The 70042-nt window shown below is 34.6% G+C and overlaps 8 protein-coding genes across 14 annotated transcripts in view; 5 read left to right on the top strand and 3 right to left on the bottom strand.

Annotated features, from left to right (window-relative positions):
- LOC107839782 (leucine-rich repeat receptor protein kinase HPCA1) overlaps positions 1–8939 on the top strand; it is a 19534-nt gene extending 10595 nt beyond the window's left edge. For 4 of the 5 annotated variants that reach the window (XM_016683413.2, XM_047394805.1, XM_016683414.2 and 1 more), the window contains 2 exons: positions 1–209; positions 513–1139. The exon at positions 1–209 is cut by the window's left edge and continues 27 nt beyond it. In XM_016683413.2, coding sequence (XP_016538899.2) covers positions 1–209; positions 513–989 — 686 coding nt within the window. In that variant the 3' untranslated portion in view covers positions 990–1139. Of the gene's footprint in view, positions 210–512; positions 1140–8438 lie in introns of those variants that run through there. The other variant, XM_047394806.1, reaches the window with a different exon arrangement.
- LOC107839786 (pentatricopeptide repeat-containing protein At3g49710) lies at positions 5518–8939 on the top strand. 2 transcript variants are annotated; one of them, XM_016683420.2, is made up of 2 exons: positions 5518–7638; positions 7720–8939. In XM_016683420.2, the coding sequence occupies exons 1-2, from the start codon at positions 5637–5639 to the stop codon at positions 7797–7799; spliced, it is 2082 nt and encodes a 693-aa protein (XP_016538906.2). In that variant the 5' UTR covers positions 5518–5636; the 3' UTR covers positions 7800–8939. The 2 variants fall into 2 exon arrangements, with proteins under 2 accessions (XP_016538906.2, XP_016538905.2); XM_016683419.2 differs by having other exon boundaries at positions 5518–8356.
- A 10463-nt stretch (positions 8940–19402) lies between these two features.
- Positions 19403–26842, top strand: LOC107839787 (leucine-rich repeat receptor protein kinase HPCA1). Of its 2 annotated transcripts, none has more exons than XM_047394808.1 (19): positions 19403–19421; positions 20616–20736; positions 20819–20890; positions 21002–21076; positions 21166–21237; positions 21739–21900; positions 21974–22048; positions 22156–22227; positions 22331–22402; positions 22488–22556; positions 22730–22804; positions 23034–23105; positions 23212–23346; positions 23493–23974; positions 24556–24714; positions 24797–24933; positions 25342–25561; positions 25658–25893; positions 26042–26842. In XM_047394808.1, the coding sequence occupies exons 3-19, from the start codon at positions 20832–20834 to the stop codon at positions 26513–26515; spliced, it is 2646 nt and encodes an 881-aa protein (XP_047250764.1). In that variant the 5' UTR covers positions 19403–19421; positions 20616–20736; positions 20819–20831; the 3' UTR covers positions 26516–26842. The 2 variants fall into 2 exon arrangements, with proteins under 2 accessions (XP_047250764.1, XP_016538907.2); XM_016683421.2 differs by having other exon boundaries at positions 19416–19900.
- Positions 26843–27652: 810 nt separating this feature from the next.
- LOC107839790 (leucine-rich repeat receptor protein kinase HPCA1) lies at positions 27653–35050 on the top strand. The gene is given in 21 exon segments (XM_047394809.1): positions 27653–27842; positions 28009–28214; positions 28463–28583; positions 28664–28735; positions 28845–28919; positions 29008–29079; positions 29416–29478; positions 29480–29575; positions 29665–29739; positions 29944–30015; positions 30121–30192; positions 30278–30346; positions 30523–30597; positions 30809–30880; positions 30989–31123; positions 31289–31770; positions 32573–32731; positions 32812–32948; positions 33394–33613; positions 33717–33946; positions 34478–35050. Coding segments are annotated over 20 exon segments (2844 nt in total). The 5' UTR covers positions 27653–27842; positions 28009–28114; the 3' UTR covers positions 34925–35050.
- A 32-nt stretch (positions 35051–35082) lies between these two features.
- LOC107879383 (probable methyltransferase At1g29790) lies at positions 35083–36426 on the bottom strand. The gene has a single exon (XM_016726427.2). It carries the CDS (start codon positions 36424–36426, stop codon positions 35083–35085), a length of 1344 nt encoding a protein of 447 aa, XP_016581913.2.
- Positions 36427–38294: 1868 nt separating this feature from the next.
- On the top strand, positions 38295–46730 carry LOC107839788 (leucine-rich repeat receptor protein kinase HPCA1). Its single transcript, XM_016683422.2, has 19 exons — positions 38295–38630; positions 39104–39227; positions 39875–39946; positions 40646–40720; positions 40816–40887; positions 41473–41634; positions 41716–41790; positions 42693–42764; positions 42878–42949; positions 43036–43104; positions 43260–43334; positions 43485–43556; positions 43729–43863; positions 44004–44476; positions 44597–44752; positions 44832–44968; positions 45284–45503; positions 45590–45825; positions 46008–46730. Exons 1-19 carry the CDS (start codon positions 38528–38530, stop codon positions 46503–46505), a joined length of 2898 nt encoding a protein of 965 aa, XP_016538908.2. The 5' UTR covers positions 38295–38527; the 3' UTR covers positions 46506–46730.
- Positions 46731–47980: 1250 nt separating this feature from the next.
- Positions 47981–50269, bottom strand: LOC107839791 (START domain-containing protein 10). The gene is made up of 5 exons (XM_016683424.2): positions 49534–50269; positions 49184–49433; positions 48829–48987; positions 48565–48711; positions 47981–48347 (listed from the first exon to the last, which is right to left on the bottom strand). Exons 1-5 carry the CDS (start codon positions 49575–49577, stop codon positions 48222–48224), a joined length of 726 nt encoding a protein of 241 aa, XP_016538910.1. The 5' UTR covers positions 49578–50269; the 3' UTR covers positions 47981–48221.
- A 1047-nt stretch (positions 50270–51316) lies between these two features.
- LOC107839792 (cinnamoyl-CoA reductase 1) lies at positions 51317–55791 on the bottom strand. The gene is made up of 3 exons (XM_016683425.2): positions 54997–55791; positions 53859–54208; positions 51317–51580 (listed from the first exon to the last, which is right to left on the bottom strand). The coding sequence occupies exons 1-3, from the start codon at positions 55480–55482 to the stop codon at positions 51436–51438; spliced, it is 981 nt and encodes a 326-aa protein (XP_016538911.2). The 5' UTR covers positions 55483–55791; the 3' UTR covers positions 51317–51435.
- Positions 55792–70042: the final 14251 nt, after the last annotated feature.

A 70042-nucleotide genomic window follows, 5' to 3' on the forward strand; every position in this document is an offset into this window, starting at 1 on the left:
CAAGGAGACTTAGGATAGCCCTTGATGCTGCTAGAGGTTTAGCATACTTGCATGAGCTTGCAGATCCTCCCATAATACACAGGGATGTTAAGTCAAATAACATCTTGCTGGATGACCATTTAACTGCAAAAGTTGCTGATTTTGGCCTATCAAAACTTTTGAGAGACGATGACAAGGGCCATGTCACCACTCAAGTCAAAGGCACATTGGTATGCATTACAACCTCAAACCTTGATGAATCAATTTGAGCTGTGATATAGTTCCTATGGATTAGCGTATATTAAACCCTATAACTTGAAGGCAGTTGGTACTGCGTCGAGGCTAATTTTCTTGACCATGAATGACTGAACAGCATGAAGAAAGATCATTCTGAATCCAATTAAAGATTAATCACCACTTGTTATTCATTGTTTAATATGGTGATGTATGCAAATTTTGATTTCAAAGAGCATTTGTAATTCCATAATGCACCATCCACACTCGAAATCTCATTTTCTAAGAACTGTATGTAGGGGTACTTGGATCCTGAATATTACATGAGCCAACAGTTGACTGAGAAAAGTGATGTATATAGCTTTGGGGTGGTGTTGCTGGAGCTGATAACTGCAAGAGCTCCAATAGAACGAGGAAAACACATAGTGAGACTGGTTGCAGAGACCATGTATGATTCAAAAGATAACAGCAAACTCTACCAATTAATAGATCCAAGAATAGGTCCAGGTTCAAAACTCGAAGGCGTTGATAGACTATTTGCATTGGGAATGAGATGTGTTAATGAATCCGGGGCCGATAGGCCTTCCATGGGAGAGGCTGTGAAAGAAATTGAGAGCATCCTTGAAATTGCCAGCTTGAGCAAGCATCGTGAAGACGGCCTCACTTCAACTACCTATGAGGACACAACTCAAGTCAGTCTTGACGATTTTTATAATGACAAGGCGTTTGATTATAGTGGTAAATATCCTTCTGGTGGCTTGAACACCACTTATTGAAGCTACTAAACTACTTTTAACTGTGATTGACATTTACTTTGTTGTATTGAGCATAACTATGAATTACATTCGTTTTGATTGTTTGGTACCGGTGATTCTTCTGTTCTAATATATCTGAAGTCAGAATTACATATGACTTCTTGAGATTAAGTAATCTTTGTATTGATATTTGATCGAAATAAAGTTACATCCTACTGTACAGTGTACAGGACAACATATGAATTGAATTTTATAGCAAAAAACCTGGAACTTAACAAATCAAGAGTTCTCTTGTTACACTGACCTTTGCAGTTATGTCAACAAGAGCAAAATATTAGGACCTCTTTGGTCTTGGACTATGAAGATTGTTTTTAATAATTGCATAATTAGTTAACGAGTACTTTACACTATTCAATTTCTTCAAGGTTGAAAATTGAAATGCCCATGAGGTTTTTGGCTTGTAAATATCTTTAATGAACTGTTTTTGAAATTAGCCAAATATATCCTCCCTATGAAGCTTTAACATCATAAGTTGTTTTTTTAATAACGCGTTCTACTTGTCCATTAAATTATAAACACAATTGAAGAAATTTCCAAGATTAGTTGCAAAAATAATGTATCTATCGAAAAACTTGCGAAAGACATTATACATAAATATGACCCTAAACTTGACACCAAATTATAACTTTGACCTTAAACTTTGATAGTGCACAAATATGACCTTTAACTATTCAAAACTGCACAAATATAACCTCCGATCCTATGTGGCAAAACGCGTGTCGTTATCGTACACGCAAAACTGGGCGCGTCGGGCTAAAAGTTTGAGCGTTCCCATAGTTAAAAAAGGGTAAAATGACTATTATGCCCTTACTAATTTCTTTTTATATATTTAAATGACTTTTCACTATTTTTTTCAGCTCAAAAATGAAACTATACTAATAATAAATAAAAAAATTATAGTTTTAATAAAACGTTATTAAATTAAAGTTATTAAATTAACGTTATTAAAACATTATTAAATTAACGTTATTAGAACGTTATTAATAAAATATTATTAAATTAACGTTACTAAAACGTTATTAATAAAACGTTATTAAGGACAGTAATAGTAGTTTATTAAATTAACATTATTAAAACGTTATTAATAAAACATTATTAAGATGAAAAAATTATTAAAATATTATTATTATCTATCTATATATAAAAACAGAAGCAAAAACAACAGGTGTCATCACAAAAAAAATACAAGAATTTTCATTAAAAATTAAATTAAAAATTTAAAAATTTAAAACGGTAAAACTGCCACACACACACGCACACACAAACCATTTATCATTTAAAAACAGTAAATACAAATTTAACTAAAACAACATGTGTCATCACCACAAACTACAAGAATTTTCAATAAAAATTAAACTAAAAATTAAAACTTTAAAAACAGTAAAACTGCCACACACACAAAAATCATTTATCATTTAAAAACAATATACACAATTTTTTTTAAACAATATTTATCTTTTAAAAAAAACATTATTTATCATTTTAAAAAATAGTATTTATTATTAAAAAAATCTTCTATATATAATAGAAGAGGCAAAAGTGACAATTGTCATTACAATAATATTTATATATTAAATTTGTATTTATCCAACTAATATCAAGTAGTTTAAGTTTTAATTTGAAATATAATTGTGTTGCCAACAGATAAAAGTTTATCATTATCCTGATAAATTTTTTTTTAAAAAAAGAAACTAAGTAAAACTATAATTAGTTTGTGCAAAGTTATTTCCCCTCTCCAACTCATAATACAATACAACTACACAGTTTTAAACTCTAAAAATAGGTGTTTTAGTTCCTTATTTATAGCAAAATTGTTTTTTTAGAAAACTATTTGAGAAAAACACCTCTTTGAGGATCCTTTTTTTGTAGCAACTAAAACATTCTTTTTCATCTAATTTATTTTATTTTATTAAATTTGTATTTATCCAGCTAATATTAAGTAGTTTAAGTTTTAAATTTGAAATATAATTGTATTGTCAACACATAAAAGATTATTATTATCCTGATATAACATTTTTTAAATTTATTTACTCTACTCTTTACTATTAAAGTTTTTCAAATATTTTTCATGAGCATGACACTGTAGAGATCAAGAATGGATGATGAATAAAGAGGATCCAGAATGAAAGTTGAATAAAGAGATGCGGAACGAAATATGAATAAGTTTTCAGCGAAACGTAAGTTATTGTGATTTTGTTGTAATATATCTAATACGAATTTACTTCCTCTCTCAAATATACTTTGATATGCATTATTTCTTCATCGGCTATCAACTTTGTTTCTCTTTTTGCTTTAAATTTCAGTAATTATTATTAATTTATCAAATTATATATAAATTTTGAAGGTGTATTATCAATATATGATTAAATTATTGAGTCAGTAAGCTACAATTTAAAGAAAAAAATCACCTTCCAGCATCGAGTAAGTATTTTGCAACATCTCTAATCACTCGATTTTCTTTTCAATCGAATCAACATAAGCTGATGGAGAAAATGAAAAACAATCATGAATTATATAAGTTCCTGAGTTGGAATGGAGATACAACCCAATGCATTCAACTTCTGCAAATGCTTATGGGATGGGATTTTTCACTTGAGGTGTCAATAAAACTTTACTTACTTTATGATGCAATCATTTTGCATTTTATTTGTACAGAAAAGTTAAATCATACTATTGTAATCTTATTTTCCTTAGAAGTAATATTTAGTGACACCTCTTTTAAAGAATCTTGAAGAAAATCTTTTGTTTGAAGTTCCCAAATAACAAATTTAATATGTACAAATTATTAAAAATAAGACATTTTTACAGTTTTTTGTATATATAAGTGATTTACATTCCATACTTGAAGATTTAAGTAGATAAATTATCTATCTTATCTTGATTGTCTCTTTGTTTGAAAATACAGTGTATGCCGATCATGAACATAAATATAATGAAGAGCAATAATGTCCAAATTGGATGGGTTGCATTCTCTTCTGTGACTATCTTATTATCCACGTAAAAGAACTTATTTTATTTTTTTATGTAATTTTTCGCGCAACGTGCGGGTAAGTAAACTAGTTATTATTATAATTATTATTATTATTATTATAATAATAATAATAATAATAATAATAATAATAATAATAATAATAATAATAACTAGTCATAGTAGTAGTAGTGGTACATTGATAGAAGCAATAATAGTACGTAATATGTAGAAATAGTATAATAATAATAATAATAATAATAATAATAATAATAATAATAATAATAATCAAAACAACGTCGTTTTAACATATAGAAGTAAAACGACGTCGTTTTAAGGGTGTGTTTGGTATGAAGAAAAATGTTTTCCATGAACAATATTTTCCTAGAAAATGTTTTCTTGGAAAACAAATTGATTTCTTACTTATTTTCTTATGTTTGGTTGGTGGATGAACAATGTTTTTCGAAAAATATTTTCTAACATTTGGTTGGTGAATGAAAAAATATTTTTCAAAAAATACATATTAGTATTTAGCTAAAGCGTAAAAATACATTTTAAAATATTTTTTTAAAAAAATAAATTAAAAAAATTAAATTCGTTTTTGGAAAAGGGGTTGGTAGGCGGGTGGGTGGGAGTGTTAGAATAGGCAGTACGGGTTGGGTAAGAAAAAGTTTTGAATTCTTTTTGTTCAAAAAATAATTTAAAAATTGGTATAGGGGAGGGGTAGGGGGGAAGGGGAGTTAGTAGGACTGGGGGTCAGGGTAAGGTAGTGAGAGGGAAGAAAAAAATTGATTTGATTTTTTTTTTTTTAAATAAATTTAAATTTTTTCTTTTTTAGGTTGGGGGAATGGGGTGGGGGAAAGGGATGGGAGAGGGGGCTGGTAAAGGGGGGAGGAGGAGAGGGGTGTGGGGTAAGAGAAAAGTTTGAATAATAAAATATAAATATTGTTTTTGGAAGGGGGACTGGTAGGAGTAGGGGTGGGGTGGGGATAGGAGATGGACTAAGAAAAATTTTTTAAATACTTTTTAAAATAATTGAATTTTAGGGGGTGGGAGTAGGGGTAGGGGTAGGGGTGGTGTCAAGGTGATAGGGTATTGGCGGTGGGATAGATGATTTTGAGAATTGTATGAACATTTCAACTTTAAAGTGAGGTTGAAAGACAGTTTTGAAAAATATTTTTCGTATTTCTTGAAGGGAAGTCATTTTCCTTAGATTTAAGGAAAATAAATTGATTTGAAAAATATTTTTCAAAACATATAACCCAACCAAACATAAGAAAATTGGAAAATATTTTCTGAAAAATATTTTTCTTAATACCAAACACACCCTAAGTTTCAGATCAAAAGTCCTCCCAGTCTTCCCTTTTAATGACGTGACACTGTATGATTGGATTACATATCCACGTAGGCACAAATAAAATTTATGCATGGAGGTTGAAAATTAAAGATCATATTTATTCAGATTTTAAATAGTTAAAAGTCCTACACTATCAAAGTTATAATTTAATATTGAGATCATAAAATTATGCTTTAAAGAAATAAGTCGAGGCTTTTTCAGTTTGTTAGTTAAACCCCTCGTACATATCTCGACATCAACTACTCGTGCTGATTGTGTCAGTCGAACAGTGGCTGTCTCTTAGATGAACCAACAAACATTGGGGGAGAGCCTTCAACACTTTCGCCACATCTTGAAAACATGCATAGCCCAGAAAAACCTCTTTACAGGCAAATCTCTGCATACCCTTTACATCAAATCACTCATTCCACAATCTACTTACTTCTCCAACCATTTCATCCTTCTCTACTCCAAATGTGGCCTTCTCACCACTGCTCGCAAGGCTTTCGAGGCCATCCTTGAACCCAATGTCTTCTCTTTCAACGCCATTCTTAATGCCTATGCTAAAGGAGGTCAGCCGCACCTTGCCCTCCAGCTGTTTGATAATATTCCTGAACCGGATATTGTTTCTTATAACACACTTATATCTGCCTATGCTGATCTTGGTTACACCTTGCCTGCGATTCGACTGTTTCTCGAGTTGAAGGATACGGGTCTTGCGATGGATGGGTTTACACTTTCTGCTGCTATTACTGCTGCTAACGACAATCTTGATTTCATTACTCAGCTTCATTCGTTGTCGATATCAGCTGGGTTTAATTCGTATGCGTCTGTTAATAATACTCTTATCACGTATTATAGCAAAAACGGGCTTCTTGATTATGCCCAAGCGATTTTCGCGTCAATGGGTGAGATAAAAGATGAAGTTTCTTGGAACTCGATGATTGTTGCTTATGGGCAGCATAGGGAAGGGACAAAGGCGTTAGCTTTGTATAAAGAAATGGAATTTAGGGACTTAAATTTAGATATGTTTACTCTGGCAAGTGTATTGACAGCGCTAACGTCCATGGAAGACTTGCGTGGTGGGCTTCAATTTCATGCCCAGTTAATCAAAATGGGGTTTCAAGAAAATCCACATGTTGGAAGTGGGCTGATTGATTTGTACTCAAAATGTAGTGGTGGTATTTCAGATTGCGAACAAGTGTTTCAGGAAATTCCTTATCCTGACTTGGTTCTTTGGAACACAATGATTTCTGGATATTCGCAAGCTGAATTTTATGAGGAAGCTGTTGCTTGTTTCAGACAAATGCAGTTTGCTGGCCATCAGCCTGATGATTGCAGCTTTGTTTGTGTGATTAGTGCATCTTCTAACTTGTCATCGCCCTCGCAAGGGAAACAGATTCACTCTTTGGCAATCAAATCTAGCATTCCGTCCAATCGAATCTCAGTGAATAATGCTCTCATTGCAATGTATTCTAAATGTGGAAATCTGCAAGATGCAAGACTACTTTTCGATAGAATGCTTGAGCATAATGCTGTCACTTTAAATTCTATGATAGCAGGCTATGCTCAGCATGGGCATGGAGCAGAGGCGCTGTTACTATTTGCATGGATGCTTGAAGGAAATATGACACCTACAAATATAACATTCATCTCTGTCCTATCTTCATGTGCACACACTGGAAAAGTCGAGGAAGGAAAGAAGTATTTTGGTTTAATGACTGATAAATTTGGGATAAAACCAGAGGCTGAGCACTATATATGCATGATTGACCTTATGGGCCGAGCAGGAAAGCTCGAAGAAGCAGAGAGACTAATCGAAACAATGCCATATAATCCTGGTACAATTGGTTGGGGCTCGTTACTAAGGTCATGTCGAACACATGGTAATATAGAGCTAGCGACAAAGGCAGCTAACCAGTGTGTTCAGCTGGATCCGTCAAATGCGGCACCATATGTCATGCTTGCGCACATGAATGCTTGTCTTGGCAGATGGGAAGAGGTAGCATCAATTAGAAAAAAGATGCGAGATAATGGAGTCAGAAAGCAAGTGGGTTGTAGTTGGATTGAGGTGGACAAGAGGATCCACGTTTTTGTGGCAGAAGATAGTTCTCATCCTATGATGAAATTGGTGTATAAATTCTGGGAAGAAATGTCAAAGAAAATGAAGCAAGAAGGGTATACTCCTGATTTGAGGTGGGCTCTGATTAGAGATGACGGAACTAGGCAGGAGGAGAAAGAGAGAAGCTTGTGGCATCACAGCGAAAAACTGGCAGTTGCTTTTGGGCTTTTATCGACCAAAGATGGTAAACCTATTCTTATCATAAAGAACTTGAGAATATGTGGTGACTGTCATAACGCAATTAAGCTTCTCTCCCGTATGACAGGAAGAGTGATTACAGTAAGGGATTGCCACAGGTTTCATTGCTTCAAGGGTGGGGCATGTTCTTGTGGGGATTACTGGTGATAGCTGATAAGTTTATCAATCAGAATGCTAATCCTATTCCAGTCAATTCATGTGATTGCCATTGGCTATGGAGAGTGAAGTTGTGAATTTATGCAGTGTACTTTGAGTTAGCAAGATCGACCAAATTTTTAGTTGTCGACAACAGAAAGATGGACCTAATATTTTTCTTTAACCAATTGAAGTTATAAGGAAAAAATTGTGAAGTACTTGAAAGAGTTCACAGAATGCAGCTTTCCGGTCTTTTGGATTGGATTATTGAGTCATAATTCATTCTGATCTTATACGTTTAATGCTCTACATGATCTTAGATCATGCTAATCATTTGCAACATATGTGCATTATGTGAGTAGGGGTATGAAGATGACAACCACTTGTTCATTCACTGCAAGGTTAATTACAAGGCAACGATGGAATGTGATGTTACATCTTAAAGAGGTGAACTGATGCATGCCTGAAACAGCAAAAGAAATCCTATAAAAGCTGGGGAAGTAAATGAAGCAGCAAGAAGTTTAGTGTGTGCAACTCAGCCCCAGCAAGCATATGGTGGATTGTACGGAGAGAAAGAAATCATAAAGCTTGAAGACGGTTGAAAAGCAACAAGGGTAGTTTTCTTGACCACGAATGACTGAACAACATGAAGAAAGTGATGTATATAGCTTTGGAGTGGCACTGCTAGAGCTATATATTTTACGTGATGATATGCACTGCGTTGAAATCTCATTTTCTAAGAATCTTTCTACGTAGGGGTACTTGGATCCTGAATATTACATGAGCCAACAGTTGACCGAGGAAAGTGATGTATATAGCTTTGGAGTGGCACTGCTAGAGCTGATAGCCGCAAGAACTCCAATAGAACGAGGAGAACACATAGTGAGACTGGTTGCGGAGGCCATTTATGATTCAAATGATAAAAGCAAACTCTATCAATTAATAGAACCAAGAATATGTTCAGGTTCAAAACTCAAAAGGGATAGATAGACTATTTACATTGGTTATGATATGTGTACGTTAATGAATCCGGAGCTAAGAGGCTTTTGGGTTAAGCTGTGAAAGAAATTGAAAATAACATTTAACTGGCCAGCTTGAGCAAGTATACTAAAGAAGACCTGACTTCAACTAGTGTAAATTATTTTTATTTCTTGAACTCATCTTACGTAACAAAAACTATATTTCCTTATTTTCTTGTTGCGCTTGGACATGAAAGTAAGGCTTGTACAATATTTAACATAATAGTTGGGCAATGTGTCTACAAGATTGGGCTGTAGTGGTTATTGTTATGGAATTTAAAAGGAAGGGGACAACTTGGGCTTACCAGTTCTATTTTATATGGATAAATTACACAAATCCCATAATTGTATTACCTAATATTCCTTATTTTTTAAAAAATTACATAAAATCCCTTTTTTCCAACTTTACTCTTGATATCTATCAAGAAAATCCCACATCTTATTTTTACTTCGCCATTAACTCATTCAAGATTTGCCTATCATCTTCCTTCCTGATTTTTTCTCTTCCTTTTTGATTTTTTCTCCTCCATTAATGCATGCAATTTTTTTTTTTCCCTCCTAAAAATTCTCTCATTTTTTTTAAAGAAAATCTATTGGTACATATATAAATTTATTTAGTTATTCACACTTGTTTATTTTTGTAAGAGTGATTCGTATGAATGATAAATATGATAACATTATATGGGTATTATGGTGATTCATTCGATAGATACATTTTGTATGATTTTAACAGGTGATATATATGATATTAATGGGTGATACATATTGTTTTATGGTGATTCATATGGTAGATATAATTATTGGGTGATTCATATGATATTCATGGGTGATATATATGGTATTATGACGATTCATATGGTAGATACAAATATTTATTTCAATTATTGGGTGATTCATATATATGGTATTATGGTGATTCATATGGTAGATACAATTATTTATTTCAATTATTGGGTGATTCATATGTTATTAATGAAAGGTAATGGTGTAGTTAGTGTAGGAAACAAAAATAATAATTTTAAACAAAAAAGACTAAAAGCAGAATTGAAACATAATTAAAATTAAATCTAAAAAAAACAAACTAAAATTAAAAAAGAAAAAGGAGAAAAAAGACAAAAAAAATATATCTTTCATAATTAAAGACGAAAAAGAGAAACATAATTAAAACACCTAAATTAAATATAAAAAAAGGAGAAAAATTCGATATCTTTCCTTAAATAAAAGAATACAGTGAATAAAAGAGAATCTATTATTTCCTTAAATAAATATCTTGTGAGTTTTAAATATGTCACTTTTTTATATGTATCAGCATATAACATATGTATCACAATTTCAAAAAATAAGAATAAAATGTAATTAACAAAATAATCAAGATTTTATGTAATATCACTTAAAGATTCAAAGATTCAACCCATTTCATATTGGTACATATGGATAACACATATTCTAGGTTCCTATTTATTCTTCATTTTGTATTACATTCCTCTTCGGTGCTTGCATTTTGATCAAGAATGCCAAAGTTGTTGGCAGCGTTTCTTGTTTTTGATATGTAATAAAAAAAAGTATTTATATAGTTTGGGATTAGTGCTACGGGGATGGGAACTGGGGAGGACAACCAGCAATGTGGAAGTGGAACGCCACTTTCCTCATTTAAAAATGAAAATTTATTTTTCTAAAAGAATACTATTTTTAAAAGAATTTTGACCAACCAACCAAACATTTAACATCCCTAATTCCAGTAGGTTGAAAAGAAAATGGAACCAAGGAAAACTTACTTATATGCAAGAAACCAAGAAGTTGCCGCCTAAGGTTATAAATTACTAACCAAGCTTGGTTGGCCTACTGGTAAGCTCACTAGGTCATTTAAATAAGTGTTAGGAATCAATTTTCATCTTGTGTATGCAGCAATCAATTAGTCAACGATAAATTCTTAAATGAAGCTCAAATTCGTGAATAATTAGTTCTTGACCTGTCAGGGGAATATTTGAAAAATTAAAAAAAAAAAAGAAAGCTAATAAATTACTAATTGACGGTAGGTGAAGTGGTTGGGTTCATTTTTTAAAAAATTGGTCCCACTTTACTGCCGTCTCCATAAAAGTGGAGTATTTATTGCTCTTACATTTGCTTTTCATGGATAAATCCTACTATAAACCATGCACGTTGTCGTGTTACGGATCATTCATTTCATGTCCCACAACACAAAATTATACATATAATACGTATACACCTTCTTACATTTTCCGTGGTCTAGTCCAGCTAATCATATGAGTATACTTCATCAATTAATATTTTCAATTTTTTATAGTCAAATCATATATTTTAAGCCAAAAATCACATAAGAAGGAGCTCGTTGAACGAAGGTACATATATTATATGGTGATTAAAATTAAAGCACTTTTAAGTGTTAGAGCTGATTTCATGAATGAACAATATAATTACATTCTCGAATAGAATCATTGAAGCACAAAATAAGCATTAGATGTGTTTAAAAATGATGATAAGTGAAATGATGGACTTGGGAATAAAGAAGGGTAAGAAGAGTAGGGGTGGGGAGGGCCGACCGAGAATTAGGTGAGGCGGCTTGACACCGGTGAATGCGCGGGAGATAGGGGAGAAGTTGACTGGTATGGGGGTGTGGGAGCGTAGGGGAGACATAGATGGTAGGTGGGATAGGGCGACTAGGTGCATCAAGGAGACTGCTAGTGAGGTTTTAGGTGTGTCTAGGGGTAGGGCCGGGCACCATAGGGGGGATTGGTGGTGGAATGATGAAGTAAAGAAGAAAGGGGAAACTAAGAAGGGGGCGTATGCAAAGTTGGTTGAGAGTAAGGATGATAAAGAGAAGCGGGTTTTTAGGGAGGAGTACAAGCTAGCAAGGAAGGAGGCTAAGCTTGCCGTTACGGCAGCTAAGACGGCAACGTTTGAGAGCTTGTATGCGGGGTTAGAAGAGAAAGGAGAGGAAAAAAGGTTGTTTAGACTGGCTAAAGCTAGTGAGAGAAAGGGCTGTGACCTAGACCAGGTGAAGTGCATTAAGGGGGAGGATGATAGAATTTTGGTGGAGGATGGTCATATTAAGAAAAGGTGGCAGTCGTATTTTCATAGGCTTTTGAATGATGAAGGGGAGAGAGTTATTGAGTTGGGTGAGCTGTAGCATTCGGAGGAGTGTCGTGATTTTAGTTATTGTAGACGTTTTAAGGTGGAGGAGGTTAGAGAGGCCGTTCGCAGGATGCGAAGGGGTAGGACGATAGGGCCTGATGAGATCCCCATGGATTTTTGAAAGTTTTCTGGCGAGGCTGGTTTGAGGTGGTTGACGGATTTGTTCAACGACATTTTCTAGTCGGCGAAAATGCCTAAGGCCTGGAGATGGAGTACTATGATTCCTCTGTATAAGAATAAGGGTGATATTCAGAGTTGCAACAACTATAGAGGTATTAAGTTATTGAGCCACACGATGAAAATTTGGGAGAGAATGGTAGAGTGGAGGTTGAGGAAGATTGTATCTATTTCGGAGAACCAGTTTGGATTTATGCCTGGGCGCTCGACGTTGGAGGCAATTCATCTAGTGCAGAGACTAGTGAAACAGTACAGGGAAAGGAAAAAGGACCTGCACATGGTCTTTATCGACTTGGAGAAGACATATGACAAAGTCCCTAGGGAAGTCCTTTGGAGATGCTTGGAGATGAGTGGGGTCCCGGTGGCGTATACTAGAGCGATCAAGGATATGTATGATGGAGCTAAGACCCAGGTGAGGACTGCGGGAGGCGATTCAGAACATTTCCCGGTCTGGACAGGGTTGCATCATGGATCTACTCTTAGCCCGTTTTTGTTTGCTTTGGTTATGGATGTGTTGACGTGGCGTATCCAAGGCGAGGTGCCCTGGTGTATGCTTTTATAAGCAAACTTTTATATGCGTATTAAGATAGAAGGCTAGTTACTTTTTCGGTAGGTAGGATAGGACTTTACTTGGCCGGTGCAGTATTCTTGTTATGCTGCATTACAATTGCTTACTATTCTGTGTTTACTACTCCTTATAGGTGGCGTATTTATGTCATGTCATATTGTTCCATGTTTTGTGTACGTTTTTAATGACTTATCTTATCTTGAGCCGGGGGTCTATCGGAACTTCTCCGGAGGTAGTGGTATGGACTGCGTACATCTTACCCTCCCCATACCTCACTATGTGGGAATACACTGGGTTTGTTGTTGTTGTTGTTTGTGATTAAAGTGATTGAATTACCCGTACGTAAAGCTATTAAACCCACACACACCAAAATAGAAAACAAAAAAAATCCACATTAAAGTAAGGCTTTTAGTGTACTGAAAACTCTGGGAATTATAAGAAAATATTAGAGATAATAAAGTAAAATACTACTTAATTAAGGGTGTCCAATGACAATACTATAGTACTGGAGAAACTAAAAATAAGGACAACATAATTAGAAGAGCTTACAAAATATAGGATGATGGTTTGGACATGGACATAAAGAAATCACTAAGATTGGTCGTAAGATATTTGACAAATTGTAGGAAAATAGAAGACCACTACATCAACAAGCTAAGTAGCTAACAACCCATACTAATAATATTCAAACGTACCTATTTCACGTTGTTGACTTGTACAAGCTAATAATACAACTAGGAAATACTAATAATTTTATTGGCGTGTGCCTTATTGCTATATCTGGTATCTCTTATCTGATTTCTTTTATTTTTTGCCTTTGATTTTATTAATAGATATAGTCGTCCATTAGTTCTCCCACAACCAAAAGAAAAAAAGAAAATGAATTGTTTTTTTTTTTTTAATATTTTCTTTAAATTAAGACAGAGAAGTCTGTTTCCATGTACAAAAAAATGAAGTAAACATATGTTAGTAATAATTAAATTTAGTCCAACAACAACAACAACAATGAACCCAGCGTATTCCAACAAAGCGGGGTCTGGGGAGGGTAAAATGTACACAGTCCATACCACTAACTCCAAAGAAGTAGAGAGACTGTTTTCGATAGACCCCCGACTCAAGATAGAGAATAGTAAATAAGAGCGTAATGAGACATGGAGCATGATGGATGACATAACATTAAATAGGAATAAGACTTAATAAAATAGAAATCAGAGTAATACGAAATAAGATAAATGAATGCAATATGAAATAAGAGATAAAAAATAGGACATCTGGAACACGACCCCCACCTAGTAGTAGCATACACTCACAGACCAGAGACACCCGCTACACCCAAACTCTCCTGACTAGGGGCTCCTACCTATGGACACAGTCCTAGGATTACTAACCTGGCTATACATGAGCTCTTCTAACTACTAACTACTAGCTACAACCCACGCACACATCCTAGCCTTCTACCCTTATCCGCGACCTCCACATCTTCTTATCTAGGGTCATGTCCTCAGTAAGCTGAAGCTGCTCCATGTCATGTCTAATCACTTCCCTCCAGTACTTCTTCGGCCTACCTCTCCTACTCCTGAAGCCATCTAACGCAAGCCTCTCACACCTACGAACTGGGGCATCCGTGCCCCTCTTCGATCATCATATGCCCAAACCATCTCAACCTTCCTTTCCGCATCTTGTCCTCCACCGAAGCCAGTACTCCCACCTTCTCCCGGACCAGAGGTAAACCCAGGATTTGAACTTGATGGGTGCAGCTTTATATTTAACATAGTAATTAATAGTGTCAAAGTTCTACATGCAGTTCTTTGAAAACTTATTAATTATAGTATTTTATAAGCAAACTTTTAATATTATTGAATATCATTAATTAGATTTAATATGAAAAAGTGTGTTATCCATCATACTTGAATTCAATGCACTTTTATATTTTAAATAATAATAAAAAGTTTTTAAAAAATATGAAATTCGAGAGATTTGCTTGCTAGATGGTTGTACGAAAAACGTTTGATTTAAGTCTATCTCAAATTTTAAATTACTAATTTTTTAAATAAAAAATAAGTCAATGATCAAAAGATAAAAGAAATAAACATTTACAGTACAAGATGGGAAGAATATCTACATTTTGAAGTTGGAGGGGAGCTTGTATTTTGAAATAAAATGAAAAATACGATAACAATGTCTACAATACACAAAAGCAAAAAGAAAAAGTGTAAAATAAATGATTACTAAGTAGAAATTTTTTTTAAATCAATTGATATATGTGTGTGTACGTGTGTTTGCACTTAAAATTTCAAACAGAAAACAACAAACAGATAGTGTATTTGGAAAAAGGAGCAATAAAAAAATGTTGTTGTTGCGCTACGAACCCGAGTCATCACACAATAAAAAAATACTTTAATTGGCATGCTCAACCATCTTGCCAATCAAGTCAATTATTTTCAGGGGTGCACAACATATATTTAACATAACACCCTGATATATATACAGATATACAAACTATATATATATACAGAGTTTTCTCGAGGCTAGCGAGTGCACGTGCACCCTCTATTGTCAACGTAGGTCCGCCTCTGTCCCGGACAGTCTCATTCCTAACTCTATCCCCTCTAGTAAGTTCACACATCCAACGCAACATTCTCATTAAATTTAGTCCGTGATAGTAAAACCTGAAGTACATGCATGTTTTCAATAACCTACATACTACAACAAAAAAAACCGAATAACATACTACAAAATATTAATTTTCCTTGAACCTTTTTTTTGATAATTCACATTACAACTATAGTATTACGATTTACTAGTATATACATAACTATATCATGAGCTGATCAAAAGCTTGTCGAAAGCAACAAACTTGAGGATAGATAAAAGCACAAGCTACCCAAAGCTGAAGTATATATGTGATTATTTCATTTTGAAAAACTTAAGTCGCTTAAGAGAAATATTTATTTGTGTAATTATATCTTTAACACATCTGTGATCACTTGTTGGCCTGACCTTTTTTTTTAACGCATGAAAATAGGTCAATTAGCATAATATAAAACAAGATTAGACGTATTAATTAAATTGATTAGATACAGAAGTAACATACAATCCATAGAAGACAAAAAGAACACTTTTTTGTTTTTGGTCAAATCATGATCTTCCTTTTGGCTTTTTCCCCCCGTTATGGCCGGCGAGGCGACCATGATGTGTTTATGTTTTATAGAGTGATTGTTCATTTCTTTTTTAAATTTTTAAATAATTCTTAATTATACAGTAACCAAAAACAGAGTAATAATCTCAAAAATGTGTAGAAATCCTTTAATGATGTCGATATTTATAAGTGAATATTTTAACATAAATGTAAATTTTGAGTCAAAATGATTCAACTTTGTCGAACTCATAACTATAATGGTAACTCTACCCTAAGTATAAATAGGTCAAACTTAAAGTTACAACCAATCCTTTTAACTTGGAAGCTGTTGCGTTTGAATTATAGATCTGTCATAGTCTAAAATATCTACATTATCGAGTTAGACAGACGGCACGTAAGTTCACTGCCTGCGAAGGACGATGCGATGCATGACACTCAAACAGCCTCAATCGGTCTAATAGCTTCGGGCACAACTTGAATTCAAAAACTCGATGGTTCACGGGATTCTCCAAAAATAAGTGAAGATATTAACAACGCGAGAGGGACTCATATATACTCTCTGAGGTGGGGGAAACAGTAGTATGAAACAATGCATTCATTAATTTCCATAGAGACATCATCAATATATGTATTTATGATGATGGGGTTTCGGACTTCAGACGAAATTCAATGTCAAGCAAGACCAAGTCAAGTCATGTGGCTACCCAGTCATTAATGGTGGGTTTCATACGTAGCCCTTCGTGTGTTTTAGACAACAACAACAATAACAACAAACCTAGTGTATTCCTACAAAGTGAGCTCTGGGGAGGGTAAAATGTACGCAGTCCATACCACTACCTCCGAAGAGGTAGAGAGGTTGTTTCTGATAGACCTCCGGCTCAAGAATGAGAATAGTATATCAAGGCCGTAATGAAATATGAGACATGGTGGATAACATAAACAGAAATAAGAGATAAGAAATAATAACAATAAATATTAGAGGATTCCGAAATAAGAGAAAATACAAGCAATACACAATAAATATAAGAAAACGGATACTCACCTAGTAGTGGCATACTCTCACAATACCTAAGACAACCCACCACACCCAAACTCTCCTAACCCCTAGCCACAACCCACACACCCACACTAGCCTTCTACCCTAATCCGCGACCTCCACACTTTCCTATGTAGGGTCATGTCCTCAGTAAGCTGAAGCTGCTCCATGCGTACCTAATCACCTCCCTCCAGTATTTCTTTGGCCTACCTCTACTCTTCCTGAAACCATCCAAAGCTAGTCTCTCACATCTCCGAACAGGGGCATCCGTGCTCCTCCTCATCACATGCCCAAACCATCTCAATCTGCCTTCTCGCATCTTTTCCTCCACCGAAGTCACTCCCACCTTCTCCTGGATAATCCCATTCCTAGCTTTATCCCCTCTAGTAAGGCCACACATCCAACGCAACATTCTCATTTCCGCTACCTTCAATCTTTGGATATGAGATTTCTTGACTGGCCAACACTTCGCTCCATACAGCATAGCCGAACGGACTGCCACTTTGTAGAATTTGCCTTTAAGCTTAAGGGGCACCTTCTTCTCACACAACACTCCCGAGGCAAGCCTTCACTTCATCCAACCAACTCTAATACGTTTAGAGATATCCTCATTAATCTCGCCATTCCACTGAATCATAGACCCAAGATACTTAAACTATCCTTCTTACAAACATCCTGAGATTCCAACCTCACCACCACACCGTCCTCTTGACTCGAGTCACTAAACTTGCATTCCCAATACTTCGTCTTGGACCTATTTAACCTGAACCCCTTAGATTCAAGGGTTTGCCTCCAAACCTCCAATTTCTCATTCACCCCCCTCCCCCCGCGACTCATTAATCAACACTACATTATCCTCAAATAACATACACCACATCACCTCACCTTGAATACTCTGTGTCAACACGTTCATCACCAACGCAAATAAGAACGAGCTTAGGGTCGAACCCTGGTGCAAACCTGTCTCGATCGGAAAATGCCTTGAGTCTCCTCCCACCGTCCTCACCCGAGTCTTCCCTCCATCGTACATGTCCTTAATAACTCTGATGTACGCCACCGGAACTCCTCTCACCTCCAGGCATCTCTAAAGAACCTCATACGCCTTCTCCAGATAGATGAACACTATGTGGAAATTCCTCTTCCTTTCCCTATACTGCTCCACCAATCTTCTCACCAGGTGGATTGCCTCTGTCGTCGAGCGACCAGGCATAAAACCAAACCGATTCTCCGAAATGGGCACGACCCTCCTTAATCTCTGCTCAATCACCCTCTCCCAAATCTTCATTGTGTGACTCAACAACTTAATACCCCTATAACTGTTGCAACTCTGAATGTCACCCTTGGTGTGTTTTTAGACGGTTATTATAATTCTAATAGGATTGAGTACCAACTATAAGTATTTACTTCCTTGTTCACTGTTACTTCTTCTTCATAGTGAATTTTGTGCATCATTTAAAGACTAATAATTAAAATGCCTATTTGATCATGAGTTTTTTTTGGTAAACCAGAAGATGTGATTCATGATAAAATAATTTTTTTTTTTTTTTTATATGCTAAATGAATCAGTAAAAATAAAAATTTATTTTTAATATAGTAAATGTAAAAGCGAACGATGATGAGGGAGTACTATCTTGTTTTGATATATAATAATACGTTGACATTGACATAATAAACTAATGCACATTAGGCATTAGCTAGTAGCCATTGGCGTCTTTATTAAAATTTTCTTTTAATTTCTATAACAGCTTTCACACGTAATTGGACCTATTGTATTTGCCTATTTGGGAGGAGCAAAGCTAGTTAGAGGGGAGGTATTCAAATGACTTTTATTTACTTATTATATTTTGACTTTTTAACACTTGTATTGCTAATTACTAATATACATAAGTGCCGTAAAGCAGACACCTTGTAATCATACGGTAATATTTTTGTGCCTCATGTAAATTCTAATATCAACTACAATATTCTTGTATATATTTTTTTGAATTTCTCGTGTAAGTTTCTGGTATCACCCGATTGAGTATTATTATTTTTCACCGGCATTGCTATATACAAAGAAACTCTCGTCTCAAGGCTTAGCCAAATGAGAAAAATACATCTGGTATGAAGTAATTCTCTCTTCGAGAATGTCAGATTAAAAGAAATTATTTAGTGTTTTTTGTGGGGCCACATTTTGGGTTCATCGTCTCATTTTATAACTAAAATAAAATGAGGTTTTATCCACTTTCATGACGTTCAATTTCCCTGAAGCGTGTGGACGATTATTCAAAACTGCCCCCCTTGCAACTTCGTTTGAATGATTTCATTAGTTGACAATGACCCTTAAATTTAATTTTCCTAAAAAAAAAGAAAAATTACCCTTTTTCCAGAACTAGTAGACTTTATCTAATAATCTAAAACCTAATCAAGCTTTTAGTATTTTATTTAGAATTAACACCCTGTATGGTCAAATTATTATCAAGAGAAATATTCAATAATTGATGCCTGTTAAGAAGGGTTAACCTTTGCATAATACAAGTAATTTGTTGACATTTTTGGGCTGGTGAAGACCTAGTAAACTCAACGTGGTCATGATTTTTATAGTTTAGATATTTTTTATTGGTGAAAAACTTGAAGTTGGAGGTCAGTCATTGTGTCTAAATTATGTGAACAAAATAAAAATACTAACATTTCATGTTCAAGAAAGTTTTGTTGGAGAGGTGGTAAAAGTTTATGTTTTGAAAATATAGACAGTGAGTTGGCTTAAATGGAAGAACAACCCCTTATTCAACTCCTTTTATTGCATTGATAATGAATACTTACTAGTAAATGCATCATATAGCTGTCATTGCTAGATATTTTGGTCGTGGGGAGCAGAACTTTTGTAAAGGGAATTTGAAGTTAAACTTCTTTTCTTGATTCTAATTTGTGAAGTTGAATACATGGTAGTTTCTCTGGCAATGATGCCGCGAATTCTCCTATGTTTTCTGGTTGCTTGGATCCATCTTGTAGCAATAGCTGCACGGACTAATCCTGATGATTGTAAGTTGATTTTGTTGTCATGTACAAACTATTTGATTTATCTGTGGGTGCTGGTGTTCAAATCATAGCTTTCCTTCTTGTAATCGAGTTAGATTTCTCACATGGTCACTCGACTAATAAGTAGTTATTATCACACAAAGTGTCTTTCATTGTTAAAAAATTGAAGACGAGAACAAGGTGATTTTCTGAGATAATAACTGTACGTTGAGTGACCATCTGAGAAATCCGTCCATTATATGAACCATGAAGAATTTGTCTCTTAATTACACAAATAACAAGCCAGAGGTGATGTCAAATTCTGATTTTAGAGGAATCTATGCTTAAATTGGAAATTTTTTGGTTTTGTTTAGTTCCTTGGGGAACATTAAAACCAAAATATGTTGTTTCTTTCTTCCATTATTCTTAAACAGGAACTTGAATGGATTTTGTGTGAATCTTTCTTCCATCCCTTAGAAAGCCGTTATCCTGTTAACTTTAACCTGGAATATACTGGGGATAGAATATTTTCTGTATAGGGCACAACAGTTGTGAACTTTGGATTCTTTCTTTTTTTTTCTCTTCCGGGATAGGTCATTGTGAATTTGAGCATTTTAGTGTTGTATAGTTAGTTTGGAAAATATTCAATGATCTTGAGGGAACATATGTTTCTTGTTCTCTTCTATATATGGTCAATAAGTTTCTGGTATAGAAGAACTTATTTAATATTCTTTTTCAGCTGCTGCTTTACAGGCTCTCAAGGATTCTTGGCAAAATGTTCCGCCCAATTGGGATGGAGCAGATCCCTGCGGGAGTAGTTGGGACGGAATTGGATGCAGAAATTCACGAGTGGTTTCAATGTAAGAATTCGATGTTTATCCCTGTTGTCAACTGCTTAAAATTACAGAATCATATTGTTGATGCCATCTTTCTCAATTTCAGAACATTGTCAAGTATGAGTTTGAAAGGTCAGCTATCTGGAGATATTGAAGGATTATCTGAATTGGAGACTTTGTAGGTCTTCCTTTCACATTTCATTTTTCTTTGGCACACTCTTTTTTCTTATGACTTTGGGATGATTTTTCAAACTTAAACTCGATTCTAATTATTGACTGCACCTTATAGGGATCTATCATACAACAAGGATTTGACAGGACCTCTTCCTCAGTCTATTGGAAAGTTGACAAAGCTGTCAAATTTGTAAGTAAATGTGAATAAGCATCGATCATGCATTCATTTACCAGCTAATCTCGTGATATTATACTAATCTTTTCTTAATTTCATGACAGAATCCTTGTTGGTTGTGGATTTTCTGGATCACTACCCGACTCCATAGGAAGTCTTACCCGGCTGGTTTTTTTGTAAGCATTCTGTGGTACTCTTTGTACTTTAAATGAGTGACCAGTACGTGACATATTTTACCAGAACGCAAACAAGTTTAGACATTTATTTGGTTTAAGCTGTTTGCACTGAACAGATGCATAAGATGATGGCTCAGGGATTTTATATTTATATCAGCTTAAAATATGATTTCTTAGCTCTATTAAGATACATAAGACTGATCATTTTTCATATTTTTATCTGAATGAATGCTTTCATGACAGAAAATGGTCATGTGTGAGCTGCTTAAAATGGCTAACGTAATGCATGCTTTTTGTGCTACCTGTACCCAAACTTTGGTCCATCTCTAGGACAGGCAATGCACTTCTAAACAGAGAAACAGTTCACGAGGAGTTCAATCCATACTTCTTTTCTCGTGTTTATACATTATCAAATCTGAATAGTTGTGTTTACTAAATCTATGTGTCTTCCAATCCGTCTTCTGTACACACTCTAAAACAACCTCATTCTGTATTATGCAGATCTTTGAACTCTAACAAATTTATTGGAGGAATACCTGCTTCCATTGGCTATCTGACAGAGCTTTCTTGGCTGGATTTAGCTGACAATCAGTTTACAGGAACATTTCCAGTCTCTAGCGGGAGCGAACCTGGTCTTGATATGCTTGTTCACACTAAACACTTGTATGCTTCTCCTTTTTCTGGATATTGTTTTGTCTCAACTGCATTTTCTAAGATTATCTGCATCTCTTCACAGTCACTTTGGGAAGAATAAGCTATCTGGTGAAATTCCAGCTTCTCTTTTCCATTCTAATCTGAGTTTGATACATCTGTAAGTTCCATCGAATTGGCAAATAGAGTGAATGAATTATTACATTTGTAAATATTTGAGACCTTACTAGTAGTGTTGAACTCACCTTTTGATATTCTAACTTATAGGCTAGTTGAGAACAACAATTTTAGTGGAAAAATCCCGGATACATTAGGACTTGTCCAGACGATGGAAGTACTGTAAGTATTGCTATCTTCTGCTTTCCCGTTATAATCTAGTAAAGTGTCTCGCGCTCTATAGCTTATTAATCGCTTGTGAACTAAGCTACTGGTATTGCAACAGTCGTCTTGATAGGAATTCATTCAGTGGATCGGTGCCAGAAACCCTCAACAATCTCACACATGTCCAGGAACTGTAAGTAGAAAATGAAGCAATTTTCTGAACTTACTGTAGGTCGTCATGATTTCCTGATGCAGTATATTTTGACCATGTATTACAGACACATATCAAACAATAATTTGAATGGTCTTTTGCCGAATCTCACTGGCCTGAATGTCCTCAGCTACATGTAAGTTTCTTATCCTATGTTTGTGCCTTGATTCCTTTGAGTTGATAATCCATTGTTGCTCAACATCGTACTGCAAATATTTCTGCCCAATCAATTTGTACTTTTTCTGAACCCCCAAAAAAATGATGAAGAAAATTTGTTAATCTCACCGTCAGGGGCACTTACTTTTGCAGGGACATGAGCAATAATTCATTTAATGCATCAGATTTTCCATCATGGATCACAAGTCTGCAATCTTTAACATCATTGTATGCTCTCTCTCTCTCAGTTTTTTCTTTTCTCTCTTTTTTTTGTTGTGTGTGTGTCTGTGTATGCACGGCCATGAGCAGGTGCACAAGTGCATGTGTATACTGTGCTAGTGTATGCCTGCATCCATTTGAATATGGACACGTTTCCTTTTTTTCCCCTCATTCTCGTTCTTATGGATTCAATTCCTAGAATTTCTTTTTAACCTAATGAATGATCTTGTATGGGCAGGGTAATGGAAGACACAGGACTTCAGGGATCAATTCCAGCTAGCCTTTTCAGCCTATACCAGTTGCAGACAGTGTAAGTGTCCTTTTTACTTTGTGTCGTTTAGATTGAGTATCTTAAATGAAATGTCCTAACTCTGTATTATGCTGAGACTTGATGACAATGTGCTCATTGCTTACAGCATCTTGAGGAATAACAAAATCAGCGGTACACTTGAAATTGATACCCCATATAGCAACCAGTTACAGCTCATTGATGTGCAAAGGAATCTTATCGAATCATTTACACAGAGACCAGGGTACCCCTTTCAGATAATGTAAGCTCTATTCGTTGATTCTTCAAGCCATAAATCTCCAAGTTGATAAGCAACAAATAAGTTGGACAGTTTTCGGCCTAGCTTATTGTAAACATATGATTCATATCATTTTTATTAGCTTATTTCTTTACTTTTTCGCTCTGCAGGCTTGCAGGTAATCCTTTCTGCAATGAAGGAGGAGACGGAACGCAAGATTACTGTGTCAGAAGTCAGCAAACTGAGACATATTCAACCCCACCAGAGAATTGCTTGCCAACTGAATGCAGTTCTGATCGAGTTTCTAGTCCTACCTGTAAATGTGCTTTTCCATATACCGGCAACTTAGTCTTCAGAGCTCCTTCCTTTTCAAACTTGGGAAATAAAACTACTTATGAGACTCTCCAGAAGTCTTTGATGCTTTCATTCCGAAATCGTCAACTACCCGTGGATTCAGTTTCCCTCAGTAACCCAACAAAAAATTTGGATGACTACCTTGTAATACACTTGCAAGTTTTTCCTTCTAGCCAAGATTTCTTCAACCGAACTGGAGTTTCCGGAATAGGTTTTGTGCTTAGTAATCAGACTTTCAAGCCCCCATCATCCTTTGGACCTTTCTTCTTCATTGGTGAAGGCTATAAATACTTCGACGGTAACAGAAATATTTCCTTTTTCTTTGTGTTACTCATTTCTCGTCTCCTACTTCTATGTGCAGTGTAGTAATCTCTAATAATAAGTTTGTGGGTGAAAACCAATATATAATGTATTGGTTGTAAAGTTTTCATATATTTTTGTTTAACAGAAGAATTTACTCTATTTTTATGACTTTGAACAAGAAGACCAATTATTACAGGTCCTAATGTTTTGATTACTTTACCAATCCTTTCTTAAGTGTTTAACTTAGAGGTACAAGATCCAAAATAATCTGTCTAGTCTTTTGAGACAGACATGGTAAAAAACTAAAATTTAGGTTATTACATGTGGTGGATCAACTTTTGTTCATTGTTCCTAGTGATTTTTCTGTTAAGAGTTTGCATAAACTTCAATGAATTTATTAATAACTTCTGAGTAATGACTCAGGTTATTCTGATCGGTTTTCTTAGAAAATCTTATTCATTAATTGACTGCTGAAAATTCAAATTATTGTTTGGAACATTAGGGAACTACATCATAGAGTTTTATCTTACTGAAGTTGATTGCTCGAAGTCTGAGTCTGAGTATGTTGTTCTCCAGGGCCATCGAGCGGATCAAAAAAATCAAGTAGTACAGGCATTATTATTGGAGCAGCAGTTGGTGGTTCAGTCCTGGTAATTGTAGCACTAGTCATTGGTATTTATGCTTTCCGGCAAAAGAAAAGAGCTGAAGATGCTGCAAAGAGGAGTGATCCTTTTGGTAAGATTTGGAAGTAACTATTAAGCCATTTACCTATTACTTCATCTTATGGTGGTTGTTGCTATCTTTCTTCTTAATGCAGCAACCTGGGACTCGAATAAACATAGTGGTGCTGTTCCACAGTTGACAGGAGCTAGATTTTTCTCATTTGAGGAGCTTAAAAAGTATACAAATAATTTTTCAGAAACCAATGATATTGGTTGTGGTGGTTATGGAAAGGTTAGATTTTATTGAACATGAGCTCCCCTCCACCCTCTCCACCGTCATCATAACTGAAACTATCAATATATCAAGAAGTTTGTTTGAGTTTCATCCCACAATCATGGAGACTGCTCTTTTACACTAAGCATGTGTTTGTTAGCAGTATTGTAGCCTTCATTTGTTCTGATCTTAATCATCTTTTGCTTAGTCTCCCCTTCTCCTTGTCGAAGTGTCAGGCTGTTTACAGACGATAATGAACTAATTGTATATTTAGATGGAGAAATTAAATCTTGACGTTTCCACTCACGATAATTGATATATTTTGGTTTTTTATGTTATACAATAGGTAATCTGTTTGATTAACAAGATCAGTAGATATGGATATTTTTGTTCTTCTTCACTGAATAGAAAATTTCTTGACTACAGGTTTACAGAGGAACCCTTCCAAATGGAGAATTGGTTGCAATTAAAAGAGCTCTACAAGGGTCTATGCAGGGTGCACATGAGTTCAAAACTGAGATAGAGCTTCTCTCAAGGGTTCATCACAAGAATGTCGTTGGGCTTACTGGCTTTTGTTTCGATCAAGCTGAACAGATGCTGGTATATGAGTATATTCCTAATGGCACCTTAAAAGACGGTCTTTCAGGTATATGTTGGTCCCTTCTTATTGATTCTTCGAAACTAGCTCCTTTTAACTTGACCAAAACAGAAATGGAGAATGTAACAAAATTTGTACTTGTAGGCAAGACTGGGATCAGGTTAGATTGGATGAGGAGATTAAGAATAGCCGTTGGAGCAGCCAGAGGTTTGCAGTATTTGCATGACCTTGTCAATCCTCCCATCATACACAGGGACATCAAGTCCAACAATATTTTGCTGGATGATCGCCTAAATGCAAGAGTTGCTGATTTTGGCCTGTCCAAGCTACTAGGTGACTCTGAAAGGGGTCACATTACCACTCAAGTCAAAGGAACAATGGTGAGTAAAGATTCTATAGAAGCTTTTGAACGTTCATATAACCTGATCTTGCCATGTATGAAAGGAAACAAGTTGAGATCTTGCAGAAAAATGTTTTGGTATTTACTCATAATCTATGTCCTTTTGATGGATGCATTTTATTTACCAGGGATACATGGATCCCGAATATTACATGACAAACCAGCTGACCGAGAAGAGTGATGTTTATAGCTTTGGGGTGGTGCTGCTTGAGATAGTTACAGGAAAAATTCCTATTGATAAAGGAAGATATATTGTCAGGGAAGTGAGGACTGCAATGGACAAGACAAAAGACATGTATAACCTTCAAGAAATTTTGGATCCTGCAGTTCACGCTGGTGCAACTCCTAGAAGCTTAGAGAGGTTTGTGGATCTAGCACTCAAATGTGTTGAAGAAGAAGGAGTCAATCGACCTTCAATGAGCGAAGTGGTGAAAGAGATTGAAAATATTATGGAGATGGCAGGACTGAACCCGAATGCCGACTCTGCATCTTCTTCAGCAACCTATGAAGGACCAAACAAAGGCAAGAACCATCCTTATACTGATGAAAGTCTCTTTGTTTATAGTGGAGCATATCCTTCTTCAAAGATAGAGCCCAAGTAGCATCAATGTTTTTGTGGTTTTGCCCAAGATTGTGAAATTAGATAGCACATAATATGCTTTGGCATGTTATGTGTGTACAAATTTGAGAGAATGCAGAATGATTCAATTAATTTTGTGTTGGACTGAATTATTGTACAACAGTGAAGAAAGATCCAGAGGTCCAACAACAAAACTTGAGAAAATACTGAAATTTTTTGGGAACATTTATTTTTACCTTCTGTAAAAAGTGTGTAAACTTTTCCGGATATCAATTAGGATGGTCATTTGTATATGAGAATATACTATAGTTTCATCCTAATAAAAATTGTGCATTCAATGTTGTAGCCATACCTAAGTTTCTGCAAACTATTTTTGAAAGGTTGACATGAGATCAATTTTACATCGTTATCGTGCTGATATAGTTTATAATGATACAAGCAAGCCTAAAAGATCACATAAATCCTTTCCGATTGTGTCGATAATCTTTCATCTAGTATTCTTTAAATTGCATAACAGCAAAGCATAAAAAACGAAAAAAATAAAATAATCATTTCAAAGGTTGGTCAGTTGTACTTGAATTAGAAGTAAAATTGCCATCATTTTAAGAACGGTTCATGTTAAGTCGAAACCAAACCAAACAATTGAAATGGAAAGAGTACTATTTGTTTACTTTTTATTTTTGATACATAATAATCGGTTGACATTACCCTTCCGAGACCCCTCTTTGTGGGAATATACTGGTAGGTATGTTATTGTAATAATCGGTTGACACTGACATGACAAATTAAAGAACATTAATTAGCAAGTATCAGTCCAGTGGCGTCTCTAGTATAATTTCTTTTTCTCCTTTCGTTTCAATACATTTTTGAATTGATACGAAATTTAAGAGAGAGGAAATAATTTAATAGTACAAGATATTAACACTCACTTGTAACTTAAATGGGGTTTATCAACGTAACCCTCATGGCGTTCAACTTCTCTAAGCGTGTGGAGGAATTTCAACCTTTTAGTTTCCTAAAAGAAGACCAAATAACCTGTTAGTTTCCAGAACAAGTAACTTTATCTAATAATCTAAAACCCAATCAAGTTATTAATATTAGGACTGGCACCCAATATGGTCAATTTTTATCGAGAGAAATATTCAATATTTGACTGATGTCTCATGTCTGTGATGAAAGGTTAACCCGTTATGAGACTTGAGTCCGACATCGGTTAAATGGGGACTGATGTAGGACTTATATAGCGTTGAGCTCTCCCATTTCAAGAGCTAGCTTTTGTAGTGTGGTTCTCCCGAGGTTGTATCGTAACCTTTCATAATACGAGTAATTTGTTGACTTTGTGGGGGCAGGTAAAGACCGAGTCCTGATTTTTACAGGAGAAGATGTAGTTGGAGTCAGTCATTTATGTCTAAATTATGTGAACTAAATAAATATAGCATTTTCACGTAGAAGAAAATTATAAAAAGTGTATATATTGTACAATCCCTTACTCAACTCTTTTATGTGTAAATGCAGCTAGCTGTGCCTGTCATTGATAGATATAATTGTAGTGGGACCAAATCTCGAAGAGGGATTTGAAGTTAAAGTTCTCTTTTTGATTTTAATTCGTGAAGTTGATCACATGGTAGTTTCTCTGGCAATGATGCAGCGAATTCTCCTATGTTTTCTGGTTGTTTTGATCCAGGTTCTGGCAATAACAGCTTGGACTAATCCTGTTGATAGTAAGTTGCTTTAGTTCTTCTATCAAATGTTTCTTAATCAGTGTACAGAGAGATATTTGATTGTCTCTGACTAGTGGCGTTCAAAATCTTAGTTTTCCTTCTTGTATCTTGATTACACCAGCAACAAGCCAGAGCTTACGGAAAATATTCAATAATATCTCGAGGGAATATTAAATATTTCATGTTCTCTTCTAGATATGGTCGATTAAGTTTCTAGTAAAGAAGAACTGATTCAATATTTTATTCAGCTGCTGCTTTAAAGTCTCTCTGGGTTTACTGGCAATATGTTCCTTCCAATTGGACTGGAGCGGATCCCTGCGGGAGTAGTTGGGAAGGAATCGGATGCAAAAATTCACGAGTGATTTCTATGTAAGAATTCAACGTGTATCCCCTTCTCAACTGCTTGAATTACAGAATCATATGGTTAATGCCATCTTTCTCAATTTCAGACAATTGTCAAGTATGGGTTTGAACGGTCAGCTATCCGAAGACATCCAAGGATTATCTGAATTGGAGACTTTGTACGTCTTCCTTTCACATTTCATGTTTCTCCTGCATTCCCTTTGTTCGTGTGACTGAGCAATACTTTGGGATAGTTTGACAATTATAATTATTGGCTGCATCTTATAGGGATCTATCATACAACAAAGATTTGACAGGAGATCTTCCTCAGTCGATTGAAAAATTGACAAAGCTATCAAAGTTGTAAGTGAACGTGAATAAACATCATGCATTCATTTACCAGCGAATCTCGTGATAATATATTGATGATCTTTTCTTAAATTCTCGACAGGATCCTTGTTGGTTGTGCATTTTCTGGACCAATACCAGACTCCATAGGATCTCTGACCCAGCTGTTTTTTCTGTAAGCATTCTGTTGCACTCTTTGTACTTTGAACGCACAACCAGTATGTAACTTATTTCATCAGAACGCAAAGGTCATGTATGAGCTGCCTAAAATGCACTTTTGGTGCTAGCTGTACTCAAATTATGGTCCACCTCTAGGGGGGCAATGCACTTCTAAACAGAGAAGATCATGAGGAGTTTAATCCAAACTGCTATTCTTGTGTTTATACATAATCAAATTTGAATTATTGCGTTTTAGCCATATCTATCTGTATATGATTTCCTTCTAGCATACGCTCTAAAACATCCTTCTTCTGGTGCACACTCTAAAACAACCCTATTCTGTATTATGCAGATCTTTGAACTCCAACAAATTTACTGGAGGAATACCTGCTACCATTGGCTATCTGACAGCTTTATTGGCTGGATTTATCTGACAATCAGATTGAAGGAAAAATTCCAGTGTCTAGTGGGAGCAACCCTGGTCTTGATATGCTTGTTAACACTAAACGCTTGTATGCTTCTCCGTTTCTTGATATTGCTTTGTCTCTCAACTGCATTTAATAAGATCATTCATATTTCGTCCATTCATATTTCGTCACAGTCACTTTGGGAAGAATCAGCTATCCGGTGAAATTCCAGCTCGTCTTTTCCATTCTAATATGACTCTGACACATCTGTAAGTTCCATCTAATTGGCGAATAGAGTGAATGAATTATTACATGCGTAAATATTTGAGACCTCACTTGTAGTTGAGCTCGCGTTTTGAATTTTTGCTTCTGAGATCAGTCATGTGAAAGAAGGTTGATAATTATATCAAAAACAACTTTCCTTTTGATCATGCTTTATGGTTTCCTCATGCTTGTATATTCTAAACTTGTAGGCTAGTTGATTACAACAGGTTTACTGGGGAAATCCCGGATACATTAGGACTAGTCCAGACTATGGAAGTGCTGTAAGTATTGCTATTTTGTGCTTTCCCTTTATAATCTAGTAAAGTTTCTTGCTTTCTAAATACCTTATGAATCGTTTGTGAACTACACTACTGGTATTGCAATAGTCGTCTTGACAGAAATTCATTCAGTGGATCTGTGCCACAAAATCTCAACAATCTCACACGTGTCAATACACTGTAAGTAGAAAATGACTCAGTTTTCTGAACCTACTTCATGCCCTTGTGATTTTCTGATGTTGTATGTTTTGACCATGTATTACAGCCAAATATCAAACAACAATTTGAATGGCCTTTTGCCGAATCTCACTGGCATGAATGCCCTCAACTACTTGTAAGTTGCTTATGCTTTGTTTTGTTGCCTTTATCCCTTTGAGTTCATAATCCCATTACTGCTCAACATAGTATTGTAAATATTTCTCTCCAATCTATTTGTTACTTTTTCCAGACCAAAAAAAAAAACAGAAGAAAATTTGTTAATCTCACCATATTGGGAACTTATTTTTGCAGGGACATGAGCAGGAATTCATTTAATGCATCAGATTTTCCATCATGGATTCCAAGCCTGCAATCATTAACAACATTGTATGCTCTATCTCTTTCCCTTATTTTTTTTGTTTCTACTTGTGTTTGTGTATGCACGACCACGAGCAGGTTCACAAGTGTATGCGTATGTATACTGTGCTATTGTATGCCTGCATCATTTGATATGGACAGGTTTCCTTTTCTTTCTCATTCTTATGGATTCAATTCCTATAAGTTCTTTTTAACCTAATGAACGACCTTGTATTGTTAGGGTAATGGAAGACACAGGACTTCAGGCATCAGTTCCAGCTAAGCTTTTCAGCCTTCATCAGTTGCAGACAGTGTAAGTGTCCCTTTTTCTTTACGTCGTTTAGATTGGGTATCTTAATTGAAATGTTCTAACTCCATCGAGTATGCTGAGATTTGATGACCATGTGCTTATTTCTTACAGCATCTTGAGGAATAACAAACTCAACGGCTCACTTGAAATTGGAACCACATATAGCAACCAGTTGCAGCTCATTGATGTGCAAAATAATCTTATCGAATCATTTCCTCAAAGACCAGGATATCCCTTTCAGATAATGTAAGCTCTATTCCATGATTCTTCCAGCCATAAACCTCCAAGTTGATAAGAAACACCATATGTTGGACAGTTCTTTGGCCTAGCTTATTGTGGCATATGATTATTCTATATTAGACTCGACTATATCATGTTATTAACTCAATTCCGTAATTAATCCCTCTTCAGGCTTGCAGGCAATCCTTTCTGCAAGAAAAGAGGAGAAGGGACAGAAACTTACTGCATCGAAACTCAACAACCTGAGACATATTCAACCCCCCCAGATAATTGCTTGCCGACTGAGTGCAGCTCTAATCAAGTTTCTAGTCCTACCTGTAAATGTGCTTTTCCATTTAAAGGCAATCTAGTCTTCAGAGTTATTTCCTTTTCAAACTTGGGAAATCGAACTACTTATGAGACTCTCCAAAAGTCTTTGATGCTTTTCTTCCAAAAATGTCAACTTCCTGTGGAATCAGTTTCCCTCCGTAACCCGAGAAAAGACTTAGATGACAGACTTGTAATACACCTGCAAGTTTTTCCTTCTGGCCAAGATTCTTTCAATGCAACTGGAGTTTCCGAAATAAGTTTTGTGCTTAGTAATCAGACTTTCAGGCCCCCGTCGTCATTTGGACCTTATTTCTTCATTGGTGAAGGCTATAAATATTTCCACGGTAAAACACTTATTTCCTTTTCCTTTTTGTCACTCATTTCTCATCTCATACATATATGTGCAGCCTAATCTATAATCACATAAAGTTGGTGGCTGAAGAAAAAATATATATGTGAAGTATTGATGATTAAGTTTGTCTATACCTTTGTTTGACAGAAGAATTTACTCTATTTTTTAAGACTTTGGACATGAAGAGCAATTATTACAGGTCTAGTTTTTTAATCACCATATCAATCCTTTCCTAAGTATTCAATTTGGAAGTACAAGATCCAACAAAAATGTGTCTATATATTGAGCCAAAGATACGGTTAAAAAACCTAAAAAATTTAGGTTACGTACATGTTAGATTCTGTTGATCCAGCCTTGAAAAGTTTACGGTGCGACCCATGTTTGTGATTTTTTGTGGGGTCTGTGGTGGTAGCATAGGGATCGGGCCTAGAATTTATTTGTACGCACGCATTATATAAGTGCGATTTAGTGGGTTGTTTTCGGTGGTTCACTTTCAACATTGAGACTTTCGTCTCCTCATTGTAGTGAATTCCTCCGCCTCTGCCCGTGTTTTTTCTCGTCAAGCGTTTCCATGTAAATCTGAGTGTCTTCTTCTTGTTTTCTTTTACTTTGTAGTATTGCTTGTTCTGTCCGAACATAACAGTACAATGTGCAGGTTATTCTGATCTATTTTCTTAGGAAAACTTGTTGATTAACTGACAGCTGAAATTTCAAATTATTGTTTGGAACATTATGGAACTACATCTTAACGTTTCAGGTTACTGAAGTCTGAGTCTGTGTATGCTGTTTTCCAGGGGCATCCACCGGATCAAAAAAGTCAAGTAGTACAGGCATTATCATTGGAGCCACAGTTGGTGGTTCTGTCCTTGCAATTTTAGCACTAATCGTTGGTATTTATGCTTTCCGGCAAAAGAAAAGAGCTGAAGATGCTGCTAAGAGGAGTGATCCTTTTGGTAAGAGTTGGAACCAACTATTAGGCAATTTTTACCTATTACTTCATCTTACGGTGGTTGTTACTTTCTTCTTTATGCAGCATCTTGGGACTCAAATAAACATAGAGGTGCTGTTCCACATTTGACTGGAGCTAGATTTTTCTCATTCGAAGAGCTCAAAAAATGGACCAATAATTTTTCAGAAACCAATAATATTGGTTGTGGTGGTTATGGAAAGGTTAGCTTTTACCGAACATGCCCCCCCTCCATCATCGTCATAACTGAAAATAACAATATATCAAGAAGATTATTTGGGTTTCATCGCTCAATCATGGATACTGCTCTTATACACTAAGTATGTGTTTGTTAACAGCATTCATTTGTTATGACTTAATCATCTTTGTCATACTTAATCATCTTTGTTGTAGCGTCAGGCTGTTTACAGATGATAATAATTGATTTGTATATTTAGATGAGAAATCTCGACTCTTACACCCAAGATAATTCACATATTTGGTTTTGTATGTAATACAACAGTTAAATCTGTTTGATTAATAATATCCAGTAGGTGTGGATATTTTTAATCTTGTTCGTACCAGCTCCTTTCTCCACAGAAAAGAAAATTTCTTGATTACAATTGGAACTGTATCAAGTTTTTAAACTGTAGAAGTGTGGCTCTACAGGTTTATAGAGGAACTCTTCCAAATGGAGAATTGGTTGCAATTAAAAGAGCTCTACAAGGGTCTATGCAGGGTGCACATGAGTTCAAAACTGAGATAGAGCTTCTCTCAAGGGTTCATCACAAGAATGTCGTTGGGCTTACTGGCTTTTGCTTCGATCAAGCTGAACAGATGCTGGTATATGAGTATATTCCTAATGGCACCTTAAAAGACGGTCTTTCAGGTATATGTTGGTCCCTTCTTATTTATTCATTGAATCTAGCTCCTTTAACTTGACCAAAATGGAAGTGTACCTCTTGAAAATTTAACGAGATTTGTTCTTGTAGGCAAGACGGGGATCAGGTTAGATTGGACTAGGAGACTAAGGATAGCCGTTGGAGCAGCCAAAGGTTTGCAGTATTTGCATGACCTTGTCGATCCACCCATCATACACAGGGACATCAAGTCCAACAATATTTTGCTGGATGATCACCTAGACGCAAAAGTTTCTGATTTTGGCTTGTCCAAGCTTCGAGGTGAAAGGAGTTACATTACCACTCAAGTCAAAGGAACAATGGTGAGTAAAGATTCTATTAGCGTCTGCCTGAACTTGTTATGTTTTAGAATATAATATGCTTGTATTCCCCCCAATTTCTGATGTCCAGAAAGTTTGGAAACTAAATGTGTCAATAATTTCTAGTCCAGTATTAACCATTACAAACGCTATTTCATTGTTTAACAAGAACCCTCAAGCTCCTCCTTCCTCATCGACTACCCTTTCCTCCAATAAGAATGAGTAAATAAATAAAGTAGGAACAGTAAAATACGAAAACGTTTTATTTATTCTTTGCATGTTTTCTTAAGGTAAGGGACTTGTAGGTAATGATGCTTCAAAACACCAAATTCAGGGAGAAATACTACCTTAATTAGGAGACAAATGAGTTATCACCCATATAGAAGCTACAAGCAGATAGAAGCTTTTTAACGTTCATATAATGTGATCTTTCCATGTATGAAAGGAAACAAGTTGAGATGTTGCAGAAAAATCTGTCAGTGTTTACCTCATAATGCATGTCTTTTTGATGGTTGCCTTTTATTTATTAATTAGGGATACATGGATCCTGAATATTACATGACAAACCAGCTGACAGAGAAGAGTGATGTTTTTAGCTTTGGAATTGTGCTGCTTGAGATGGTTACCGGAAAAAAACCTATTGATAAAGGAAACTATATTGTCATGGAAGTGAAGAATGCAATGGACAAGACCAGAGACATGTATAACCTTCATGAGATTTTGGATCCTGCAGTTCACTTGGGTGCAATTCCTATAAGCGTAGAGAAGCTTGTTGATCTAGCACTCAAGTGTGTCGAAGAAAAAGGAGTCAATCGACCTAAAATGAGTGAAGTGGTGAAAGAGATTGAAAATATCATGGAGATGGCAGGACTGAACCCGGATGCAGACTCTGCATCTACTTCCGCAACATATGAAGGAGCAAACAAAGGCTTGAACCATACTTATACTGATGAAAGCCTCTTTGTCTACAGTGAAGCATAATTCTTTCATCTTGTATTCTTTCAATGGCATTACAAAAAAGCACAAATGAACGAAAAATAGGAAGCTAGTCAGTACAGAGTTGGTCACTTGTACTTGAATTAGAAGTAAAATTTGCCATCCATTTTAGGAAGTGTCTAAATATTCAGTAACTAAGTAGTTTATGACATTGGTTTCTCCAACAAAGCAGAGAAATACCACTCATTCTTACCGATCCCTTGGTCAAACTTCATGCCAGCATTCCACCTCAGTTTCTTGAATCCAACGTGCTCCAGCATAGGAACATAAGTTACATTCAACTGTGATCCTAGGCAGAAGAAGTGGTCCAACCAGAACAATCCTCCAGGCCTCAAAACTCTATATATGTCATACAGAGTGAACTCAAGCATGGTATCCGGGATCCAGTTGTTCAGGATATGCATAGAGTGCACAATATCCAGAGTATTCTCGAAGAAAGGAAGCCTCTGGAAGACGCCAACATGCATTGATATCAAGCCCCTGGATGCAATGAAACTGTTGAAAGGACCATCCAAATTCATGGAAGTCGTGACTATGGTTACATTCCTTTCTTTCATCCTAGCAGCAAATGTGCCCGCTCCTCCTCCTATATCAAGTCCAATGCGGATTGTGCCTTTAGGTCTTGTTGCCATAACCTGATCCATCCCAAAATCAAGACCTCCATTATCATATTGCCACCTTTTTTTCTCTCTAAATTGCAGGTCAAAGCAGTCTTTACAATCATAGGATCCTGGAAACTTCCTTCTTTCGATCAAACAAGTGTAGTTCTTGCAAGTATATGGATCCCAAATAATACTTGTGTCTGGTGGCGTGGACCACAGGCTTTTCAGCAATGGAGTTGGTTCGACATAACCAACAGGCGCCTTAGGATGGCACCGCCTTCTTGGAAGTGGTTCACATCCCTTGAGCATTAGCCTTTGCGCGTAAACATCATCAACAGGACACTCCTTCCCAACGCGATACGTCATGTACTGTGCCAAATCTTCTTTATAACTCAGACAACCTCCTCCAACCGAGGCATAAACCTCATCAGTGCCTGATTTTGGTGAGTACCCGAGCGGAAGCTTGTGAGGGCCTAAAGCAAGCTTAGCTTCATTCGACAAATCATCAAGAAGATCATTGAAGTTCAACAAGGTGGAATCTGTTGTTCTGTTTATGGACTGGTTGAGGATGTTGAGTTGAGCTAGAAGTTCTTTGACAAGTTGGTTAGTAGACTTGAGCTGTTGATGCAAAACTAGGATCTGTGATCGACTCGTTTCGAGTTGCTTCATAGTGGCATTGAGCTCATGCAAGAGGGAAGTAGAATCTGAAAAAGAATCATTTCTTGAAATAGGATGCAAGTTGAGGGAAGGACTAGTAAAGATGTAAATTGTAAGAAGATTTGTTAGGATTATAAGGACTAGTACTTTGAGTTTGTACTTGGTTTGATCATTGATGCTCTTATGTGTTTGTTTCCTAGGCAAATTGTCATCATCTAGACTTCCCATTTCTCTCTATAATAATACTTCCTCTATCAAAGATTGGTGTTTTCACAGGAAAATAAATTGATTGATGATAATAATGTTTTGAGGGAATAGAATGGAAGGAAGAATTTGATCAGTACTTAAACCGAGGCATGCTTTTATTAATTGGAATAGTACAAGAACATAACTTAGATTTCATTTTTGTTGACGATCTGTGTGAGGAAAGGACTTTGTTCATTGTAATATGCCGTTTTAGACGTTCGAGAATGACTTTTAATATTGCTATTTTAATTCGTCATTGAAATCAAAGATACAAAGGGGCAGATGGATTTAATTGAGTTATATATATGGACTAGGGATGCTTATTCATGGTTCAATTCAGTTTTGAATGTTATCAGGTTGATTTATTCTCTTTTTGATCTATCTGTACCGTTAACAATTTTAAGGAAAGAGGATAACAAGATTTATTTAGTTGATGAATATAAAAAATCATATGGTCAATGATGTAGATGTGATATAGCATTAATTTTTATGACATGGATATGATGTGTCATCCATGTCATAGTTAGCGAGAAACACTTAATGATAGAGGAAATTAAAATACTACTTTTGAACACACACATGTATTTAGATAAAAATCCGTTGACAAATCACAACAAATACATCCGTCTTATATATATAAATAGAAAAGGAGCAACAACATAATAAACGAAGAAGAAGAGAGAAATGCGTTGGCATCTTTTATCTCAGTAACTTCCATCCAAAATATGCGAATAACAAATATTTTACTCCTGGATATGCTATCTAGTTGCCAAATTCCCTTTCCTGGACAACAAAAAATGAGTAGTGAGTGAACCCACCTCATTAAAAGCAACCTATCTGCCTTAGTCAACACAATGGACCCCGGCCAGCCCCTCCCTTTGGATGATCACTATTAAAGCCATAATAAATTCCAGGTAACTTACATATTTGATCGTTCGGTTAAAAATTTGCAAGTCAAATATATATAGAGAGTTTACTTTGTACCAAAGATGTATATTATACATTAATATACAAAAAATATATATATATATATATATATATATATATATATTTACTGACTAGTACTATTTTAGTAGACAGTTATTTATTTCAATTTTTCATAAATAAAAAGGTGGCCAAAACTGATGATTAAAACATCACAAATTAATATCAGCTTCTAGTTTACTTTGGTACCACATAATATCAGTGACGACATTAATTAAATTTGGCCGTGTGAGTTTACTCATATATTGACTGTCGGTTAGAAAATCAAAAGATTTTGTTGGTGGTGCTCATTACATGGAATCATTTAAGAGTTTAAATTTGGTGAGCCGTTGGTGTAATTATTTTTTACACCATCACGTGATTTATATCTGTTGTAGCAGGTCATTTATTTCTCAAATAAAAATATAAAAAATGAATGACTTTTACAAATTATATAGTAGTACTTATCTTTGACTACATTGGTTCACTTACAAAGAAATAGCTGTTAGATAAAAGGAAGTTCGTAGCTGGGTGTCCATGTTTTTGTGGACTCAGAATGTTCACTGCTAATAACTTCCTCCGTTTTATTTTACTTGACCCTCTTTTTAAAAATATTTATTTTAATTTAGTTGTTCCTTTGATGAAATCAAGAGGATTTTAATATGTTCTTCCAATAATACTCTTATCATTAAATGACTAAACAAGTTGTATACATATTCAAATTTATATTTTTAAAGCATAATTAATAATGTTAATTTGGTAAAATAAACCCTTAGTAAATACTTTTCTTAATTGGTACGTCAAGTTTAGAGGGGCCAACTAAAATGAAACGGAGGGAATACTGTACAGTGTAGTACTACTCCGACCCATTATTTGGCTCTTATAGAAGACTTACTTTGAGTCTTGTAGACTTGTACTATGTGCAAAGATATTATCCTCTCCTCTTGCTGTTTAATTTAGATCAGAATTTAGTCCCTCAAAATAAATACTAATAAGCCAATCACTTCAATTTGTGGTTTCTCTTTCTTCCCATTAGTCCTTAATTCTGCTCTTCTTTTGGAATACATATTGATCCCAAAGGCATATATTTGGTGGTGGTTCCACCTTAAATATTTGAACAATGATCCAAACAAGAAGAATTCAATTCATCATCTTTTGCTTGCTTATAATTTCTATGCAAGTTTTGGTGAATCTCGAAGCTTTGACAACCAATTCTGGTGACTGTATGTCTTCTTACTTACAACGTCTCTTTATTTTTGTTTTTTCTTGTACTCTTCAATGATGAATTTAACTCGTATAAATCGGTTAATATAAAAATAAAAATAAAAATTATACTAATAACTAACATAATTTGACATGTTATTTATTTATTATCTTTTGACTCACTTATCCCGATCAGTTAGTTATAGTTGTTTTTTTTAGGTAATTTGATCGTCTAATATTATAGTGAAAGCAAAAGGCTTTGCAGCTAGCTTCCATGCTCAATCGAGTATGCATGTCTAATATGATCATGTATAGATTTACATGCTCCAAGTCACATTTAAATTTGTATATAAGAAGAGGGTCACTTGGAGTTGACACTCACCAAAATTAACGGACCATTATTTTTCGAGTTCATTTCGATTAATTATTGGATACATATGAACAAAGTCACATATCTTTTTTCTATTTTAACTGGAAAAAATGATTGGTGCAGATGGAGTTTTAGTCTCACTGAAGGAAGAGTGGGAGAACGTACCACCAAGTTGGGATGGCTCTGATCCTTGTGGTGATCCATGGGAAGGCATTGACTGCAACGACAATTCACGTGTTATTTCTATGTAACTTCTTTTTTCCTTTTTTTTTTTTTGGGATTGAATAGAAATCGTTAAAATGAGAAATCATATTAATCTAAAATTCTTTTTTTTTTAAAAAAAAAAAAAAAAAAGTGCATGTTTACCACTCTTTAAAATTTTCCTATATTTATGAATAAAATATTGAAATTGAGAAATGAAAACACAAGTGCCCTCTGTTAATTAAGAGTTCCATTTTTCCTTAGTACGACAATATCACATGTTCAATTCAATGTCACCCACCCAATTAATACTGTGCCAGCTAAATAATTATGATCACAGTATTTATTCGAGGAAATAAAATCTCTTGACCGATTATAACTAAAATAGGAAAAAATAACATTTTTAGATTCCTTATTATGTATAAAAATAAAAATTCTTTATATGTAAAAAATGCAATCCAGTATAAAAAGTTTTTTAAAAAAAAACATAAATAGCCTAAAAAAAACAATTCTTCCGTATTTAATCTCCCATTTTGATCAGTTCATGTTAATAGATGAATACTTATTATCTAACGAAACTAAGTTAAGATTAAATCTAATTTTATCAAATGACATTGCTTGTCTTTGTAATTTGAGTCTCTCAAACATATTGTATTTTATTTAGAGGTACTAATAAATGATTGTGAATTTCAGAAAATTATCAAGCATGAATCTGAAAGGGGAGCTATCTGGAGATATTGAAGGCTTGTCTGAGTTGCAGATACTGTATGTAGACTGTTAGTGCATTATAACTTTAGAATTATTAGTACGTATTTACTTGGTACAATAACGAAATAATTAGTTAATTTCTCACAATTTACTCAACTAGCTACTTTTACCGAAAAGTCACACAATTTTATTTTCTAACACAAAAGTCACTCAACTCAACTGATCAACTCTGTATCGGTCAAACACCTATTGAGACGAAGGAAATAGGTCTGAACCCGTAATTTTAAAAGTATCATAGGTTCAGTGCTAAGACACTTAAAGATTGAACCATTAGAATTTCCTCTGAGTCCAACATTTATTAATTTGAAGATTTTGCTTGTATGCGACTCGACGTGTTTTGAAGGATTCGCTACAAAAAATAGTTTTATGCATTTAGTGCAACAAAGTGAAAATTGAGTGGCAACCTATGAAATTAACATATCCATTAATTTGAAGATTTTGTTTGCATGCAACTCGAAGTGTTTTGAAGGATTCGTTACAAAAAATAGTTTAATGTCTTTGGTGCAATAAAGTGAAAGTTGAGTGACCATCTATGAAATTAACCGTAATCTTGAAGCACCTGAAGCTTTCTACTTTGCATGCATGAAATAAACAATTAAACTTATTGTGCTTGTGTTCATGCAATGTATGCACAAATATTATTCTTGACTGTTGAAAGTTCTTAGATTCTGTTATATTTTTCTGTTTCCTTTATAGGGATCTATCATACAACAAAGGCTTGACTGGCTCACTCCCTCAATCAATTGGAAGTTTGAAGAGTTTATCAATTCTGTAAGGGAATTACATGATGATAATGCTCAAATGTTGTTAATTCACCAGCTTGTTTCTTTATTTCTAGAGAGTAATTGCTCCTACCTGCCTTGTAGGATCCTCGTTGGTTGCGGGTTTTCTGGACTGATACCAGACACAATTGGATCACTTAGCCAGCTGAATTTTCTGTAAGGATATCAATTTCTTCTATTTGCAACTTTTTACCAGCTATATGCGTGCATGCATGTAACCGTGTAAGTCTTGTTTCTGTGGTTTATATGGTATTTTCATACTGGTATAACGATCGATCCAAAATCTATGTCAGAGTTTATTACATGGTTTGGATTGTTTGTTCTCACAAAATAGTCATTGGAGTGATCTTCATGGCATAAACTTGCTTGTTGCTTATGTCTTGAGCTCAATGCTTAATGAATTCAGGATATTGAGAATATGCAGTATTTGTAGTTAAAGTTAGAATATGCGGACATTTCAGTACAACTTTTTATTTTGTATAATGGAATGAGATGAGTTTAAATGGAGTAACTTGGTTAGCGAGCTAGGAATGAGGATTCAGATAGCTGGTCCTGACTTGCTTGGGACTGACGCCTAGTTGTTTTTTGTTGTTGTATAGTAATTCTTGTATCTCTTTGCATAGTCGAACTATGAAGGTCTTAGAGCTGCAGGTCTCTAGATATGTTATACTAGATATAAATCTTTTTTTGTTTCTTCTTCTGGGCAACATTTCTAAAACACTATCTGAATCATATATGCAGAGCTTTGAATATTAACAACTTTATCGGACCAATACCAGCTTCTGTTGGTAATTTATCAAAGTTATCTTTGCTGGACTTAGCTGATAATAGGCTCAGTGGACCTCTTCCAATCTCCCATGGAAGCACACCTGGTCTAGACATGCTTGTTCACGCAAAGCATTTGTGAGTATTACTGATTACTGTCCGTTCCTTATGTAACATCTTTGTCTCTCATTTTCATCTGATGTACGACTTACCTCACAGTCACCTGGGGAGAAATCAGTTCTCGGGTGAGATTCCAGATCAGCTATTCAGCTCAAATATGACTCTCAAACATTTGTAAGTTCCACGAAACTGGAAGTGTATATATTTCGAGAATTATTTGATGGATCAACAAAAGTGTAACCAGACACGTGTTGACCGATGAAACTATGTTTTAACCTTCTCACTGACCTATTTTCTTTCTACCTGGAAGAAAGGCAAGTGGATTTGGAGTATGAATTTATGTCTTTGTTATCTGGTGAGATAGCATAAATATGTCCCTGGTGCTGGAGACACATTTCTCCTTCACGAAATTAGAAAAGACACAACAATTTTTCAGGTTCCACATTGGTCGAGTGTGTGAGTTGTTGTTGCCTCTTACGATCTTGGATAATTCTCATATCTTAAGCTAGCTTAGAAATTGAGTTAGGCCCAATATCTATTTTCCTCTCGTAGGGTCAGAGCCAGATTCATCTTTGTTGTTGTATTACCTTATGTTGGGCTCCAATATTATGTTGTCCATGCTCGAGATGTCCCTTAATCATTTTTCTAAAACTTTCTTGTTTCTCAATCACCAACTATCTAAAACTCCTCATTTATCGACTATCCAAGCTATCTCTTCATTGTTGTCAAAATAACTTAGCCTGTATAAGCTTTATTTTTATCCTATTCTTTCTCCTCGTTCTTTTCCCTTCTCAAGCTTTGAAATGTTTCAGTCTTCAAATATTTTTCAATCTAAGATGTTCAGCCACACATATTAAATCAACAACTGCTTGGCGATCAAAACTAGGCTTAGAAATGTGAGCGTGCAACCACGCACACATACACAAAAATTGTGAATATTTGGAAAGCTACCTTAAAGTTGGATTGTTCGTCTACATTATATCCCACGCCTACGCTATGGTGCTAGCTCTAACACTTCTAGCAAACTACTTCTGTGCCTAATGTTTTTTTTCTGTTTGGATCTTGTAATTGCACAGGCTGCTTGAGCAAAACAAGCTTACTGGAAAAATACCCCCTACATTAGGACTTGTGCAGACCCTGGAGGTGGTGTAAGTATTTCCAAAATCCATCATGTTCTTAAAGAATTCCAACAAATGTGCCATCTTTCTTGCTTTTCATTACCTGTAAAATTTAATTAACTATATACCCATGTGCGCTGTAGTCGTCTTGACAGGAATTCATTAGATGGATCGATCCCATCAACCCTCAAAAATCTCACACTTATGAGTGAACTGTGAGTAGACAAGCATTATGCTAGTATAAAAGTTCTTTATTCATGAGAGCATAAGACCATTTATAAATTTTCCATATCACTTGCAGCTTCTTATCAAATAATGAATTCACCGGTCCCTTGCCCAATCTCGCTGGCATGAATGATCTCAACTACTTGTAAGTTCCTTGACACACAATGCCTTGGGATACTGATGTTCTGGTTGGAACTCTATTCTTCTAAGAAAAAGCATCAATCTTGATGTTGTGATATTACAGATTATGTCTTTAGATTACTTTAATTTGCTTTTGTGTCCTGTGGTCATGTTTGGCAGAGATATGAGCAATAATACATTCAGCTCAGATGATTTTCCGCGGTGGCTTTCGACTTTGCAGTCGTTGACGACTCTGTACTCCTCTCGCTCTCTCTCATTTTCTCCTTTTCTTTATCTCTTAGCATGCATGCGTGTGTCTATCTCTGAGTTCACGTGCCTCAGCAGAACTTACATGATCATAATCTGTTGTGCACTTCATCAATTATATATTCTGCTCGATCACAGGGTAATGGAGAACACACAACTTCAAGGAGAAATTCCACCAACCCTCTTCAGTCTTGTTCAGTTGCAGACCGTGTGAGTATTCTTTTACTTTTAGGCCATGCATGGTGCGTGTCATGCAACTATTCTCCTTTTTCGCTATGTGCTAATCTTGTAACTAAGTTTGAATGGAAACACAAAGTGAACTAGTATATGATTCTATGTTGTGCATTTCAATTTACGACGATAACGTGGCTATTTATGACAGTCGCTTAAGGGGAAACAAGATCAATGGAACCCTTGATGTTGCATCCAACTATAGCAGCCAATTAAAACTGATTGATTTGCAGAACAATTCTATCGATTCGTTTACAGTAAGACCGGGATATCCTTTTCAAACAATGTAAGTCCTCAATCCACTTTTTTCTCTCCACTTTACCAATGAGAAAAGAAATACTGGATTATTCTTGTTAGGACATTTGATTCTTCTGAATACCACCTAATCATTTAACAATCTCAGTTTTCTACTTGTTCACTTGGCAGACTTATGCATAATCCAGTTTGTTATGAAGGATCAGAAGACTATTGTGGCGTTGTCCCAAAGAACTTCGGGTATTCAACTCCACAAGATAATTGCCATAGAACTCAATGCAGTTCTGATCAAATTCCTAGCCCAACCTGTAAATGTGCTTATCCGTACACAGGCGATCTAATTTTCAGAGCTCCTTCCTTTTCTGACTTGACAAACACAAGCATTTATGAGTCACTTCAAAAGTCTATGATATCTTCTTTGAGCCGATATCAGGAGCTAGTAGATTCAATTTCCTTGAGTAATCCGGAAAAGAATTCAGATGACTACCTTGTGTTACGCCTGCAAGTTTTTCCATTTGGTCAAGATCATTTCAACCGTACGGGGATTACCACACTTGGATTTGCACTTAGCAATCAGACTTTCAAACCCCCACCAAATTTTGGACCATTCTTTTTCAATGGTGAAAGCTACATACACTTCGAAGGTGATGGATCATTTCATTGATATGTAACTGTATTTCTTGTGCACAAGTTTTATTATAACAACTTACTATAGTACCTGTTTGTTACTAGAGATCTGACTTTACAGGTATTGTGCTTTACAGGTGGATCAACAGGATCACACAAGTCAATCTCTAAAGGGATTATAATTGGAGCAGCTGCAGCTGGTGCTATCCTTTTAATTTTATCAATAGTAGTAGGAGTTTTAGCTTGCCAAAAGAAAAGAGCTCAAGAAGCTGTTAAAAAGAGTGACCCTTTTGGTGAGTTCTGTGACCATTCTTTAGTGTTGTTTGTGACTTCTTACTTTGCTGATAGCTACCATCTTTTTTATCTGTCCAGCTACATGGGATTCTGTTAAAGACAGCGGCGATGTTCCACAGTTAAAAGGTGTAAAATGCTTCACATTTGAAGAGCTGAAAAAATACACCAATAATTTCTCAGCAAGCAATTACATTGGATCTGGTGGTTATGGGAAGGTTGGTTCTATTGACTTTTGATAATACAATGTCATATCATGATGACTGATTAAAAAGCTATTGTTTTAATTTAGTTGTGAAAACTATTTTCCAACATTCGCGTAGTTGCTCCTTGCTGTTGACTAATACCCATTTTGCGCAATAATGTTCATTCCATAAGACATGTGAAAATTAATATCTTTAGTAAATTGGCCTAGGTTTATTGCCAGGTTTTAAAGTGCAACATGTTCTTGTACTACCAGCAAAAGTCATGACGATGTTTCTTTTTTCAAACTAAAGTTAGTTGATCACTTAAAACTTCTCGCAAACTTACAGGTATACAGAGGCACACTTCCAGATGGACAACTAGTTGCAATTAAAAGAGCAGAGCAAGCATCTAAGCAGGGCGCCCTTGAGTTTAAAACGGAGATTGAGATTCTGTCTCGGTTCCATCACAAAAATGTTGTCAGCCTTGTAGGCTTTTGTTTCAGGCAAGGTGAACAGATGTTGGTCTATGAATATATACCAAATGGATCCTTGAAAGAAGCTCTTTCAGGTAATTGAACTCCCACGGGCTGTTGTTTTCAAAACCAGCTGTAGGTTAAAAATTATTCTGCATCAAGTTAATGTCGACTTTTGCAGGAAAATCTGGGATTATGTTAGATTGGAAAAAAAGACTTCGAATAGCCCTTGGAGCAGCCAGAGGTTTACAATATCTTCATGATCATGTTGACCCTCCTATCATCCACCGAGATATCAAATCAAATAACATCTTGCTGGATGAGCACTTGAATGCAAAAGTTGGTGATTTTGGTCTCTCCAAGACGATGAATGAGCCAGACAAGGGTTATGTCAGCACTCAGGTTAAAGGAACAATGGTAAGTCCAGACTTCAGTGTTATCATATGGTGGCATTTCTCAGTTTTTTTGCATGCAATTGCTTTGTGAATTTTGCATAGAGTAGAATATCCAGGAAGCTTGAAACCCTAACACTTAATCTCAACATTGTTGAAGAATTTGTAACTGAACATTTGACTAATACGCGCTGCTGTCCGGCTTAGGGCTACATGGATCCCGAGTATTACACAACACAACAGTTGACTGAGAAGAGTGATGTCTATAGCTTTGGAGTTGTAATGCTGGAGCTTATAACCGCGAGGAGTCCTATTGTGAAAGGAAAATATATTGTGAAGGAAATGAAGCAAGCGATAGACAAGTCTAAAGACATGTACAACATTGGCAATTTTGTTGATCCTGCTATCCCCTCAAACATAACACCTATAAGCTTCAGGAAGTTTGTGGATCTAGCTTTGACATGCCTCGAAGAAGCAGGAGATAATAGGCCAACAATGGGTGAAGTGGTGAAAGAGATTGAGAATATCATGGAAATCGATGGAGTGAACAGTTCTGTTGAATCCAGATCAACTTCTGTCAGCCACGAAGGAACCAGCGGAACCTTTGACCATCCTTACAGTGAGGAAAGCCTAATGCGTCACAGCGGGGGCACCAATTCGGGTAAACGTACCAACTCTTCTCCTGGAGCTAGCCAACAGCCTTAACTAAAATGTGTTTTTTTGGGGAAAAATGTGAAGTGAAAAACTTCATGTCCTGGTGTGTTAATTGTGTACATTCTCTTAATCTCTCTATTCAACTGTTTGCTTCTGATAATCCAGGAGCCAGACTGAGACTCAGTGGATTCAAAATGAGTTGATACTATTATATGTATATATACATTTTAATTTTTTTTTGACCTATTTATACATGGTGTGAACCAAAAAGTAATGCTTCAATTGAACCTACAAAACCTCCTCTATTTGCAATTTATGTGAACAAAATAAATTAAGGTGGCTGTGTTGAAACTTGTCTAAGTCTTTGAGAACTCCGCGCTACTAACTTCAAACGCATAGAAATTTGAATGTTACTCCCTCCGTCTATTTTTACATGTTCAAATCCCAAAGCTCGACTTTAGTACCTAACACATGAGTTCCACTTGCCTGTAGGCAAAAACCTAATTTGTTGGACAGTTATTTATTGCGATGAGACCTTCTTTATCGACGACTGACCAATAGTTTGCTGGTATATATTGACTAGCAGGAAAAGGCCAATATGTTAATAAAGTGGTTACAAATAATTAATGAGTAATTGTTTCATGGAGTTGGTTTTCCACTCATATCAATCCTCTTTCCTTCTTGAAGAGGCCAACGAGTTTGTCCATCGATATTAGTCTGTTTTCATTTTACATTTTTTATCATCAAAGTGATAACTCTCTAACTCTCTAAATAGCTGCTTCTTTTTTAATTAGAGGTGTCGGGTTTGAGCTTTGGGTATGAAAATTTTTTTGATATGGAGTGCTACCCCGAATGGGCCCTATCCGGTGCGAAGTCAAATTAATCGGACTTCAATGCAAGTACCGAACACCGAATGAAAACCAAAAAAAAATAAAAAATCAAACGAAAAGTGTCTAGAATTATAATTGGCGACACTTCAATTAGAATAGTGGAAATTTGAAATTTCTGATACTGGTAAATGACTGATCCCATCTCATAAAAACCTTAATTATGATGTAGACTTATGAGGGGGACATACATTATCGAAAACGTACCAAGTCAATTCGACTAATTTTTTAAGTTCACCATATTTCATAATATAAAATATAGATATTTAATAATTAGTTATATTATACAACAAATTATAACTTTTCTTAATTCAAATTAATGAAAAAAATACATTTTCAATTGTTGATCAAAGTTTATATAATTCGATAATTTATTCCTCGTCTATTGTAGTTATAGAGCAGGGGAATCCAATCGAAACAAAATGCCAATGCTCAATTAATCATGTTAGTTGGAAACTAAAACTTTATAATCATAGCAACCACTTATGAAATTAATTAATGAGTGGATCCATATTACAAAGATGCCCATGTCATCATATTGTCCCTCCAACTTTTTAAAATATCTACATTATGATATTCGAAACTCCAATTCGTGCTATATAGCTATCAATGTTTATTTACTAAGGTAATGATTCAAAATTTTAAAACTTTTCTTAGTACTATAAAATATGGTTCTCCCCTCCCAATAGCTAAAGGTACAAAAGGTTAATAATTTCTTTTTCCTTTTCATTTGCTAGTGGTGGATGGGGTATTAGCGGTGATAAGAAATTTCACCATGATCAAAGAAGTTCATATTTATATATTCAAAAACTATAAAATAAAAAAGTTACTCACTTCTCTTCTCATTTTTTTTTTTTTGTTTGTACAAAGTAGTAAATAATCAAGTACTATCATCACTATTGGTAGGGCTAGAGAGCACTTGCTTTTTAAGGTTGTCAATGATCATAACCAACTTTGTGTTGAAACGATTCACGAAGCATTTTGGTAACCATCCTGCTGGATCCAGCTGAAAAATTTCATCCAAAAAAAAACAAAAAAGATTAGTTCAATTAGTTGACGGGACATGAGGCAAGACATTTTACTTAGCTCATCACTAATTTGATAATAAGTTGAAATAGTTGAGATACGTGTAAGTCGACACCATGAACATAATTGTTAGTACTTATTAATTAACAACAATAATGTAGTACTATAGTATTTCTTTTTCTCTGAAAGAAATTTACCTGGACAACGTAAGTGACCATGCAAGAATCATGGTCAAGTTTCTCAACAACCCATCCAGATTGCAACAATAGACCTCGTATTGCATTGTTTTGCTTTGGGTGCAAACCTGCTGCTATTTCTTTTGGTAGAGAAGCTACTGCTACTACCTGCAGCATCAATTAATCAATACAGTATTATTATTCTTTTAATGTTCAAAGCTGAAAAATTTTAAATACATTAAATAGAACAATGTATCAACGTAGAATTCAATGGATGATACGTACCAGGGTGCCATCATCCATAGTTTCACGACGTTCATACACAATAAATTCTCTGTTTCTGAAGAGTGGCTTTGAGTTGTCCCCAAATCTAAGACGTATGATACTCAGATTATCTTCCAGGTCTTTTATGTATCTTGCTTCTACTAGGTCCCCATCCCATTGCTGCAATTCATTTCGTCCAAAAACACACTCAATGAAAAGTATTATATTATATGTACGAAAGGTGGAGATGTTGTTTTTAATAAGGAAAGCTCTACATAACAGGCTGAGAAAAATAACAGTAATGACAACAATAATACAAGGTCCATTAACTATCATCAAGAAAACGTCATATATTAATATTTGAACAATTACTCACCCTTGCAGCATCGATGGCATTAGCTACAGTGATGAACTGTTGAGGAGAGACAGATTTGAGCAACCAACGGCTACGGAAAGTGTGAAGTGAACCTGAACGGCGTTTCGATATCTCAACGCCGTTATCCATGCCAAGTATTTTCCAGCCATCGTTATTACCATTTTTTGAATCTGAAGCTGATAACAGTTCTTGAATGCAATTTTCACTTGCATAGAACACATATCTTCTCAATGAGTCCTCACTAATTGACCTACAAGTATTCAACAATCCAAGATTTTGATATGATAATTTGAAAACTTAAACGAAAACGTACGTGCAACATAAATAAAAAGAATTGTAGTATAACTTACCATGATCTACTACAAGGTGCAGGACTAGAAGTAAGATTACTCATCTTGAATATATACTAGCTAGTACTAAATTCCTTGGATGGACAAAAGGATGAGAAAGTTTTAGAATGGTGTTTTTCAGTTTTGTTCCTCAAAGTTAGGGGAAAGATAGGTGGAATTTAAGGATATATATGGTTGAGAGGGGTGGGGGGGGGCGGGGAGTTGTTAGATCAAGTACAATATCTTAGATTGTTTTGAAAGAAAGAAGAAGAATTAGTTACTGCATATTATATATGTGTAATGTGTGTTAAATGAAGGGTAACCAGTAAAGTTGTTGTCATGGGTTCTCAAACTATGAAAATGATCTCTTGCAAAAAATGCAAGGTAATGTTGCGTACAATAGTATATCCTTGTGATGATCTCGCTTCATAGCAGTAGCTTTAGTGCGCCGGATTGTTTAAATAATAAGTGGGAAGAGGTGATTGATGCACATGGAATGCCAGAGAAACCTCCATGATTAAAACTTCTAGTCATTATCTTCATGACTCTTTCTTTCAATTTCTCTTCTCTCTTTTTTCTATCTTTTTTTTTTCCCTCTGGTATCTAACATAAAAGAAGCTAATACCAAACATACCATGTGCATCGTCTTCCCCACTCCTTTAGCCCTTTCTACCTCTTTTTTCGAATAAAAGAATCTTTATTTTTTCTTTTTAATAATTTACAAAAGAATTGAAATGAAGAAAAGGACTAACAACTAAAGCCAGACTAATATTGTTCACAATTCATTTATTTTTCTACCTAAACTTGCTTGGCTATGGGTGACAACAACATACCCCAAAGGTTCCATCTTTTAACTTTGGTCCCCTCAATCACGTGCCACTTAGCTAACTCACAAAATATGTAACACAAACAAAATACCCTAATTGACAAAACTTAAATTACTTTCTTTCTACAAAAATATATATATATTACTCCTACTAGTCATGTTGGTATTTGTAATTCAATTTTTTTCTCCTTTTTAAAACAATAAATTTGAATCCATTCAAAGTAGTAGAATAATACTGCAGTGTCATGTAGTACCTCCTAAAACCAGCCAAATCAGTTCTCTGTACTTATTAAGTAGGACAGTTTTACTTATTACTTTGATGCTATTTTATAAGTTATCTTTCGGTGATAGGAAAAAAAAAAATCAGTTTTGGAGCTATTCGTCTGAATTCTGATTCTCACACATTCATAGAGCATGGAGTGGTAAGGAATTCAAGAAAGCATCAAGAACTTCTTTACTCCAATCGATTCGGACTTTTCGACACGAATTCAGATTTAATCACACCTCAGTACGAATACCCGACAACCGTTGAAAAAAAAAAGCATCAAGAATCAAACTTTTCAAAAGCAAAAGTAAATAATGCACCTATGGATAATGGGATGACTGTAGAGAATTCACATAATCCACTCCAACGAGTTTTAGATTTGATCATTGATGAAAAAAACAAAATTAACAACGATGACTACAAATTTGTTTTAAGTAAAAAGGAAAAATCTTATCATAAAAGCTGAATATCTCAAGGTAATAATGAGCTCCAGATCCCTAATAGGTGTAAAGATTTTAAAAAGTCATAAAATTTAAATTTTTAAACAAGTGTCCGTTAACAAGGATAAACTATTCTTTTAATCATCACTGCATGAATTAAAAACAAAAAAAGGGCCATGATCCATTTAATCTCATTGGAAATGTAAAGCAGCACGATAGCAGGTATAATAATTATCTTCACAGGGTTTCTAATAAATGAAATAAGGAACTCAATTAAATTACCCAAAAGGCAGCTATAAATCATTTCATTTAATGGTTATTATGAATCCATCTAAGCAAAGAAGAGAATCATGTGAATTTCTAAAGGGGTAAGCAAGTGGGATCAAGATAATTTAATTGAGGAAGCCTTTGGCTTTAAGGCTATCAACTGTATCCTTAACAGCATCTTCAACTGGGGTGAAAATTAGTCCCAAATCAATCAATTTTTTTGCTGCATCTTTGCATGCCACCAAGCCTGGCTGGGTTTCCCCTGTGAACCTGCATTTCAAATTTATACAATATTATTTGAGACCAGACGAGACACCCATCATACAAACAGGAATCTTTTTTTTTTAAAAAAAAAAAAAAAGGGTAAAATATGCAATTGGAATTAAGACAGGATAGAAATTCTCAAAGGGGCAATTACAAAGCTTATTTTTTATGCAACTTTATGTGTCTCCCTCAATTCTATCTCCTAATTTGAAACGATAACAACAGGAAAGTTACTGTGTACACGGATCTTAACCCTTAACTTATAGACCCCCGGCTCAAGGACAAGTTTATCAAAGTAGTTCGGGAAAAGAAATAACACAAGTTAGGTACTTTCAATTTTGACAAAAAAGAAATATAGATAAAGGGCACTGATTTTGCACATGATGAACTTGTAGTAAAGCACATTGAATGCTCAAAAAAAAATTGAAGTCTACTGTCAACCTGGTTATAAGTCATGGCAAAATAAATGCACTGAGGAGACATTTCAATAGAGGCACATGGTAGTTAGGACTTAGGAGGAAACTGATGGTTGATATATCATTTCAGTTCCATTTGAAAATCCAGATGCTCTAGCACAACCAGACAAAGTGGATTGTACTGAAATAAAATTCGTACAGTACCAACCTCAGTATACATTTGAAATTCAGTTATCAGATAGAGTTATACAAATTATGAACCTAGAATTACAAAATGAATCAAAACAAAACATTAACGAGATTTGCATAACTGAAAGATGCTGAGACGGAACTTCAGCGATAAGTCTCAATCGTAAAACTATTCTTGATAACGAGAATAGAATCTATAAAGAAAGTATAGGCTTCAATGGGTAACATGGAAGGTGGCCAGTGGGACTTGGAATGCTGTAGATGTAGCTAGCACTTCATAGTGGAGTTTCTTTGGGTAGCCTAACAGTTTTAGTGTGGGGTTGTTAAGGCCACGATAACATAAAGGTGGCCTTGATTCTTGACAGTTGTGACTTCTGAATGTGCATTGAGCAATTAAAATCCCTTTGAAGCTAATACTGGAGGTGGGGTCAGGTGAAAGCTATATGTACCTATACACATGCAAGTTTGGTATCTACTGCACATTTTAGTTTTCATATCGAAGTAGTGGAAGTAACCACTAATGCTTGCATTAGAGTAAAATGTCTACATAACACCCTTCGGGCGGGGTGCGGCCCTTCCACGGATCCTACGAATGCAGAATGTTTTGTGGACCGAGCTGCCCTTTATGACACCCCATACTATAAACCATGTAGTAGTTGATTTTACATTGACTGAAATACTATTGCCAGAATGTAGTAACTAGTAATCACTTAGTTATATCACTTTTGCAGAAGATTTTTTCTATTGAGTATAGAATATTAATCTCCCTCCTATTTTCATTGATCTACTTCCGGTGTACTCCAACAACTTATATAAAAATAAACTAATCCGTACTTCTTTTACGCTATTCAATTCACCCTTGACATCTTTTCTACAACGACCTATTACTGTGAACAGTTAGACAACATTTGTTCACAACTCAACTTAATTTTGTAAACAAATTTTGACTACATTCAGTATGAAATCTCATTCAAACAGTTTACTAATAATTGGAGAGTCCGAGGTGAATGATTGATGGGGTGTAGGAAGTAGATCTAAATGACAAAAGAAGTAGTAATTAGTTGAAAGCTGTTTCATTTTTGTAATAACATAAACAACTATTAATTTTCAGTTGAGGAGTTGGTGTGCAGAAAAAGCCACCCATTTAAAGGAAAAGGTAAACATTTATTTGGGAAAGGCCAAAACAAAAGTAAGTTGTCAATGAGATGGGGGGACTAGGTAGAGTATTAAAGGCCGTCTATATGTTACGCCTGATGAAAATCTAGTAAACAAAATTTTTTTCCCAAGTTCTCCAGGCAGAGAGAGATCACTCCTTAAGGGCTCAACCTGCTCATTCCCTACTGTTAAATTGTAAAACAACATCAAAATTGTAGTTTATCATCATCCAGTTAAAGGAAGCATAGCTGAATCTTTACGCTTTTGAGCAACAGGGTGAACAAATAACTAGTTGGCTATGTCAAATCCAGTGTTGATAAAACTGCAAATGTTATTAGCTTAGAAAAAGACAGGAGTGGATTAACAGATGTGAATTCATCCCTTTCAGTATGATATACCGAAATCTTTTCAAAGGGCAGCCCAGAAGACTAAACCTCCTGATGGCCTATTATATTTGAATTGAATGCAAGAGAGAACTAAAAAAAGGAAAATACTGATTGTATAGTAGATAGAGAGAGGCAAACCTGTGGACACGAAATTCAGGGAAAAGTTTAGAGACTGTCTCAGCAAAATCACCAAACTGGTAAATGCCATTGGTACATAGGTGTCTTCCAGAAGCACGAGGGTTCTCAAATAACAAAACCTGTGCCATTGCGACATCTTTGACGTGCACAGCCCCTAACCAATGATACTCTTGGGTATCTGTTGATCCCTGAAGCAGTTGTTGCAAAACAGCGCAGCTTGCATTCAGTCCAGGTTGGAGAAGTCGACCAAGACATGTAGCTGGATTAATTGCTACCACATCCAATCCATTCTTCTCAGCAAATTCCCATGCAGCCTTCTCAGCAAGTGTCTTTGACACTGGGTACCATTTCTGTCATTTAACTCAATTATGATTATAGTGTTTAAGAACGAAAAAGAATTAAAGTGACATGCATAACGGGTAATTATATCATACTATATGTTAATGAGGGAATAAGGAACTGTAAGTTTTGAATCCTTACAACTTTGTAAAAAAATAAAGCTAGAATTAATTAGGAAATCATATTTAGGTAGTGTCCATATATTAGGACATGGTAAATAATTGAGTAGATCACTCTCAACAATAATGGATTATACTAAATTATTAGAGTAGTGTAATCTCTATATAAACCTAAAACTCTGCAATAACAAGTTTTAATGTGTCGAATCTCAATTTCTCAAAGTACTTCAATTGACATAGGACAAGAAATAAGCTAACTCAACAGCCTTTTGTTCAATTTCTAGTGAAGTCAAATTCTCCTCTGTGTGAGTCAAAGAAGTATTGACGCTCTAAAGCAAAGGATGGGAACCAACGGTATCAATTATTTTGCTCGATCTCCTCTTACATGTTTTTATTAGAAAACATAACTCAATTTAGTCAAATGGTTTTACTATTTGTTATTAACAGAACTAACTAATTCCAATTTACAATACCTATTGAAAACAAATGTTATTTACTTCTGTTTAAATTAATAGTAAAACGATTAACGTGTTTGTAACACTTAAACCTCATTCACTAAGCTACTGCACTTTATTATGCTTTTTGCATGCATACAAATCAATTACTCAAATATTAAGAAAAAATAAATTAATTTAGATACCATCACGTGACATGCACGTGTACTGGTGAGAGAATGACACCTGGCGAGACTTGCAGTAGTCAAGATCAGTCCACGACGACTCATCGAACACCTTATTTCCCGGCCAACCAGGATTAGGCACCATCGCGGATATAGACGAAGTGAGCACCACGCGCCGAACATTAAACTTCTTCGCCGCCGTCAGCACGTTCATCGTACCCTTTACGGCCGGCTCTAGCAGCTCCTTCTGCGGGTCCACCGGATCCTCCAACGTACACGGAGACGCCACGTGGAAAACACCTCCACCGCCGCATCCTTCAATTGCTTTAGAAACGGCATTGGCGTCAAGGATATTGACTTCGTGGACCGAAATTTTCACGTTTGGATTACACGCGCCGGTGAGGGAGTAGAGATGAGAAGGATCGGAACCGGGGAAAATGGCGGCGTGGATGGTGGTGTAGCCACGGTTGAGGAGCGTCTGGACCACCCATGAACCGATGAATCCGTTGGCTCCGGTGACGCAAACTGGTGGTTTTTCGTTAGCCATTTCTGGAATTGGGTAACAAATTAATTGATTGATCAAATGTTCAATAGAGACCAAAGGATGACGATAGGTATGTACTTAGTGAGTTTAGTGAACTACAGTATATAATACGAATTGAGTTTGTGTTATAGTTGAATTTGAATTCAAAATATTAACCAAAATTTTATCCTTTAATCCCACTTTGATTTACTACGTTGACAAAAATTATCCACTTATCCATTGACAAAACATTATCCTCTAATCCCAGTTGGATTTAATCCGTTAAGAGTCGTGATTTTTCATTACACGTTGGTTGGAACTTGGATATAGTAGTTACCGGTTCTACATTAATGAATTTGTTTTTAAATAAACAACAATACTACTCTTTTATCTTTAGAAGATAGCACCATTATTGGATAAATTTCATACATTTAACTTTCTATCTATTATTCACTTAACTTTATATCTATTATTCAATCCATAGTCATTTAATTTTGCTCCAATCATCACAAAAGTCATTATGACTAAATTTTACAATAATGTGATAATCTTAATTAATTTTTAATTTTAATTTAAGTGAATATATAATATATCATTCATATTTTGCTCTTTTTTATATGTGCACAACCCAATTTTAATTATGAATTATTTATACAAATAATATTATATTAACGTACAGTTTTGTTAATAAAAGTTATAAAATATAAGTACTTTAATGGATAAGGAAATTACAGGATATCTAATTTTTATATTTATCAATTAAATTAATTAAACAATATATAATTCATCAAAAATTGAATAGTACAATAAAAAAAATTAAGAGAATTAATCGATTAGTCAAATAGTTAAAAATATAAAAAAAAAAAAAAACACTCAATAAATAGAGTAGTTTATCATGTTATTATGATATACCTAATGCAAAAGACTCAGGTGGCAAGAAAAAGAATGTGTGAAAAAATAATTTTATCAAGTACATCTCACAATTTTAAAATGATAAAAATAATTTTATCTATTACATGTCATAATATTAGAGGAAAAAATAATTTACTAATACATGTCTCAATTTTAGAGCATTTTAAGAATATATAAGTATAATTTTATTTCATAAAAATATTAACCAAATTTTTTTTATAAAAATAGTTTTCATTAGGTAATCTAATTTATTAGGAAATTGGCATTCTTTCATTCAATAATTCATAATGAAAATTGTGTTGTGCACATATAAAAAAGATCAAGATATAAATAATGTATTATATATTCACTTAAATTAAAATTAAGAACTAATTAAGGGTGTCACATTATTTTTCGGATGGAATTATTGTAAAATCCAGTTATAGTGACTTTTGTGATGGTCGAAGTATAGTTAAGTGATCATGAATAAAATAAATAAAAGAAAAATAACTTTTACGTGATATATACAAAGTTTAAGTGACATGGATGAAATTGACTCCACCATTATTTTAGGATCATTTTACTTCCGATTGATATGGCAGAATATATTTTAAAAATTAGTATTTTCTTTTTTTTTAACTTCTTCCCATGTAAAATAATAGTAGTAAAAACTACTGTACTTTATTCGTAGAAGTAGGAAGTTTACATTGATTGTGACTTAACTAGATTCACCAAAAAAAAAAAAAAACCACTTATCTAGAGACTTATCTTCCCTCACACAACCCATAATCTCCACCTACTTCATCTCTCTTTCGTTTTGTTTTAGATTGCAAATAATTTTATATATTTTTGCATATGTACTAAATGCAAGAAATAAATATGAAATTCATAAGCAAAAAAAAAAAAAGTTCTTCATATCAAACACATCATTAAGGAAATTTTATTTATATAATATCAATGAAACTTTAATTGTAATTTCAAATTCTAAATTTCCTAAATATTAGATTTTAAAAAAAAAATTAATGTAAAAATTAATTCTCATAAATTATAATATATTCAAACTTAATTGCAAATTAACCTGATTTAAAATTACAGGAACAATATATTTCACTCTGTAGCTCCTGCACGGTGATAAAAAAGGATTGGTCAGTTGATAAGTACGTTCATGGAGTCCTTTTGCTTACGTTTATGATTCAAAATTTGTACTCCTTCATATTTTAGGTTTAAGTCTGCTTAGTACGGACAATGAATTAAAGGGTGATGAAAAAATTTTAAAACTAGGTGTAGAGATTCAAATGTTAATTATTGAGTGTAAGTGATAATTATTAAATAATGAATTAAAAAAGTTTGACCATGTATGAGAATTTCACTCAATTTTTTATTTTATACTTTCACTCAATATAAAATTCTAATAATTAAAATTGAGGAAATGATAAAGAAGATGAGGTTGTTGCTCTTGTTTTCTCTCTCTTCGCTTGGATTGTTGTAGTTCGTTGTTGATGGGTGCTTTTATTTTGAGTAAATACATAATTATTCCTATGACGTTGATCGAGATTTTCAAAAAGATACCTAAATTTTAAATTCGACTCATTACTCTACGATTCTTACTTAATCCGTTGCAAATACATCACTTTTCGCTGAACCTCAGTCACAACAAAGAGAGTGAACGAACACACCAATCAGGTGCTGACACATGTTAAATATATTTAATTTTATATTTTATTTATTTTTTTAATAAATTTTTCTTTCTTATTTAATTTATTACCCCACCCCACCCCCTCTTCCCCCACCCCAACCCATCCAGTAACTCCCCCCTCCTCCCGCGTCCAACAGTACCCCTACCCCCATCGTCTTCCTCATCCAGCACCCCCACCCCGTCAACGTCTCCCCCTACCCTCCATCCACGCACCATCATCATCACCACCATTACTACCACTACCACCATCAAAACACACTCACACCATCATGAAATTAAAACTCCATTTTTACACTTTTGAATATTTTTTAAATTTCAACCATTTTAATTCAAACTTCATATCAATTGCTTCTTCAAAATCAAAATTCAATTCCATCAAACATTCAAAAGTGATAAATGGAGCTTTAATGATATGATTTAAAAAAAAAAAAATTCATTGGTGCTTTAATGGAGGAGCTTTATGGTGTTGAGGATCTTTAATGGGTAGTTAAGTGATATGATTAACTACAAAATGGGAAGCTTTAATGATATGATTTTTAAAAAAAATTCAATGAAGCTTTAATGGAGGATTTAATGGCGCTGAAGAAGAAATAAGGGGGGGGGGGGGGGGGGGGGTAATTTTAAAAAAAAAAGTAATTTTTTTTTTTTAAAAAAAATATAAATTATGTATTAAATTATTTACACGTGGCAGCTTTTAATTGGTCAAAAAATTAAATTTGAGCCCTTTCATGCGCCTGTGATGCGTGTATACACGCAGAGGTCCAAAATGGTGTATTTGCAACGGAATAAAGAAGATTCGTGGGGTAATAGGTCGAATTCAAAGTTTAGATTTTTTTTGAAAATTTCGGACAAGATCAGTGGTGTAATTATGTATTTACTCTTTTATTTTCTTCTTCTTCGCTATCATCTTCTTCTTTATTATCATCTCTTTTTGTTCATCATCTTCTTCTTCATTTGTTGTAACATTGTTGTTGTTGTCACTACTGCTGTTACTGAATCAAATTGTAGGTTAGATTTTATTCGTATATCACTAACATTACTTCATAGGTGATTTTGATAGGTTAATTTTGTTCGTATATCACTAACATTACTTCATAAGTGATTTTGGTAAGTAAAATTATAATTTTTAGTTTAATTTCTCATCTGGTATGTCTGCTACTGCTGTTTTTTTTTTTAACAATATTGTTTATCCAACAGTTGTTGTATTCATTTACAACAGCTATTGGATAGTTTTCATCACTATTTAAGTTGTTTCAACAGGTAAGTTATTTGTTACAACAGATGATCTACTTATTGAACTAAGCTATTGATTATGTAACATGAATCTAGTAAATGAGTCATCTGTTACAACAGGTGATTCATTTGTTGGATTCAATACTGGATAATAAAATTTGAAGGTGAATCAACAGATGAGTCATCTGTTGCAACATAGTATAATAGATGACTCATCCGTTCGATTCATGTTACAACACTGGAACAGAATGCAACAGGTGTCTCATCTGTTGGAATTCATGTTACAGCACTGGGATAGAATCTGAGCTGAATCCAACAGACATCTATTGCAAAAGATGACTCGTCTGTTGGGACATTCACAATGATATGGCATGTAATTTTTTTTTTTGTATTTACTATACTATCATTACTAATTTTACTATATATCATTATTGACTTTTTTGGCAAATTTTCTTTAGGTAACATTAAAAGAGGAATCAATAATAATAGAGGTTGATTGTCATGGTGAATGAATCAAGAAGAACAATTCATTTATTTTGCGTTGAAGGGATGGTGAAATGTTAGAGACTATAGCGATGACAGTCCAAATTAAAGAGATGTTCTGTAAGATGATTTTGTTAACTTAATCATCAGCAATTGCAGACTAAATTATAAATTGAAAGATCTTGTCATCAGTTACAGACACAACTCCTTTCAAAATCAGAGGGTCCTACCTTTTAAAATAAGCGATGAGGTTCGTTTGCATGCTTATCTGAGTAATGCAAATTGCCCTTTTTAAGGATGTACGTGATTGAAAAATCGATAGAGAATCAAAATGTAGAACAAGAACAATACGATATGTTTAATGATAAATTGGATGATGTGCGCATAAATATTTTAAATGTTAATGAGAGTGGAGATGAAGTGGAGGAGGATCAAACACCTACGTCCGTTGTTGTAAGTAATACAGTGGGCAGTTCTCAAAATCAATGCAATCGAGCAATATTCAAGATGATGAAACAGGTTTTTACAAGTTTCATTTCAGTACAATGTTTGAATTATTAATGAGATTTTATATTATACAAATGATATTAAGTTTTTGATATAAATTCGATATGTTGCTAATTCTAAATGGAGTATTATTGCTATATTTTGTTATTTCACTTGAAATAATAATGAAGATTTTAAAATACCTTTAAAAAAGTATCTAAAAGGAAAAAGAAATTAAAAAAAGTTATCTAATTGTTATCAGAAATAATTTAAAATTTAAATTAAACAATCTAAACTTCATATTAATAAATAAAGTTTTGACAACAACATCCAAACTTCATATTAATAAATAAAGTTTTAACAACAACATCTAAGTTAAGGTATTGGAAACAAATGTCTTACATCCTATAAATTAGAATTAATCTTTACTTTTATTAATAAGCATATTAATATGTGAAGTTAAATGTTATGTGTGTTTTAAAAATACCATATCAAAAATGTCTAATATGCAAAAATAGAAAGGACAACTCTAAATTATTATAATATTATTTTTTATAGATGTGTATATATTTAACGTGTCTTATTAAAGTTTGATTTTTGACCACTAATTTTATTTAGACGCCTTTGATTAAGAATAATGATAGTGATGTAATTAGTGAGTGATATACTTAATAATGTTGTTTGTGGTAGAATTGAAGTTGGATTCAAAAGATCGTAAAAATATATCCACTAATCTCATTTTGATGTAATCCATTAACAAAAAATTATCTAATTAATGAACAATAAGATTATCCTATAAGAGTAGTCTACTAGCTACAATTTTGGTATTAAGAAAATGAATGTGTTTTAGATAAACTAGTTTTAGATAAACAACAACACTTATATCTTTAGATAGAATTTTTATTTCTCTAGCTTATTTAAATTTGAAGATAAAATTTACGGTGGGTTCGATATGACAAAAAGTGTTTTAAATATTTTTTTAATATTAATTGTGTTCTACCTAACCTTTAACACAATTCATATTCACCCGGAATTTCCCCGAGCCTTCGCTCCACACTCCTACCTCTAGTTTTCTACCTTGCCTCTCATAATATTTATTTAGATTATATATAAATAATTTTAATATAAATATAATTTGTTTATATATTTTTCTGAAAGACATTCTTAAGAAAATATTTTCAAAATATTTTTCTTCATATCGGACGCAACCTTCAAGTTTTGATTTGAACAAAGTTAGGAAATGTGAACATATTGTTAATACCATTTGGAACGATTACATTTTAAAAAATGGGTAGTTAATCCTATTGTTGCTTTTTAAACCAATGATTTTTGTATTTATGTGTATATTTATTTATAAAAGAAATATGAAGATATGTTATTTATTAATACGACATGTTAGAATATTTCAATACTTTTTTATGAGCAATAATTTTTCTTATTTTGATAAAATTATATTAAAGATAATTTTTAAGAAAATATGAAAATTTCATATTAAAAGTTAATTACAAATCCTCAACCTGATTTCAAATTAAAATTATAATTTTAAATCGCTCCACTCATTCATACACATAAGTGCTCAGCCATGATTTTGTTTGATTGCAGATTTCAAATTCCCATTTTTTAAATCCACCAAGGTCAAATTGAGCACTGCAAAGCTCACAAGGTAAAATTGTAATATTAATACTTATCTTCTCAATAATGTGTCAAGTCAACATGTGAAGTAAAAGTAAACGAAGAAAATAATATTTTAAAATATTTTTTTTTCAAATTACAGTGAAATGAGAAAAATTACTAACTTCTATAGTATTTTTTGTGTAGATTCAAATATGTAAATTTTAATTTTAAAATATTTAGTTTTGAAAATTAATTAAATTGACTTTATAAAATAAAAAATGATAAGTATTTTGATATCGAGAAAGTAAGACATATTTTTTTTAATGTCTCATATTTTGATGATGATCAGTTGTTTTTGAAGTACCAGGTCCCTGGCTCTGAACGGGTACAACTGTCACATATCTCTGCACAGTTTTATCCGTAGTGCAACTAGAAGGGGTGCAGTGTATCCATTGTGACACCTGCTCCAATTAAAATTCAATCCTGACATATTCACTACTATAAATAAAAAAAATGTCTCTCATTCAAGCAGTTTTTGCAAATTGGTGAATCAAGGAAATGACGAAAACTCTTTTGCTTAAGTTCCAAATATGTGTGTGCTTCAAGTTTAATTGTTCTTCATTCAAGTCTTGTTTTATAACCGAATTACTCGTCTTATAGGAGTAATGTCTTTCTCTTGGCAGTAGAGTGTTTAGGTAGAGTTACCTAAGGTCAAATTGATGAGAGTTAGTGGACTGTGAGTATCACCATGAAAATTGAAAGAAAACTTGAACAAACTAAAGTTTCTAGAATACTTTGAGAGAGAAAAATATCAATCTGATCAGTTATCCCAAAATAAGAAAAATACAAGTCTGCCCTTCTTCTAGATGGGCCTCCCTCTTTATATGACCCAAAAAAAATGAATTAAATAAATCAAGCCCAAATACAATCATAAAAGAACAAAAACAGTAATGGTCTATTTACAGTTAAACTACTCCACTACTAACTGTATCCTGTGTACTAGTAATCTCAACACCCCCCTCAAGTTGGAGGGTGCTAAAACACCCAACTTGTCAAGATAAGAATGATGCGCAGCTTCAGGCAATATTTTGGTGAACATATCAGCCAGCTGAGAAGTACTCGAAGTGTGATGCAAAGTAATCAATCCATCAGCCAATTTAGTGCGAACAAAATGACAATCCAACTCAATGTGTTTCGTGCATTCATGAAACACAGGATTCTTGGCAATATGGATGGCAGATTTATCATCACAAAAAATAGGTATGGGAGAGGGAAAATGTAAACCAAAATCAGAAAGCAAACGAGTCATCCAAGTAACTTCACCCACAGCCTTGCTTAAAGACCTGTACTCGGATTAGGGAAACCACTGGTTGTTTCTTAGCTTTCCAGCTAATCAAACTCCCACCAAGTAATACGCAAAATCTAGTATCAGAGCGCCTACTGTCAGGGCAAGCAGCCCAATCACTATCACAATATACCTGCAGAGACATATCAGATGAGTTATTGAAAAATAAATCAAGAGTGGGACACCCCTTTAGGTAGCGTAAAAGGTGCATAACAGCGCGAAGATGAGGAACACAAGGTCTTTGCATGATCTGGCTCAAATATTGAATAACAAAAGATAAGTCAGGTCTGATTTGAGTTAAGAAATTAAGCTTTCCTACCAAACTTTTGTATTTATCAGGCTTAGATAATGGTGCACCCATATCAGCAAATAATTTCTCATACAATTCAAGGGGACAGATCACAGAAGAAGAGTGTAGTTCAGATTGGTAATCCAGAAGAAGGTCAGTCACAAATTTGCTTTGATGCAAAAGAATACCAGAAACACAATAGAGCACCTCAATACCCAAAAAATTAGTGCAAGAGACCCAAATCTTTGATCTTAAATTGGGCATGTAGAAACAATTTAAGAGCAGAAATTTCCTCCAAATTAGTACCAGTCAGTACAATATCATCCACATAAACAACCAAAATGACAAGAGAGGAACTAGAACCCCTGGTACAGAGGGAATAGTCATTCAGGGAATGAGTATAGCCTCTAGAATGAAGAGCCTGAGATAATTTGGCATACCATTGCCTAGAAGCCTGTCTAAGTTCATATAGGGACTTATTTAGTTAACAAACCAAAGGATTAGAGGAAGGACCAGAAACAGTAAGCCCGGGTGGTAACTTCATATAAACCTCCTCATCCAAATCACCATGGAGAAATGCATTATTTACATTAAGTTAAAATAGAGACCAGTAAGACTTAACAGCAACAGCCAAAAAAGATTTTATAGTGGATATTTTAACCACAGGGGAAAATGTTTTATGAAAATCAATGCCTTTCACTTGAGTATCCCCCCGGACTACTAATCTAGTCTTATATCTTTCCAAAGACCCATCAGCCTTGTATTTAACCTTGTAAACACATTTGCACCCAATAGGATTCTTACCATGGGGAAGAGGAATTATGGACCAAGTATGATTAGCCTCCAAAGCATCAAATTCTTGTCTCATACAGCCTGCCACTCAGGATAGGCAGCTGTCTGAGAGTAAGAAATAGGCTCAAATAGAAGTTGTTGACCAGAAGAACAGTTGGCAAGAAATTGGAGCCTGATAAGGAAGAGAAATTACACACATAATCCTGGAGATATCTAGGAGGATGGGAAGACCTAAAGGATCTCCTGGGTGTCACAAAAGGCACAATAGGAGGTTCTCCAGAAGGAAAATTATGGGAATCAGAATTTGGGATAGGAGAAGGAGCAGGGTCATCAAAATATTGAAAAGGAAAAGGACACATAGAAGGGGAAGAAGAAATAATGAAGGAAAGAAAGGGAAATACAGTTTCATGGAAAACAACATTTCTGGAAATAAAACAACTCTTGGTGACAAGGTTATAAAGTTTGTAACCTTTCTTGGAAAAAGGATAACCAACAAACACACAAGGAACAGCTCTAGGAAGAATTTTATCCCTACGTGGGATAGGAACAGATGAGTAACACAAATAATCAAAAGCCTTGAGATGAGAGTAAGAAGGTGTAGTGAAATGAAGCACCTCAAAGGGACTCTTAGAATGTAATAGAGGTGAAGAAAACTATTTATGAGGTAGGTTGCAGTCAACAAGCAATCCCCCAAAAAATTGAATAGAAGTTGTAACTGAAAAGGCATGGCCTTAGCAGTTTCCAAGAGATACCTATGCTTTCGTTCAACCACTCCATTTTGTTGGGGAGTGTAAGGACAGATGGTCTGATGAATAGTACCTTTAGAAGAGAAAAACTGAGTACTAGCTAAGGAAGAGCCAAGTTCAAGAGCATTGTCACTTCTGACAACCTTGACCTTGGTATAAAATTGAGTTTCTACTAAAACAACAAAGGATTTAAGGAGATCGAAGGCACTACTTTTAGCACCCATTAAATGAGTCCAGGTGGCTCTAGAGTAATAATCAACAATGATAAAAAATATTTAAAACCATCATAGGTAGCATCGTGATAGGGACCCAAGTATCAACATGTATAAGATCAAATGGAGAAGAAAACTGAGAAGTACTATCAGGAAAAAAAAGTCTAGATTGCCTAGCAAGGGGATAATAGGACAAGTAAAAAATTGTTTACGAGAAAGTAAATTGATAATATCATAAATGCATTTCATCTTAAAAAAAAAGAGCATGTCCCAATCTATAATGCCACAGAACATCTTTCTTATTTATAGTAGAATCAAGAGGTACATCACTAGAATTAGTAAAAATGTTATTAGGGATAATAGAAGGAAAAGAAGAAGCATTAGAAGTAAAAGATGAATTTGTGGAGAACACATTGGCATGTGAATCTGGACAGCTAGACAGCTTGTATAAGCCACAGTCAGGTTTACAAAGTACCACTGGCGTCCTCAGAGAAGGGGCCTATAAGTAGGGTTGGGCATAAAATACCAGAAACCGAATCACCGAACCGAACCGAAGAATTTGGTATTCAGTATTTGGTAATTCGGTATTTGGTATGGTAATTGGGATTAAAATTTTAAAATTACGGTATTTGGGTTCGGGATTGGTAAAAGATATTACTACCATTTGGTATTTACCGAATACCAAATTATTGTTAACTGACCATAGTGTACTCCATAGGCCACGAGTCCAAATTAATAGTCTACAAAAGATCAAAGAAAGCCTACAACCTAATAGTTTATAATACTATATTCATTTTAAAATTTTAAAATGAAAATCACTTTTAAAATTTTTATTGTTAGCAGCAGTGGACAACATGTTCAAATATGAAGTTATTGTTTCATATTACTCGCGTTTTCTTCATTCTAGTTCTATCTATCAAGACAACCTGAACTTGTCTAGTCTTGATGCAACTTGTAGGTATATCTAAGTTATGTTTAGTGAAAGAGTGGATGCAGAGATACTCATTTCTTGCCATATCTAAGTAACTAAGTTATCAAAAAGGTTTGACACTATGTTGTATGATTTTAAATATCTCATAAGCTATTCTTGATGAAAGGGTTAGTGAATTCTTTTAGTTAAACTCACTCACTAGTCACTACGAGGCAAATATTTGAGGAACAGATGTGGTTATTATCTTTTGGAGTCATTTCTGCATGAAACAGTTATTATGTTAAATCAGCAAATGATGAATGAGCTATAAAACATCACTGATGAAGTGTTAAAAAGTGTTGTTTCCATAAGGCATCAGAAACTTTATCTTGTATTTTGATTCAGTCCTAAAGTAAACTATTATCGTTGGCCTAGAGTAGAGTCTACCAAATTTAACTTTAATATGGTATTACTAAATACCGTATCGAACCGAAGTTTAATTTATCGATTACCGAATTATCAAAGCGAAGTTTAATGGTATGGTATTTGGTATGTACTTTCATTTACCGATTTTCGAATTACCGAATCCGAATTATGATAATATCGAACCGAATACCGAACGCCCACCCCTACCTGTAAGGTGCAACCAAATTTGGTAAATTGTAGCATAAAATCAGAATGTTCAACTAGCTTGGACATAGATATAAGGTTATACTGAAAACTAGGAACAAAGAGAACATTTGTAGGGATAAGACGCGGAAACAAAGTTAAAGATCCAATGCAAGTGACCTTAACTTTATAACCATTTGGTAAAGAAACTAAATAAGGAATAGAAAAAGGTTGGACATTCGTAAGCAAAGACAAGTTGGAAGTCATGTGATCAGAAGCTCCAGAATCTATAATCCAAATTGTTTTATTTATCTTGGTCAACAAATAGGTGCCTAACGAAATGTTTTGAAGGAGCTTACCAACAAAATTGGCCGAAGCTAACTGTGGACTGGGAGAAACAGAACTCTCAGTAATATTGGCCCTCTGCAGCAACACAATCAGCTTCTGATATTCAGATTTAGACAAGCCAGGAATATCAGAAGTTTGTGAATAATCTGGGTCAATAGAAGACTCATCATTCCTAGTGTAAAGGGCCTATTGTCCAGAAGAAGCCAGCTCAACATGAGCAGCAGTTCTCCAATCCAGCTTATTTCGGACAGATAACGCAACTAAAATGGTTCTACACTAGCTACCAAAACTAGTTCCATCAAACGGAGTAGAGACTAACGAAGCACCCAACACATCGGAAGGGTGGACATAAAGAGGATGACACGGATGTGTATAATCCTCAGCATGAAAACCTTGCGATTTAATTTGGAGTCGAAGAGGCAGAATGATCTGCCATATTTGATGATTCCAGATACAAAAGAAATGGCTAAAATTCAACCAAATATGAAAGGGTTTACCAACACCTTCGTAACCTGAAGGAGACGGCCTTTAGTAACCGCGTTCAGCCAAAGGAGAAAACCACCGGAGCCAAAAATTCCACCGAATCTATGCCGGAAAAATCAATAAACGTACAAGAGAACTCCGAGAAACAGTGATTTTAAGTTCAGCAAAACTGTAGATGGTGGAAAATCTCAACAAACCCCGACGAGGGTAACATCGAACGGAAGCTAGAAAGTCGATCTACAAGGATCTACTCTTTGATACCATGTTAGAACCTGGAAATCACCATGAAAATTGAAAGAAAACTTGAACAAACTGAAGTTTCTAGAATACTTAAGAGAGAAAAATATAAATCTGATCAGTTATCCCATGTAAATCACTGAGTTCCGTTATTTCCTACCAGTTTTAGTTAATTATTGTTTTATTGCCTTTATCCTAATCTCACGAACCAGTGCATCCCCCACAATTCAACATTGTTTTCATAGATGGTTATAGCAATTCGTTCCAACAATTATTTATTTCGACATCGTTTCCCAACAACTCCTCATCGTGCGTCAGCAATATTTCTCAATCTTTTTCCAATGGAAAATAAATTCCTGCATGCGGAATCATTTTGAAATGTGATCCATGGCAACAGGATGTGTGGAACTACTCCAATGGTGGCAACAGAATATGAAAGTTGGTTGGTTGTTACTGCACACTGGATGCTACCAACTGATGAGATGGGGAAGACTATCACTGGAGCAAAAGATTGCAGTAGATTGATGTACTGACAATGCTAAAGGCTGAAATGCTCAACAGGTTGCTGCTGACTATGATGAGAGATCGTGTGAAAGAAAAAACTGAGATCTACGATGCCGTCAAAATACCACCTATATTTTATACCGTGGCTATCTCAATTATGTTGTTCTTGCAGATTCCTCATCAGTTTCTTTATTAGGTACTAGTATTTAATTTGGTAGAGAGGGTTGTAGTGAAACTACTGATGAATCTAACATCTTCCACTACATGCTATTTTATTGGGATCTTATTTTTAGGCTTTAAGTCTATTATTTGGCAATTCCAAAAACTTATTTTGAGATTTCATAAATTCTTAACTCATCCTTGAACCTATTAAACAATCAAATTAAGTCCTGATGTGGCAAGGAAAGTGTCTTTCACCTTTTCAGGCACGTACCAAATAATATTTTATTTTTATTTTTATTAAAAAATTTACACTTAAAATTTCTAATAATAACAATTTCTTAATTAAAAAAATAATTCTGCAACTTTCTTTAAAAAAAATTCTTAGCAATTTCATTTCTTTTTAATTTTTTTATGATGTGCGTTCATGGTGTTGTTGTTTGGTTGATAGGCCGAAATTGTCGAAGTTTCGTGATGGTGGCGGTGGCACTTCGTTGATGGAATTTTATCGAAAATAATTTGATTTAGCGTTAATCGAGCTTTGTGACAAATTAAAGCTCGCTGATGGTTCGTTGAAAGTATTTTTCTAATGGAATGGGTTTTCCGGCAAGTCTCGCCGGAAAATCAGAACTAGGGAGTATACTGTTGCTGCTAAATTAAAAAAAAAAAAAAAAAATTAAAAATCCAACTTCACCCACAACCAAATTTTTAAAAATTCCAAGTGAAAAAATTAAGAAAATAATCCAATCAAATTGTTCAAAAAAAGTTGAACTTTAATTTTCTCATCAATAAGCAAAAACAATTGAACCAAAAGATTGTGCAAAAGCAAAGTTGGTTCAGCATTAGTTTTAAAAAAATCGTGAATATGTTAAATCCATCCGAAAAAGCTGAATGCAATAACTTTCCACATAAGTCGCGCAGAAAATTTAATGAGGCATGAAAAAACAATTTAGGTGAATCAAAATTTTGATGAATTAGATGTTTGATAGGTTTAAATTTAGGATCCAAATAAAATCTCAAAATAAGTTTAAATATCTATGGCTGACTTATATAATATTTTTATTTCAGTGACTGTTCACAACATATGTTTTTTTGTCGTATTAATTGCTTGGGTTTGATGATGAGTTTATTTGGGGGTTGTAGCAACTGGTCCCAACAATTATTTATTTTGACACCATTTCCCACCACTTCATTGTGCGTTTTCCAGCCTAAGCAGTATTTTCCAATCTTTTACCAACCGAATACGAAAATAAATGCCCATGCAATATTTAGGATGCTTCTATCGTGCCATATTTATAGGTTATTCAATCAAACAGATTTTTGACTCTTAAATATAAAAGTACTTAACAAGTGCAATTAAATAAATCCAACCCTCAATTATCTCTGCAACAACATACTAGTAGTATATTCTCATAAAGTGAATCGACTCAGTTAGAAGAGCATTATATCCTAAGCAAAAGCACAGATTAGGTATTCCATTGCTATTTGCTCCTCCCCGTTATTTGCTGCTTCATATTACGTACATATTTGGTTTTATCACTATTTTT

Source organism: Capsicum annuum, chromosome 8 (assembly GCF_002878395.1).
Source record: "Capsicum annuum cultivar UCD-10X-F1 chromosome 8, UCD10Xv1.1, whole genome shotgun sequence".
NCBI lineage: Eukaryota > Viridiplantae > Streptophyta > Magnoliopsida > Solanales > Solanaceae > Capsicum > Capsicum annuum.

Bases quoted from the DNA above. Each gene is read 5' to 3' on its own strand.
- LOC107839786 (XM_016683419.2), top strand. From the start codon at position 5,637: ATGAACCAACAAACATTGGGGGAGAGCCTTCAACACTTTCGCCACATC.
- LOC107839787 (XM_016683421.2), top strand. From the start codon at position 19,801: ATGGTAGTTTCTCTGGCAATGATGCCGCGAATTCTCCTATGTTTTCTG. The intron at 22,403-22,487 runs GTAAGTAGAAAA...CATGTATTACAG, and splicing joins CTCACACATGTCCAGGAACT to ACACATATCAAACAATAATT. The intron at 23,975-24,555 runs GTAACAGAAATA...GTTGTTCTCCAG, and splicing joins AGGCTATAAATACTTCGACG to GGCCATCGAGCGGATCAAAA.
- LOC107879383 (XM_016726427.2), bottom strand. From the start codon at position 36,426: ATGGGAAGTCTAGATGATGACAATTTGCCTAGGAAACAAACACATAAG.
- LOC107839788 (XM_016683422.2), top strand. From the start codon at position 38,528: ATGATCCAAACAAGAAGAATTCAATTCATCATCTTTTGCTTGCTTATA. The intron at 40,721-40,815 runs GTAAGGGAATTA...CCTGCCTTGTAG, and splicing joins TTGAAGAGTTTATCAATTCT to GATCCTCGTTGGTTGCGGGT. The intron at 41,791-42,692 runs GTAAGTTCCACG...GTAATTGCACAG, and splicing joins AATATGACTCTCAAACATTT to GCTGCTTGAGCAAAACAAGC.
- LOC107839791 (XM_016683424.2), bottom strand. From the start codon at position 49,577: ATGAGTAATCTTACTTCTAGTCCTGCACCTTGTAGTAGATCATG. The intron at 48,988-49,183 runs GTGAGTAATTGT...AATGAATTGCAG, and splicing joins ATGCCATCGATGCTGCAAGG to CAATGGGATGGGGACCTAGT. The intron at 48,712-48,828 runs GTACGTATCATC...TTGATGCTGCAG, and splicing joins CTATGGATGATGGCACCCTG to GTAGTAGCAGTAGCTTCTCT.
- LOC107839792 (XM_016683425.2), bottom strand. From the start codon at position 55,482: ATGGCTAACGAAAAACCACCAGTTTGCGTCACCGGAGCCAACGGATTC. The intron at 54,209-54,996 runs GTGTCATTCTCT...GTTAAATGACAG, and splicing joins ACTACTGCAAGTCTCGCCAG to AAATGGTACCCAGTGTCAAA. The intron at 51,581-53,858 runs GTTTGCCTCTCT...TTTGAAATGCAG, and splicing joins CCTGAATTTCGTGTCCACAG to GTTCACAGGGGAAACCCAGC.